Below are 72089 nucleotides of genomic sequence, written 5' to 3' on the forward strand. Positions count from 1 at the left end.
AATTCCAGAACATGTGGACATCGTCTGCCCTCTCTTCTCCACATTTAGGGCACTTTTTCACTCCTGCGTTTTTAAATTTTGAAAGTCTTTTTGGTGTCCAGTATGCCCTGTGTAGTGTGTAAAGATGATTTCTTGTCAGAGCTGCTGACTTTAGTGTTGACCAACATTTCTTTAGAGATTCTTCCCATATTCTGTCTAGGTCTACTATAGGCAGGTCTTTTCCCCAGATTTGGTCTTCAGTCTGAATACTTTAGTCTCCTGCCATGATAAAGGTCCAGTACCACTTTGCAATTTCCTTATTTATAGGTAACATTTTTATCATATCTTTTTCAAGATTTTTACTATCTTTATCATATGCTGGAATTGTTTTTGCCCAACTATTTAGTTGATAAAACTTAAATTTGGAGACTGTCCCGTTGGAAATCGTGTACAGTTCTTCCCAGGAGATTAATGTTGATCCGTGTAAAAGTTGGCCCCAGTGTTTAATATCTGCTTGTTTAAGAGGGTTAGCCATGGCGTCTTTTAAGCAATCCGGGGTTCCTGGAGAGTCCCATACTGGTGCCATTGAGCTGTAATAGGGAATATTTAGAATTGTTCTAATTTGAACCCATAATTTGGCTGCCTCCTTTAGTATCTTTAGTTTGATTTTTTTGAAGTACTTTTGATGTCCAAACTTGAAGAGAAAATGATCATCAGCTTCTGTCATTGCCTGTAAGTATTCCGGATAATATTGATGGATTTTTAGAAGGGACCGCATATTTTTAAAGTGAAAAACCCTGTGATATTCAGCCAGGTCTGGGCTTGCTATCCCTCCGTTCTTTTTTTTCCTCCTGAGCCCATATGAAGCTAATGATTCCCCCTGTAAATTTTTTTAGAGCTGCTTTTTTAAATTCTAGCGGAATGGTGTTAAAGAGGTACGTATATTTCGGTAGCACAGTCATTTTTATGATGTTAGATCTCCCTATAAAGCTTAAGGGTAGGCTAGACCACACTTTGAGTAGTTTTCTTACCTCGCGTGCCACTCTATTTAGGTTATTCTGTGCAATTTTGCAATTTTGTCTAGGTCCTGACATACTAAAATACCCAGGTACTTTATCTCTTGCCTGGTGTTTGTGCTGTTGAAGTGTGGATGGATGGATGGGTTTTTATATAGCGCGATACCACCGCCAGGTCTCAAAGCGCTTTGCATTGGGAACCCGTCCTGGTTTTTCCCTGTGAGATAGCCCCTACTGGGTATCCCCAGGTGAAAGCCAGGCATCCCGCCACGGGGGGCCGTAGTGGAGATTAAGCAAGCTATTGCCCAGAGTTGCAGAGTGTGAACCTGTGATTCGAGTAGGCATCGAAGCGAGAATTATCGAGTCCGTGGACATTTTGGGTTCAAGACCCTGCCACGTCGGGAATTGAACCCTGGTCCCAGGTCTGATCTCACCGTCCGGGTCTGCCTCCTCTAACCAGTGAGCCACACTTCTCCATGTGTGTTCCATGTCATGATTTCTGTTTTAGTATGGTTAACCAAATAACCGGAGACCTCTCCAAAGTTACTTAAGATGTTTTCCATTGCTAGTTTGGAGCTGACATAGTTATCTGTGAATAGCATCAGATCGTCTGCATATAGTGCAATCTTTTTTTCCCATCCCTGATATTTAAAGGGGGCTATTTCCTTGCAGTTTCTAAGTTTGTTTGCTAATGGCTCGATGTATAGGTTAAAAAGCAGGGGGGAAAGAGGGCATCCCTGTCTAGTACCTCTCTCTATTCTGATATCCTTTGTAAGGTCTCCATTAACTAGAATTTTAGATCTTGGAGTTTTATAAATTTCTCCTACGGCATGTAAAAAGGAATTACCTAGACTATTTTTAGTCATTATTTTATTTAAAAATACCCATTTTACTCTGTCAAATGCCTTAGCGGCATCGACAGTCAATATCGTAAGAGGGATCCTCTTTAGTGTGGCAATATCTATGGCACTCAGTAGTTCGTGTGCGAGTTCTTGTAGTTGTCTTCCTTTTGTGAAGCCTTTCTGATCTGGGTGTATAAGTTGGGGCATGAGTCTTCCCAATCTAACTGCCATTATTTTTGTAAATATTTTGTAGTCTGCGTTTAGCAGGGATATCGGGCGGTAGGATTCACACTTTGTAGGGTCTTTCCCTGGTTTTAGAATGATTGTTATTATCGCATCGTTCCAGGAGTCGGGCAGTTTGTCATGTTGTTTGAAAGACAAATTTACCAGTTCCGTTATATATGGGGATAGAGTTTCTATTAAAGTCATGTAAAGCTCATTTGGCAACGCATCAGGGCCTGCGGCTTTACCTTTCTTCAGGGTTTTTATTACTTCTTTTACCTCGGTGATTGTGATTTCTTTGTTTAAATCCCCTATCTCCTCTTCAGATAAGGTTAAAAGCGAGATATCTCTTAAATACTCCTCTATCTGTTCCTCAGACGGGCTGGTGTCTTCAGCATATAACTCAGAGAAAAAGATCTCAAATTCTCCTTTAATTGCCTCTTCCTCTGTGGTCAAACTTGTTAGATTATGTTGCTTTAGGCCCCTTACTTTATTTCTTGCCATGTCTGTCTTTAACTTCCAGGCAAGCCACTTTCCGCAGCCTTCTCCATACTCATGATTTGCCAGCTTGCTTGCCTCCCATTTTATTCGTACTCTATCCTCAAGGATATCGCTTAGGTAATCTTTCTGTTTTTGTCTATTTTTTTGTAGGTTTTCTTTTTTATCTTGTTCTCTTTCCACTAATATTTGAGTGTCCAGGGTGCTTATACTGTTTTTCAGATCTGTTATCTTTTGCCTCAATTCCTTAGATTTATATGCTCCTAGGCTAAGTAACTTGCCCCTTATCACTGCCTTATATGTATCCCAGGTAACCTGTTTTGTTGTACCTATTTTGTTATTTTAAAAAAAAAATTCTGTTTCTGTTCTAAGTTCCTGAACGGTTTGCTGGTCTAGTAACAGAGCCCTTTCTACTGTAAATCTCTTTTGTGTTTGGATTGTCTTTATTAGAACATTTAACTGTACAGCGGAGTGATCTGATAGGTGAGCTGGTATGTGAATTAAGTTTGTTACACTTTCCAGTAGGCTTCTATCTATCAAGAAGTAATCTATTCTTGATCTGTGTCCTAGCTTTTTGTTATGTAGTGTATAAGGCTGACTTTTGTCTCCTTTTTCCCTCCATACATCTATCAGATCTAAGTCCCTCCTATATATTCCAATCCACTCCCTCATTTTCGGTAGATTTGGTTGCCTTCCTGGCGGGGACCGATCAACTCTGGGATCTAATATGAGATTGAAATCTCCTCCTAAGATTACCGGGGTGGTGGCTAATAACAAGTGTGTGTATAGATTTTGGAGGGGCTCGGGGTCATCAAGGTTGGGGCCGTAATAGCCTGCTATTGTGTACGAGGTATTTCCCATTTTTATTCTTGCTACTGCCCATCTACCCTTACTATCGACTTCCGAGGATTCCATAGTTGCTTTTAGTGATTTTTTGATGATAATGGCGACTCCTTTGATGTTGCACCCTTGGTTTGTACATACGTACATATCAACCCATCTTTGATTTTTCATTGCCTGCTCCCATTCCTCTTTTAGGAGATGTGTCTCTTGCAGGATAATGATCTCGCTTTCAGCTGTCTTGAGGTATTCTAGGATTATATTCCTTCTGCTTTTTGTTCTCATGCCATTTACGTTCCAACAGAGTATTTTAACTCTTTTACTGATTTCTCCCATCTGTCATGTTTGTTGTTGGTGCATTTTGGTTGTAAATTCCAGATGTTTTGGCAGCGGCTTCATCTTTCCATTCCTTCCATTTTTTCCAATATTTGAGGGTTATTTTTTTAGTTTTTTCCCCCATTTTGCTCCCCACCCAATTTTTATTTTCTGTGGTTTTTTTTGTTCTTTTTTTCTTGTACTTTGTCTTTACCCTCCCTGGGGAAGCCTCCTTCTTCTTTTCTTGGGGTTTCCATCTTAACCCCTTTGTAGCTCTTTGACTCTTGACTTAAATTGTGTGTGGTAATTTTGCTTATCGCGTCCTACACCGCCTATTCTATGTGATTTTTGTATGCGCTTTTTTTTTTTCTTGAATCATTTAGCTTGTGGGATCTTCCATCTGACTATTATCTTTCATTAACCCGAGAAGACTTTTCACCTCTTCAGGATCTCTTATGTTCCTCATTTTATTACGCCACATGATTCTTAGCGAGGGAGGACACTTCATTTGTACTGTTGCACCAAATGATTGTAGTTCTGGCATGAGTTTCCCCAACTCCCACTGCCTGTCCTGTGATGCTTTTGACATGTCGTATCTGATCCTGAAGGACCATGAGCCTTTATTGAAGTTACCTTTTTTCAGGGCCTCACCTAGAATCTTCTCTTTTAATGTGTAAGTTTTAAAGTTGATGAGTATTTTCCTAGGTGTTTTCCTATCTTTATTTTTTCCAAACGGGTCTCTATGTACTCTTTGCATGCCTTCCTCTAGCTGTTTTGCATCAATCCAGGAAAAATGTTCCACCAGGAGTTCTACGATAAATTTCTTGATGTCGGTCCCCTCTTCATTTTCTGGCACATTTAAGATTCTTATGTTATTTTTTCTGGCTTGATTTTCAAGCGATTCCAGCTTCTCGCTCATATATTTTCCCTCCTGTTTTAATGTGGTTAATTCTTTCCGGTTACTTTCCACCCTTTTGTTCAAGACGCTCACTTCTCCTTCCACAGCTGTCACTCTCGCTCCTAGTGCATTTAGTTTGCAATCCAGCCTTTCACATGCTTCTTGAATTTTGTCTTGTTTGGCCTCTGATATGGTAAACTTGTCCCTCATCTCCGTCCATATTCTCTCCAGGAACTCATCCGTCTGATTTTTAGGACTTGCTTTTTCAGCCTCTTGTGTTTTCTGTCCGGTTACAGTCTCAGTTTCCTCGTTCATCTCCAGTTCTTTGTTATTTTTATCCTGAGTACTTTTTGCTGCGGCTACCTCTGCTGCTTCTTGAGGTACAGGAGTAGTTACAGGTTTCTCTATGGGCTGCATATGAGTATAATTTGTATCCTCTGTCTGCTTAGCCACTACTCTGTTGATGGTTAACGTCTTCTGAAGTATGTCGGGGCTCTAGTTTTGAAGTGTGAGAACAGTTGTGAGAACAGTTGCTACAGTTGCTATTATAGCGAGTTGGTTACTTTGCACAATCTCGGAGCTTTCTGATACTGATTCAGACTGATTCACTTTGTCCTTCACCATAGGTAGCTGCTGTTGTTTTTTAACTTTAAAAAAAGTTCTCAGAGAGGGGGTAATCTTGGGCTTACTTTTCAGGGCTGAGTCGATTTTGTCTCTAGAAGTTTGTTTCTCACTGTCAGCGCTGTTTTTGGTAGTTTCTTGGGCTGTTTTCTTTGCCTTCTTAGTTTTCCTTTTATTAACTTCCCTTGGAGTAATGTTCTTTGGATATTGCTCCTGTTTGAGGAAGCTTCTGTTTCTAAGGCTGTAGCTGGATACAATGCTCAGTGGCCCCCCTTTTCCTTCCGCACCTCTCTGATTCCCTGTTTTGGGGACTCCCAAGCTCCTGTGCCCTTTAGTTGTGTCTTTATCCTTCACTTCTTCTCTGCTTTCCTGACCCCCCCCTCTTCACCCCCCTCCTCTCTCTCTCCTGGTACCTCGTTCATGTGTTGCGACCAGGTATAATCTCTCTCGTTGTTTGGGTTTTTTCTAACAGCACTATACCAAGTTTTTTCGGAGTAGATGACAAGGGGGTCAGCAATATGCTCCTTTGTGTTAATTTCGCAGTTTGTACTGGAATCTGGTGCCTCCCAGCTTGCACTCTCTTCCCTGTACACCTCGCGTGAAAGTGAAACCGATTCTGGCTTGTCCCTGCCGCTTATGCCCCGGAACTGGAAGCCGAGCCTCCCGGAAGTCTTCCTGCAGTTTGCTCTGGCTTTTCCTGCTGCTGCCCAGACCCCCGTGTAATCGGCACCACTCTTCGTGTTGGGGATTTCGAATTCCCTCCATGGTAAGAGACTGCTAGGGGGTAGGTAAAAAATAATTTTTCGTATACTGTTGCGCCGTATTTTTTTTTACGGAAGAGTACGCTGTAATTACGTCGTTTACATGCTTCTGTACTTTTTAGTCTATTTGTCTTGCATCCTGGTGTTTAGTAATTCTACCTTCTTACCGTCTGCTATATTCATTTCTTAGCGGCGGTGGTGACAGTGGTGGCGATGTAGTCGGCGCGATTTCTCCTTGCTAGAGTTGCGGAGCTCTCCGACCGGGCGTCCTACCCGGCCGCCATCTTTCCCCTCCTCACCTCAATGGAGGCTCTTGCATTAAAGGTGATGAACCCCTATATTAAAGGTGATGAACCCCTGTACAATGGATTCTGGCTTACAAAGTAGTTCACCGTGCCCTACCCTTTTCAGGATTTTAATGTACTTGAGCCACGGAATTCGGATTGCATGGTCAAGAGATATGCACCCTCTTAAGATTATGTGATTGATGGTTAAATCTTTATTCAACCAACACTTCAACCAGAAAACCAAAGGGCGCATTGCAGGAACATCCCTTAAGTAAGGGACCCACAGTTCCTCATGCGCCACTAAGTAGGTAGTTCTGCGTGGGACACACAGGAGGCATTTCAAAAAGTCGTTCTGCACCACCTGAAGCGGGTCCGCAGCAGTATATCCCCAAAAATGTAACTGCTGTAGGTAGATATGGCCAAACTTATGGCTTGATAAACCTTTAGCATAGCTCCAGTTGGTTTCCTTCCTATTTTAGAATATTTTTCGCCACACGGGCACCCAGGGTGGTATTGTGTGTAAACCAATGTGTTTGTTTGTTTATCAGCTGTCCATAGTTTTCGCCAGCCCCTTGTGAAACAGAAGGACCATTCCCCAAGACTACTACATAGGGAGTTGATTCCAGTGGGAGATCAATGACTGGGAGACTTGTTGACTGTAATTCCTTACTTTCTGTCCTCCCAGCTCTTGAGGGCACAGAAGGCCCTGTGCTTGATGGGGACTGATGGGTACGAATAGAGTTGTCAATACTACTGGGCGTAAAGTTGTCTGTCACCTCTCTATTTGCAGCACAGTTTGTAAGTGGACCAGCCCCCATACCTGTTCCCTTGGTAGCTAAATGGTCTCTGCTGATGTTTGGACTAGCTGCCTGAGTAACCTGCGGAATGCAGCTAACCATCCCCTCTAGTTTTGATAATCTAGCTTCAACTGTGCATATTTTTTGCTAAATGGGATCCAATAAGGTGATCATCATGGTTTCCAGCCTGCCCCAGAAATTCCCCTCCTGAGAGCTATCGTCAGGCTGCCCAGTCATTAACTGAATCATAGGAGTGGTGGGACCCTCCTTGGTAACATTTACAGAAATGGACGGTGACGTTTTCTTGCCATTTATTCTCTGGGCAGGCTTGCTGGCTTTCAATAGTCCTCCACTCTGCCTTTTTGGGGTGGGGAAACAACAGATGACCTCAATTTGGCTTTCTGCCCTCAGGTCGTAACTTTGAGCTTGACAGGGCTGGATTCTTGGTCAGACAATGAGCAGGGAACAGGGTTTATCACTGGGTCAGAAACAATATAAGGAGACTGGCTAGGCCGGGTTGGGGATATATCATAGTTAGAAACCACCAGAGATTCGGGGATTACAGGGGTTAAGGAAAGTCTACTTTGCGTGTGTTGGGGCTCAAGAGATAACTTTTGTTCAATTTGCTTAATCTCATTGATGAGGGCTAATTCTGCCCTCAATAAGAAGGCATCTAAAGGTCCTGCCACACTTCTGCCTATAATCGGCTTACGCTTACTCATGTTTGTCGTGTATATAGGCACAGATATATTGACAAATCCCTGCTAAAGTACTTCACAACTGACATCACAGGGTGTACTATACAATGTGGAAAATACAATACAGTACTATATTACTAACCATACAGTACCAGGTATTTAGTGCAGCATGTAAACAGGTTTATAGCAGCAATAACAGTAACAATGTGCAATATGTGTTGCGATACAGTACTAGAGCATGGACCATACAATGCCAAATAGGAACTATCAGAAAGTCTTGTATTAACAGAGAAAGTGCCACATGCATACAGATTTTAAGCAGTAAAATATTATCGGAGTTTTGGACACAATAATGTCACTAAAGTGCAGAGTGAAGAACAAGGCCCAAATTCAAAGGGAGTGCTAAGCCTAAAAATCCAATAAGTCATAAAAATAAAATGGAAAGATTAGACACCCCAAGACCAATAGTCCTTAGTACATGATAGCAATGGGGCACAATTTGCTACTGGCAACTGCTACACATAGAAAGTGGCAAGAACAGAAAGCACACGTTACCTAGTAGCCAGCACCGAGTGCTAGGCTATAACCCAAAGCCTGAGGCGAAAGGGGGGTGGCCCTGCTCTGCCTCTTCCTGGCAAAGAGAAGTGTGGCTCACTGGTTAGAGGAGGCAGACCTGGAAGCAGAGGTCAGCCTGGGACCAGGGTTCAATTCCTGGCTCGGCGGGGTCTTGAGTCCTAAAATGTCCATGGACTCGACAATTCTCGCTCCGGTGCCTACTAGATTCACGGGTTCACACTCTGCGACTCTGGGCAACAGCTTGCTTAATCTCCACAACGGCCCCTCGCGGCGGGATGCCTGGCTTTCACCTTGCAGATACCCTGCCGGGGTTATCTCACAGGGGAATACCAGGACGGGTTCCCTAAGCAAGCGCTTAGAAACCGCTTGGTGATTTGCGCTATATAAATTCCTGTACATTTACATTTACATTTACAAAGACGGGCCCATCCTTGGCCCGGGCATTGCCCGGGTGAGACCCGCACAATTCCCGCGCTCGTCCCATGATTCGGGTGGCTGGGGGCAAAGATATGGCGCCTCCTGGCATGCTGCAGAACGTCAGTGCCGGGCGACGAGGTAGGGGGTGCTGGGATATGAAGTTCCTGTAAGCCGTTCCCCTCATGACTGAAGAAACCGGGTTCCTGCAATGCTAGCCGTTGCCCTCATGGCGTAGGTATGGTGGTGCAGGGAGAGTGAGGCTCCTTTGCTGAGCTCAGTCCCAGATGAAAGTACCTGCGGTGTGCGTCCCGTGTTGCGGGAGGCTGGGGGCGAAGATATGGCGCCTCCTGGTGCACTGCAGAACATCAGTGCCGGGCGACGAGGCAGGGGGTGCTGGGATATGAAGTTCTTGTAAGCTGTTCCCATCATGACTGGTAAAAACGGGTTCCTGCAATGCTGGCCGTTGCCCTCACAGTGTAGGTATGGTGGTGCAGGGAGAGCGTGGCCCCTTTGCTGCGCTCAGCCCCAGATGAAAGTACCTGCAGTGCCTCAGAGTCAAGAAGAACTGAAGTGCCTGTCACCTCTGCAAAACCCGCGTATACAACACTTCGGCAGCCCCGGGACAGAGAGGAAAGTCGCCGGGCGCCTGAATAGTGCGTCACACATTCCTACTTACGGCGCAACGACTAGGCCCTTGCAAAATGTAAATAACACTTATGAAATTAACAAATTTCACTTGATACAAAAATCGCAATACTTTTGAAATGTTGCATCAAGCAATTTCATGCCATAAGCAGAGAAATCATTTTGTTTGCACCAGCTGCTTGTCACCGTCTTGTATGACTTTTTTTAAACAAGGTTACCGGTTGGATTAACATTTTTAGTTGGATGACCATAATTCACACCATTCACATAATTATGGGTACATTTAATGACATTTCAAAAACATTGTAAGCAATTCTGCACTCCTCTCGAAGTGAAGGTATTAACTCTGGACAGGATTTGTTTCTTCCTCATTCAAGTGAGGGTGACAGAAGTATGATACAGAGAGAATGTATTACTAATTCTTATGATTTTGTCCGTCTTAATGATACCCTAGTGAAGTAGAACATTTCTAGCTCATGCTTGGTAAGAGTTCCTTATATAACTACTAATTTCTTTTTAGCGTGTCCTATCTCAAACACTAGAGTTTGACTTGAAAACACGTGGATTATAAGGTCTGCAACTCGTATGCACTACTCCGTAAATATTGCTGCACAGACTGAACCGCTCTTTAGAAATGTACTTTGCAACATAAGAATGTATTAGGCTCATTACTTTTAGGCCTACTCTTTTTATATTTTTCCACCAAGAGCACAACCCTAACTAGAATCTGCATTTCTACATTGATTGTTTGCCTGAAAATCTGAATCTTTTTCTTGAATAAAGAATCAAAAAAACATACTTTCTCTGTAGAACAATTACACAAATCGAGATCCAACCAAACGTATGTCAAAATACATATATTTGACACCCATTGTGTGAAATGATATTCATGAGGGAATCCATCATGTGTGTCAAGTTAATCAAATCACCTATGTAAAATGACATTGAGTTGGTAAAGCACCTCAAAGTCCCTTCACACTTGTGAGACACTTGTGAATTATTCTCATATGTTTATCTTAATAGACAGTGAATATCAGATTTGTGTATTTAGACATAGGCCTAGTTGGAACTTGATTTATATATTTTACTTGTTGCAGTCTTAAAAAGGTTCCAGGAAGGACAAAACATGTCTACTGGTTCTTCGTTGACTTACATTATTGCAATACTATCCACCTCATGCCTATGGATGATATTACCAGCAGCAAGAACATTTTGATTCAAGGACTAACAATATTTGGAACGTCTTGTGTTACCTCAGATATATATTGACCAATTTCACAGCAAGATACTGTTTTCAAAATACTCATTGAAAAGACTGTTAGAATCAGAAATATTTTAAAATTAATGTTTAGAATTGCATATTGTATCATTAATTTAAACACAAAGGACTCTAAAACTGTAAAGCCTGTCACTTTATTAAATGTTTAATTGAATGAAACTTAATTTTAGGAGAGCTATCCTACTCTTCAGATATCTTTGTTTACTACAGACCTTGCCTTTGTTCTCCTTATAGTGTACATGTTGATAATGTCACATAGAAATTAGGTGGCTTCATCCCTTTGTGATTTGCAATCAGTGTTGGACTGGCCTGTCATGCACTCTGGCACAGCTAGATAGGCCGGCTTGAAAGGGACAATTTGTGGGTCATTATTTTGGTCCTGGGGGCTGTGACTGAACCAAAAAAATCGCCCAATCATTGGTGTTTTAAAGATGGCCAATGTAGTAATGTCACCGTGCCCGACAGGTCAGTTGAAGACTGTTTGCTATACTCTTTTTTGAGACTCTACTACATCCTCATTATAAATTATTTTGGTTGGGTCGGTCACTTTGGAGGTAAGGGATAAGAAGGTGAGGACTACTGAGAGCACACGTCGGGAAGGTCCACATGTGATACACACACATTAAACTCTTACTAGCAACTCTCAATATCATCTTTACTATCACAATAGTGGATACATGTTTGCATCAGCTTTTTACTTCATTTAAGCTTGGTTGTAATGAACGAATTGGTGTTAGACAGTTCACTTTATTCTTCAATGTCATTCTCTTATGCTATTATTGCATTGGCTAGCATAGATACACTATCCTATGCTCCTAGTGTCAACCCCCAAAATGCTAGTCCACCAGTGTACATTGCAGAAGGACTCTCTGCTATGTAATATTTGCAATGCAGGTGAAGCACTGGTGAGGCCCACTGCTCTTATGCATCATTGCACAGTGCTCTACTGCATTCATCTCAACAGGTGAGATCAGGTGCCATTTTTGATGACTAGAAGTCACGCTTGCTCTTCTGCCATTCATTTCACAAAGGCGAATTTAGTAGATAAGGGTTTGTGCTGGCTCCTAAGGATGATTAAGCTGTCCCCACTGCATAATGCCCACTTAACATCCATTTTCAGGGGTTTCATGCTACACAACATAATTCAATTTAGACCTGTGCTTTACGAGACTTTCAGCACAAACACCCTCTGTGTGCCAAGGTTAATTGATGCTACTGCTCAGACCACTTTGCAGTGGCTTGTGCCCTGTGAGCGCCCACGTCAATCATTAGCAAATCTGAGCACATGTTCGTTCTTGTACACTGTGTGCAGAATGTTAGAAAATAAAGCAACTGCACACTGTAACATAGAAAGCATATGTGCAGTGTCACTAAATAAATGGGCCCTGCAGTTTCACTACTGCATCCTCTATTCATGCAAGAAGCAAAAGGGAAGCTGAAAAAAAGATCTGACAAAGCAAATGGGTCTCATCTATGTGAGTGTGGCTGCTGTGCAGATTGGCAGAAAGGTATAAAAGAACACTGGGGCATATTACCAAGAATAAGCGAAAATTATCGCTAAGCTTGGTTAGAGGCAATAATTTTATCGCCGTGCTTCGCCTATTTTTATCGCTCAGAAACCTTGCAATTATCAAGGTTTATCTCCTAAGTGATAAAAATCGGCCAAAATGCATGTGAATATCGCTGTAAAGTCAGCGATATTCATGCATTACCAAGCTAATGCTCTTAGCCATGTTATCCACCTACCATTGGATAACATGGCTAAAACTGCTCTGGGCAGGCGTTTGCTTTTGGAGATAATCGCGCTTATTTCCAAAAGTAGGTAATAGGAGGTAGCGATGTTAGCGACTGTTTCCAGTCGCTAACATCTTGGCACGCCCACTTTGCATGCCATTAGCGATAAATATCGCTGAACGACAGCTAGGTAATAGGGCGATAAAATTATCGCCGCTTTAGCGGGAAATATTCCCGCTAAAGCGGCGATAAGGCCCTTGGTAATATGCCCCACTGTGTTATAGCCAGTGCAGGCCTTCTCATAGCGATTTATTTTTTGTATTATTGGTGGGAGAACGGATGCACAGGATGCAACACGAAGGGAGGGCATATGGGCGAGTACATGGAAAACTGAGGGTATGAGGAAAAATAGTGCTATGACACAGTCAGCGCTGGCCAGGACCCAACAGTTTTTTTATGTTGTGTGGGTGCAACTCTGACAACAGTGGGAAAGCAGGTGGCAGGGGCAGCAACAACAGGGTAGAGTGGTGGGAGGGGAAAAGCAGCTCCGAGGTGCAACATTGACAATGGAGGGAGAATGGATGGAAGGGGCAAAACGCACAATGGAGGGAGGACAGGTGGAGCGGGCAAGACAGACAATGGAGGAAGAATAGGGGTATGGGCAACACGGACAACAAAGGACGGGCCACATGGAAAATAGAGGGAAAGCAGGTGGGGGCAACATGGACAACGGAGGGAGAGTGGAAGGGGGAAACATGGCCAACAGAGGTAGGGCGGGAAGGAAATACAACACAACAGACAGCAGAAGGTCAGTAGGCGGGAACAACATGCAGGGGGAGAGGTACATCAAGGAGACAACTAAAAAGGCACACTCTGATAGAGAAAAAACAGGTGTGCCTAAAGAAATGAGCAGTGGAAGGATTGTAATGCCTTACAGTCTCCAAGGACAAACACACTAAAAGGAGGGAGGTCTACAACAACTGACCAATAAGAAGCAAGAAAGTGAGAGAGACAATGAAGCAAGCTAATGGTAAACAATGGGCAGCCTCTAATTCCACTTTTATACAGCTATTTGTCTCGCAAGAGGCAGTGAATGAGCTGTTTTAGGCGAGACCAAAAAAAGAAAAGCTTTCTGGTCCTCCTAGGAGAGTTTATTCTCAGAAATGTATGCTTTAAGCAACTTTACAAACTCTGTTCTGTGCATTATTCATTGCATTCCCTGACAGATGCAAAGACGAGCATAACAAGGAAGTAATCTTCCCAGCCCGCGGTCGTGTAATATACTTATGTCTTGTTCTAAGATATGTAGACCCTACCGGCTCTCAAAACGATGATCCAGTCTTAATTGCACATTAGCGCCTCCATACCGCCGGAATGAAAGTGACAGACAGAATATGATGCGGCATCTTCCGTGCAGGTTTCTCCAGCGTGATATTGAAGCAGCCTCAGACACCGAGACGATTTTATGTCATGTTTAATTTTTTAAGCAGGGCAGAAACCGCTGAGCCTGAACTGCCTTTCCCCTGACGGGAGCTGGGCGCATCTGGCCAATCGTAATATTATCACCGTATGGTAAAACTAAACAAAAGTGACATTTGTAACACATGGAGGCTCGCAAGCAGCGATTCCAGCAGCACTAAACGAGATAAATGGCTAGAACTCGGAATTCTAGCAGGCAATTGAGAGACATTTCGGCGGTCTGGCTACGTATAAAAAGCCCATTTTTGAATCCTGTATTTTTATTTTGACCTTGACAGAGGAAGCTGTGTCTCCAGTGCCTCTAAAAGCCTAAGGCGAACATGAATGAAGCATTCAAACCCGATGTCTGTCCATTGATTCTTAACTGATGAAACACGGCTTACTCTGTAGAAAACTAAAGGGACAAGCAACTTCTGTTACATTTATGTAAAAAATACACAGCAATCATTTGCACCTAAGGGCTAGATATAAGACCTTGCTTTGGAGGGTGGTGTCGGGGTGGTAATGCCCCAGCATGGCTCTGGATACTCTTATTTTTGGGCATCAGTGCACGTGGACTGAGACCCAGTGGTCTGGGGAGGTACAGTATTTGCACCCCTCCCAGAGGGCCTGTGGAAACTGGCAATGGTAGAGACTGCTTGGCACTACTTTATACAAGTGTCATGCACAGGAAGAGTGGCCTACTGAGCTCTCTTATTGTCAGATGGTACTCTCGTCCACTGAAATTAGGTTCTCCGCTTCATCCATTTGGAACATGGGTGTTGCATGTTCGTTCACGCTCACATGATGTATGTGTAGCAGGAATGGTGTGGCATGTGTGCTCCATTGACTTATATTGGCCAAGAATCCGTTGTGGGTCTCATGTATGTGGATGGTGCACACAACGTAGGTGAGGAGCCCTCAGATCTCAGTGTGAATTGTAGGACTCTGCCAAATAAGAGCTCCCTTGAAGTACGCAAAACTGCTGTGTTAGTATGATGCAAACAGAAGGCTCCTTTGATGTACCGGGACACTCCATGCTCCCGTCTTGCTCCATCCTTAAACAGATGTGTTACCCATAGCAGGTTGTGTTGTACTGGAGTGGGAAAGCCTCTCCCTATTTTGTGCCTTTGGTATGGGTCTTCTGACAGAGGACTCCCAGGCCAGCCCCATCCTTCCTGTTGACACTAGAGACAGTGGCTTGACCAGTGTTGAGGAGGAGACAGAAAGTGACAGGAATTGTCTGAAAGCAATCCCAGAGCTAGACAAAAGGAACCCATAATCTATGTCTGTAAAGTATGAATAAATATTGGGGCAAACCCGTCAGTCGGTGTGCCAGGGGTTCCATGCTAGTGGAACCCTTGGTAACTGAAGAAGACATATGAGCTCCAGAGTTCAGGTCACTTTCCATCAACTTCCCTTTGTCAGGTCCATGAACAGGAATCTGGAAGTTTTGATTCCTGTTGTTAGCAGCTGCCTTGAACAACACTGAGGAAACAAGCCATCAGACTTCCAGCGACGCGCACTGGAGTTTTCCCTGTGTGAAGGAAAGGCAGCTGGAAGAGGAGATATGCAGGAGGTACTGGATTTCGGACCACTGCAGCCCATGTTAGAGTCTGCCCTGCCAGACCATCTGGTGAGACCTTGTGAAACTCCCTGCAGTGTGGCCAGAAGTGAAGCAATTTACAACCCCAATCTGTTATTGCATTTGGGTACATTAAATCTCCACTGACTAGTCCACAGAGAGCTGCGAATGTAGCCAGATTGGGCCAAAAGGCAATACAAAAGATAGGTGAGATGAAGTAGCACCTTCAATGGCAACAAAAGCCCCTGTGACAACTTGGCGATGGAGAAAATCTGGATGGCTTTCAGTGGGTGTACTTCAAAACACTGACAAGATCATTGATGTGACCATGATGGGCTCTTCATTTGTTTCTGTAGTGGGCTTGAGTTTGAGCACAAGCAGATGATTTCTCTTCCACAGCTGGCGCAAGCCGTTATGTACTCTGCCAACATATGCCCATGCCACCGCTCCTCTTCTGAACTGGAGGAGTTTAATGTTGTGAACAGTGGCATCATTAGAAGATGCCATTGACTTCATCATTGCCAGAATGGAGCTAACACAACCTGTCCCAGGCACTGTATGTGAGCACGCACAAAGGTGGGAGCTGTCCTCTAGCTGATTGCTGTTTCCAGTGGTCTTAGGGCTTCATGCATATGAGAGCCTGACTTGCAGACTGATGGTATGACTTCAGTGCTGGATGTAAGTTCTGTGTGAGTGGGCATGCTGGGCAGTGCAGCCCAAGGGTTGCTTCGTTGCTAGAGAGTGTTGTAGAGGTGTTTCTGGTGTGTTTTGGTGTGTTAGGTTTATTGAGATTGTGTAGTATGCGTTCAGTATGGAGTTTTCTGGTTGAGCAGTTTTGCACAATCTGAGGCTTGTCTAGCAGGTGCTGTTGCATTTCGTTGTGTTGAAGAGCCTCATATGACATGTGTATGCATGCGCCTAGATTGGCGCAATGCTGGTTACCTGGCAGTGTGATGTCAGTGTGTATAGCTTGTTTTGTTAAGTCAGATTTCGGAAGTTTGTCACACTTCATTTTTTATCCTTTCAGCACAGCACACCGTGGTTTGTCACCGTGTGCATTGCAATAACTGTGGCTTTGTTGCATGCATCACACGTTTGCCTTTTGAAGTAGTCTGTGCCTCTTCACAGTGTGAAAAAATGAACAAGAATTCTGCACTGAACCGGCATGGGAACCTTCTTAGACAAGATAATAATTTAGATATCTCTTCCAATCATTAACTCTCAAAACATCATCTTAAATAAAACAAGTTGGAGAGCTGATCCTTAATAAGTTAGCTGGAGGCGCCACTCTGGGAAAAGTATCATACCCTCCCGAAACCATAAATGTTCAAAAGAGAAGATAACATATGCAATTACTTGTGGTTTCGTAACTCCTACAAGTGGAAGACACATCCTTGGCAGCATAACTTGCAATATGGCAAGCTATCCCTTCTGAACTTTCCCTTCCCTGCTCTGCTCCCACACTGTGAAATTCAGAATATGCTTAGGTGGTCACCTCAGACAGGGTTGAAAAGATAAGTAGAGGTAGGGACGATAAAAGATCTAATGAGCATGCAACTGGCACCTCAATAAAAATCAGGGTTGAAAATATGCTTTGCTTTTGAAAGTGGCGTTGCTGCTTTTACAGCCTTAACATCTTAATTCCAGAATTGCCCACGTCATAAAAATGGCACAGAATCATAATATATTAATCATTGACAAACTCATCACTCGTCTCAGAAATAATAGTTTTAAACAACAGGTCTAGATGTTGGAAAAATCTGTTCCTTCACCGAGACTCCGCGGATTGTTATAATACTTTTTTGCCGGTGCTCCGCGTTTATATCACTGCTAAAGTGCCACTCAATAGCCCTACAGTCCCCTCCAAGGACGCCCACTCGCCCGTCACATCAAGGAAAAATTATTGGAATGTGACCTTTTTCTTTGATGCGAAGGCTGAGTGCGCATCCCAAACGTAATCAGAAAGTTCTATCACGCTAGCGCCACACCAATCAGTGAAGGGACTATTGGTCTATCGACCCCCTGGCCCGCCCGGAACGTTCTTTGATGACCTCGACTCGGTTTTGCTGGGACTGGCCCTGAGAGCAGAACACTGTATAGTAGCAGGGGATTTTAACTTTCGGATGGACGATCCGTCTGACCCCGCTGCTATAAAGCTTTCTGAGGCCATGACCCCGCTGGGCCTTATCCCTTATTTGCAGGGGCCGACTCATGTTAAGGGGCATACTCTAGACCAGGTCTTTTCTACATCTCCTCTTGCGGTGAAAGAGATTCTCCCGGTTCTGTGGTCTGACCATAGGCTTGCCAAATTTGCGATCAGTGGCATTGCCAGGTCGTTTAGTCCTGCCCCACAGCAACGGGGACGAGTGTTCAGAGCGTTCAACAGAGTGACCCCGGAGATGCTGGCTCAGGCTGCCCTGGATCATCCCTGTCCTCTCTCCGGTGAGCTGGAGAGAGATTTGGAGTCCCTGCAAGCATGGCTTTCCGATAGGCTAAATTACCTGGCCCCGGTGCTGCCCCCCCGCTTGACTTCGAAGCGGGTCTCGGCACCTTGGTTTACCACTGCACTGTGGGCTAAGCGGCAGCAGTGTAAGGTAGCCGAAAGGGCCTGGCGGGCACACTATGATAGCGCGGACAGGTTGGCCTACAAGGCAGTGGTTAAGACTTACCACCGGGACATTCGCCTCGGGAAAAAAGCCTACCTTGCGGGGAGAATTGAAGCGGCCTCCAACTCCTGCAAGAAGATTTTCACCATAGTCAGAGAATTTATTTCTCCGCGGACCATTACATCGGAAGAGGTGCCCTCAGAATCCTGGGCGGCGGACCTTGCTTGTTTTTTCACAAGCAAGATAAAACTCATACAGGACTCTTTTCCACCTGGAACACCTGCTAGGCCGTCTAAATCTGTGGCCGACATGCTCCCTCTGGCCTCGCAGGACGCCGTACTGGCTGTGTTTCCATCTTTGCCAGCCTCTGCCTCCCTAGCGCTTATGGGCAATTTGAAATCTGGGTCACCACTTGACCCTTGCCCAGCTAAGCTTTTGGGTAAGATGGCGGAAGTAATCAACCCACTGGCGAACCCTCTTCTGAATCTCTCGTTGAGTCAGGGAGTGGTTCCGCCAGCCTGGAAGCAGGCAATGGTCATCCCGCTGCTTAAAAAACCGGGTCTTGACCCGAAGGTTCCAGCCAACTACAGGCCAATCTCTTTGCTGCCGGCTCTCGTAAAAATTTTTGAGAAACACGTTCAGTCGGTGCTCTCCAACTTTTTGGAGACCCACGAGATCCTGCATGACACCCAGTCTGGCTTCCGCTCAAATCTTAGCACCGAGACCGCGCTCCTTGAGGTTTCTGAAACCATCAAAGGGGTGTTGGATACCGGGGGCAAAGTCATGTTGGTGTTGTTGGACTTGTCGGCGGCTTTTGACACCATCCCCCATGATGGCCTTCTCGCAAGACTCTATGAGATTGGCCTTCGGGGGACGGTGCTCAGCTGGTTTTCTTCCTTTCTAGCTGGCCGCCGGCAAACGGTCTGGACATCGCCGGACACCGCCGTGATGCCGCCTTTGGGAGTCGGGGTCCCTCAGGGCTCCATATTGAGCCCGACCCTCTTTAACATCTTCATGACCCCTTTGGCGGCGGTGGCGGAGTCGTTTGGTGCCCGGATCGTATCTTATGCCGACGACACCCAGCTCCTCTTTTCTTGTAAGAGAGGGGCAGACTTTGACGGGGAGAGTATCCGGGATTGCCTTGGGGCTGTGTTCACATGGTTCCAACTGAACAGCCTCAAGTGCAATTCCGATAAGTCCGAGGTACTCTTCTTCGGGTGTGACACGGAGCCCAGCTGGCAGGCCTGGTGGCCCATCGATATGTTCCCTCCGTCTTGCTCTTCCCCTATGGCTAAGAACTTGGGGGTCAAGATGGACAAGGGACTGACGATGAAAGCCCAGATCCTTGGGGTGACCGGTACCTGTTTCGGTCTATTAAAGATGCTGCGGAGGTTCTTGCCTTTTCTGTCGGAGGAGCACAGGAAGCTGACTGTGCAGGCTCTGATAGGCTCCAGGTTAGATTATGCCAACATTCTTTACCTGGGCCTACCAGAGTACTTGTTGCAGCGGCTCCAAGTTGCACAGAATGCGGCGGCCAGGGCCATTTATGGTCTAAATAGACGTGCCAGCGTTTCGGGTCTATTGCGGACGCTGCACTGGCTACCCATCCGCAAACGGATCGCCTTTAAGGCTATGATTTTGGCCTATAAGGCTCTCCACGCTGTGGGAGCAAAGTACCTCCAAAAGAGACTGGCCTTTTACCATCCGGCTCGCTCTTTGAGGTCAGAATCTTTGCTCCTGGCGGTTGTCCCACGAGTGAAGAGAGCGCGTCTGGGCGGCCGTTCCTTCGGCTTGCTGGCTCCACAGATGTGGAACTTGCTTCCGCTCCCACTCCGGGGGGCTACTAGTCTTCTTGACTTTAGGAGAGGTCTTAAAACCTGGTTGTTCACCCAGTAGGCCTCTCAGCAGTTCTTTTTTTTTAAATTGTTTGTTCTGTATTCTCTTTTTACTGTGTTATGTTATTGCGAATCAGCTCCCCTTACCTAAAGCGCCGGGACACTCTTTCTGAGTAACCGTTGCGCTATACAAAAGAATAAATAACATAACATAACATAACATAACATAACAAAGTACTGCATAGACAAGGGGCTCCTCTACCCCGATGCGCACCATTGCAGTTCCTGGGTCCTGTCAGCAGTGAAAAAAGGAAAAATAAGTTGATAACACGTTGGTATTATTATTTTATTTTTCCTTACTGAGGCAGTTTTACAGGGCGGGACGGGGTGTGGCTAGGCTGTCTCACAGCCAACAGCGAGAGTAGTGGGCCAGCCAAACAGTCATGTGCACTTCACATGTTCTCCACCAGGTTGTAATGCACAGCCTGGGTGGAGAAAATGCACAGGCTCCTATTGTATATCTGAGCGCCAAACCACGGCACTCAGACCAATCACAATGCTAATGTCATGCTGGTAACAGCCGCGTTGTGATTAGCATAGGGGAGCCTGTGTGCTTCCTGATTCCAGAGAAGAGGTGAGGCCGAAGGAGAGACATAGAGGCGGTGGCCCTGTAGAGGAGTTAAGTGGGATTTTAATTTTTTCTTTCACCTCCCCCCCCTCATCCCCCACCCCGCCCGCCACCCCAGCTCTGTACAAGCCCTTGCTGTGTGTGAGTGTATATATAGGTATATATAAATATATTTATATATAATACAAGAGTTCTCATATGCCACTCCGGGCAAAATCGGGCACTTTTTCAAAGATTACGTGTTAATGCCGTGACTTTATTACTCAAACATAGTTATGATGCGTTTCAGCCACCAGTTGTGTCCTTGATCACATACAATGCAGGGTACGAAGGCATCTCATTAAATACACACAGCTGGAGTAAACATAGTGAAAATACTAATCATGTCATGGGATCGACACTGTGAAATGGCCCAGGAAGACAGATCTGGGTTAAACGACTGCTCCTGACACATATTGCGCTAATGAATCTTTGCTGTTCTATAAATTATATCATTGTATAAATATTTAGTAATAATCTATTAACATAGTGTTATTTATGATGCTCTTTTAGGAACTGATGTGCACCCTTCAATGAACATGCTGGAATTAGACCATCTATAAAATTGTTAGTTGTGATATCCCCAGTATGCTTAAAAATACAAGAAACGCTATTCTAAAAGAATGAATGCATATTGCTTCTTATACATTTCTTGAATGAAAGCACTTTTGGTTGGAAAATAATATGAAATGGTGTAAATCTTTACACATATATATATTTATATATCCATATATCACCGAAAGAACGCCCATTTGAGGAACCTCAGCGGAAAGTTGACAGCCTTTATTGTAGGATTCCAGCAGTACGGCACAAACAGAGTGTCTCTCCAATTATTATCAAAGCCCAACTCATTACGAACAGCGAGTGTTCTTGTTCACGGGCACAGGAAGCAGTCAATGGCAGCGTTGATGGGGAACACACCTTGATAAGTACACCTGGCTCCACTTACCTGTGTGTCATCTAACATGTGACAACCTGGGGCTTGTTCCTAAGTCTGTGGTGAATTTTTCTTTTTAAAAAACGGTAAAGAAACTTACATGGCTATATAAGAGTCTACTTGCATGTAGCGCATTATGTGATCAAGGTCGCAGGTCGGCGGGCGAAACGCGTCATTTGGACCATATACTAATGTAATAAATCTGCACATCAATTGGAGTCTGTGCCTGTGTGGTTTATCCTCAGCTATAATACTTGGGACTTTCTGATGACGTGGCTGTGCTGGACCAACGCACAGCATTCTGGTACCTGTAGTACAGACGCACTGGGCGTCCTACAGACAACACAGACAGCGAATCATATTCCATGCTGTCTAACCGAGGGGCGGAGCTAACTCTCACCTGACTGGAAAGGAGAAGGTATTTCAACCACATTGTTTGCCTCCTCCATGCAAACACCTCATGGCGCTGACGAAGGCTGAACTATGTCGAAATGCATTCGCCCTATTGCTGGTGTCCGTGGCATTAAAACCCCCGCAAAGAATCCTCTGTGTGGTTTCCACTTCTTGCTGCTGTTGGGGAAGATTTTCGTTTATATTTCAGCGCGATTGCCAGTTACGCGCTTTGGAAACCCCTGCACCCTCGAGGGTCCCGGTCAAAGCTGGCTTCTGCTTCGCAGTTTGTGTCTTTTCCCAGGGTACTGGGTTGACCGAATCCCACCCTTGGACACTTCAAGACACCCGGCAGTGTTGGAGACATTGTGCCCCACATTGGGTGAACCGGAGTCCCGGTTCGACCCCTGCTAAATGGACTGCTGTGTTTGGGGGTTGGTGCAGTATGGGGAGCTGAGGAGGGAGTCGCCACGCAGAAGTTAGGTTGAAGTGGCCCGCGCTATGTCATCACCCCCGTGGCTGTGCTGGACCAACGCACAGCATTCTGGTACCTGTAGTACAGACGCACTGGGTGTCCTACAGACAACACAGACAGCGAATCATATTCCATGCTGTCTAACCGAGGGGCGGAGCTAACTCTCACCTGACTGGAAAGGAGAAGGTATTTCAACCACATTGTTTGCCTCCTCCATGCAAACACCTCATGGCGCTGACGAAGGCTGAACTATGCCGAAATGCATTCGCCCTATTGCTGGTGTCCGTGGCATTAAAACCCCTCCAAAGAATCCTCTGTGTGGTTTCCACTTCTTGCTGCTGTTGGGGAAGATTTTCGTTTATATATATATATATATATATATATATATATATATATATATATATATATATATATATATATATATATATATATATTACAGCAATAAATTGCACAATACTTGGGTCCACGCTCGTCTTTTCTGGTATATATGTATCGTACACGAGTACAGCCCAGGAGGTTGCCGCTCCCAACACGGCGGGTGATGCAGCTCACGGGGACGGTGCTGTGCAACAAATCATGCCAACAGTCCAACAGACCACGCTGTGCACTCAGGCTTGGTAATTTTCAAATATTTATTTTTCCATGCCACTCAATTTCAGAGAAGTACTGACAAACGCGTTTCAGCCTCCTGGCCTTCGTCTGTGTCAGTGACTAACCGTGATTTCAGATTTTTTAAACAAAAGTTACCCTCATTGGTTCGCGCCCATTACTGAAAACTGTTAAAGGACTCAAATTCATTTGTGTGTGTGTTGTTTACACAGCGGCCATCTTAAGGTGCCAAAAACATATATACTTTGAATTATTACTCAATGTAATTCATCATCAATGTTTCAGAGATCAGTAATTATGAAACAGTGTTATCCATACAATACAGTTAAAATAACTAATGTTGATGGGACAATCAATTAATATTATCATAATTTTTATAACCCAATAATAAATCAATATCAGGCAAAAGAGAACAAGCATTACATCAAGATAAAATCATCTGGTATACCAAAGTGATCGGTAGCCTCATAATATTGCCCTATTAGACACACCATTCTGTTATTAAGTACCATTTCGTAGGCTTTATCCATATTGCTTCTTTTCTGAATATACATCAATAGTCATCATACCTTTAATGGGTTGTTATACATATTGAATCCCTAATGCAACAATGTTGCATATCAACAACCTGACACATCTTATACGTAGTCTCTGGACCAATCATGCCCATAATGGGCTATGTCATCATTGTAAATTAATCTATTGTTTTTGACCACACACGAATACATCAAAATATTACATTTGATAAAAGGTTGTTGCTGAAAGGATTTTACCCTATGAAAGACCATAATTCTTCCTCACTGTTGAGGCCCCAAGGTGTATGTTTTCTTAATTCCACTATGTATCTTGCCTCTAATTGTCTAAGGAGTCCGACTTTGTCTCCTCTTTCTCTGAGGACTACCTGGTCTAAACAGAAATATCATAGTTTGTCACTCCTTGAGTTGTGCAACTCCGGGAAGTGCCTCGCCACGGGGTAGGAGGTATCTTTGTTTGTGATTGCCCGTGTGTGCTTCAATACTTGTTTCTTAGCCGGATGGATGGTACTACCAATATATTGGAGACCACACTGGCATACCAAACAGTATACCACAAAACTGGAGTTACAATTTAACAGCTTGACAATATTGCGCTTGGCCTTTTTTACCAGGAACTGTATATTCTTTCACCTTGGAACTATTTCTACAGCCCTCACAGCTTGTACATGGGAAGAAACATGTAACTGAGGTTTTGTTTGTACAGGCTCTTCCAGAAAATGGCTATGGACCAGACTGTCTTTAAGAGACGCATTCTTCTTATAAGTAATGTCTGCTCCCGATGGTAGGAGACGTACAATAATATTATATTTGCAGAATACCCCTTTTGGACCAGCTCCCTGATCTTTGGAGATTCTGCAGAAAAGCTTAAAATAAGCCTGGTTACCCCTGTCTCTGATTCTCCCTCTTGAATTCCTTCTGTTCTCTTCATCAGTATGTCCTGTCTATTTTTCATATGTACCTTTTCTCTATCATCTTCTAAGATTACTGTCTTGTAACCTCTTGCTTTGAATCTCTCAGTTGATTCCTTCTCAGCTGTTTGATAATTAGTGATGAGTGAGCAATTGCGTTTCAGCCTCAACAGTTCCCCATAGGGGATACTGTTGATAAGGCTTCTTGGATGTTGACTTTGTGCATGTAACACAGTATTCCCTGCGGTGGGTTTTCTATAGACCTTTGTACATATTTTATCCTCAGATCAAAATAACAACAGGTGCAGAAACGCAATTTCTTTAGCGTCAATATGGCTTGTAAATGTTAAATGTAAGTCGTTCTGGTTTAGATGTTGAACATAATCTTTGGCTTTGGCAAGGGTGCCCTTCCAAATAATGAAAAGATCGTCGATGTACCTTGCCCATAATGCTACCTTCTCTACCCATTGGCTATTGCTATCGGCCCAGGCCACGTGCTTCTCCCACCAGCCCACGAAGAGGTTCACTTAGCTGGGGGCAAAGCATATGCCCATTGCAGTTCCCTGCATTTGCCGGTATAGTTGATCAGCAAATTGAAAAATGTTGTTATTAAGGCAGAACTCTTTCATTTGTAGTAGCATTATACTGTGTTATGCAAATTTCAATTGTCTCATCTATAGAAAAGATTCAAGTGCAAACAATCCTTGAGAATGTGATATGCATGTGTATAGGCTAGTGATAAAATTGTTTAAAAGAAAATTTTCCTCCCATCGAATGTTCTCAATTAGCCTTATAAAGTCAGTATAGTCCTGAATGAAAGAACTTAGATCTTTCACCATTGGAAAGAGAAAGGAGTCTATGTAGACTGAAGCTTTTATCAGTAGATTCAGAAAAGGGGGTGGTGATGAACAGAGTGCCTGAATTAAGCAGACCACTCTTACCCAGTCCAAAGATCAGGGCTTGATCCATCACCGTTTTTTGGCTCACTGCACCATCCCAGCTCAGAACTTGGCTATATGCAAATTAGTCTGTTCCTGTCCCAGTGCATGATGGGAACAGGGCAAACCAAACTACCAAGCCAATTCTTATACTGGGAAGGAAACAAGCTTCCGGGGACCGGTTTCTGCCATTTCAGGCGTCGTCGGCCCGGCTTGCTTGAATCCTGATGGTGCAATGAGCAAGGGACTCACATCTGAGTATACCCTTCCACGCTTATGGTGGACAAAATGATTCAGAAAAGGGGGTGGTGATGAACAGAGTGCCTGAATTAAGCAGACCACTCTTACCCAGTCCAAAGATCAGGGCTTGATCCATCACCGTTTTTTAGCTCACTGCACCATCCCAGCTCAGAACTTGGCTATATGCAAATTAGTCTGTTCCTGTCCCAGTGCATGATGGGAACAGGGCAAACCAAACTACCAAGCCAATTCTTATACTGGGAAGGAAACAAGCTTCCGGGAACCGGTTTCTGCCATTTCAGGCGTCGTCGGCCCGGCTTGCTTGAATCCTGATGGTGCAATGAGCAAGGGACTCACATCTGAGTATACCCTTCCACGCTTATGGTGTACAAAATGATTCAGAAAAGGGGGTGGTGATGAACAGAGTGCCTGAATTAAGCAGACCACTCTTACCCAGTCCAAAGATCAGGGCTTGATCCATCATCGTTTTTTAGCTCACTGCACCATCCCAGCTCAGAACTTGGCTATATGCAAATTAGTCTGTTCCTGTCCCAGTGCATGATGGGAACAGGGCAAACCAAACTACCAAGCCAATTCTTATACTGGGAAGGAAACAAGCTTCCGGGGACCGGTTTCTGCCATTTCAGGCGTCGTCGGCCCGGCTTGCTTGAATCCTGATGGTGCAATGAGCAAGGGACTGTATGTAACAACAACAGAAGAACTTGGAGGTCTGTTAAGGTGAAGGAGAAGTGACCACGAGAAGATGACACACACCACTGTCACGACTAACGGTGAGGGACCATCAGTAATGAAAAAGTCCTATCAGCCCACCCATATGGCGGAACCTCGTCATCTAGGACCTTATCAGCAGGTTCTCATATGGCCAAGCTCACAAGTACTTGCTTGGTACCAATTGATCCTGTGCTGAAGGAAGATGAGTCCTCACTGAGAGTGGTACTGATAGGGTGCAGTGCTCAAAACAAAAGTGCGTAATTAAAATGGCGGTCAAGGTAGAATTTTTTTTTTTTAAGGGTATCTCCCTGGACGTCAGGTTAAAAGAGATGTGATGACAGTGTGAGAATATCACTGTACAGTAAGCATCTATGAACTAGGCCAACATGTTTCTGCCACTCAAGTAATATTTTACAGGCATTCGTCAGGGCCAGGCTGAAAAAAATATAGCTACTGCAACATCTACTATTTTCCATGTGAAAACGAAAATATAAGAAAACCTTGTGACATGGTTAGGATAAGTTTAATCAAGTGGCTGGGTCAGCCACCCTACCGTATCCTTGTGGTGAACCATGTAGAGAACAATCCTTTCCTGTGAACATTAAAAGGAAATCTTATAACAATTTAAAGACAACTCATTATCAACAGATGTGAAAAACAAATTCTCGTGGTATTCAAACACTTCATAGGACCGCTAAATTCTTACCGGCCAAATGGTAATTTATGCAAAGTCATAATCAGATAATCTGTATTTTAAAGCATTAAAGAGAAAAGAGAACTCACCCAGCGTTGTGTGGGAAGTAAGCCTCACCTCACCCGGCAACGGCTCGGATAGAGAGGCCCCGCTCTGTAGCACATATGGAGGAAGACAGGTTCATGGATTGATAGCTGTCAGGCTCTACATATGTGATAATATATTCATAAAGAATCATAAAACTTGGTTTTTCAATCAAGGCCCCCGGTCCAAATAATGCGAAGGCGTGAACTAATAGGGTCACCCTCGACTGGGACTTATCTAGGCTTCTGTTATTTGGTATCTAGATTAAATATGCTGATTAATGGCAACATGTAAATAATAAAAGTATAATGGCATAAACAAAGAAAGGTTGGTGTAGGCCATCTAAATTGTTGCCAGGTAGAAAACCAACAAGGACGGCAGGGGCAAGCTGTGCTAGAAGCCCTCTTTCTTTGACTATTTTTCGTGCAGTATAAATATAATCTGCAAATAGCTGTTTAAACCTTGTGCTGGATGAAAGTGTCCCGAACAGGCAAACACAAGGATGGACCAAGCATCGAACAAAGACCATAGGTTGTGGTGTCCTTACCTGTCCGTCGGTACCTCCGGAAGTGACCTGAACCGAAGGGGAGGCGCCGACGGACAGGAAATAATGCGTTTTTATACCAGCGCTGATAGGTAATAATCTTGCTTAATTGACCTCACCTATGGTTAAGAAGGGGGGGGCGCGGCCGTAGGGCGTGTGCATCAAAAAAGCGCATGACGCGCGAAAAGAGTGTCAGACTCGCGTCTGCGCATTAAAACAAGGGGTAGTCCCCTCGTTTCCGGGTTACTACCAACGCCATGCTTCGCGCAAGCGTGAGCGTGTAGTGGAAAAGAGAATATCTGAATAAGTGTATACTCTTGGCGCATGCGTATTCGCCAAGGAGCAGCTCTTCGCAACGTTGACCAATACCTGAAACAAACTGTGCGTGTGCGCAAATAAAACCAGAATCGGCTTAGCAATTGCAGTTAAATCTAAGCCCTGTGTTTGCCCATTGTCTGCATATGCAAGCAGACCTATTGCGATATAGGTATGTCTTTATAGACAGACACGGAAAATGAACGTTTTGATCAAAACTTCGTTCTGTGTTACTGGATTACTACATTGTGTAAGAACGGTGCTCAGGTGGTAAGTGAGCTTAGTATATCTAGTCTATAAACAGATCTTGACTGAATTACATTGAGGCAACTAAGAATGATGACTTATATAGAGAGATATATAAGCAGATAATAAAAGTCATTACATTAGACGGCTGTTAATAAATTGTCAGCACAAAGTTTATAATGAACATCAATCAACTTCTAGTTGGACAAGGAAATGGTTTCTAGAGATTATCTTATGTGTGAAGTGCCTCTCCACTAGTCTAGTACTGAGTGAATCTTATTCAGATGGAAGACAGTAATGATCTCCATAGCAATAGACCGGTGATGTGGACAGAATTATGGCACATGGTGTAGTGCATCTCCTAAGGACAAGCTCCCACTATGAGTGTAGGATAAAAACTGTCCCAACGGTGTGACTAGAGTCGTATGATTCATAGTGACACCCAAGGTATATTGTCGTTCAAACCCAGGACGTCCGTCTTAAGTTTGTAAATCCAGCGCTGCTCTCTGAAGAATAGAAAATGCGACACATCTGTCACGTGTGGTGGAATAAATGGTCGTTCAAGGACAACCCATTTCATTTCGTCAGCCTTGTGTTTGAGCTCCAAGAAATGATTCGTTAAGCGAGTGGATTGTTTATTGCACCTGATGGTGCTCTTGTGCTCGCTTATACGGAGCTTGATCTTCCTGGTGGTGTGTCCAATGTAGGTCAATTTACAAGGGCATGTAATCATGTAAATCAATTTGTCTGAATTACAGTTGGTATGGTTGTTCAAACGCCAGGGCCTTGTTGTCCCTATATCTATTGTCAAAGTTTTGCACGTTTGTGGGCAGACCGCGCATCCTCCGCACGGATAGTGACCACGTACTGGTTCAGTGTTCCAAAGGGTATTCGTGCCTTCTCTTGGGTGATACCTAGGCCTGGTATGTACCAGGTTGTCCCGAATGCTGGAGCCTCGTTTGAAGGCAAATAAGGGACGTGGGATAGCACCCGTTGCTGTGTTCAATATTTTCCAGTGTCTGAGGATAATTTTCTTCACTTCATTGGAACTGGTGTTAAAAGTGTGCACCATGGTCAAGCGGTCAGTGGATGTGTGCTTGATCCTGGGTTCCATGAGCGCCTCCCGATTGTTATTAGCAGCTCTTTTGCAGGCACGTCGAACCAAATGGTTCGGATAATGTCGTTCTCGTAACTGGGCCGTCAGATCTTTGGCATGTTGTTGAAAAAGAGTCTTCGAGGAACAATTCCTTCTGACTCTCAAAAATTGGCCTACTGGAAGATTATCTCGGAGTGCCTGGGGATGGAAACTACGATAAGACAATAAAGAGTTGCGTGACATGGGTTTCCGGTAAAGTTCGCTGTGTAGACCTCCTGTTCCTGCCTGGATCAAGATGTCCAAAAATGGAAGTTTTTCATTACTTGAATCCATGGTAAAATTCAGAAATTGATTTTGCGAATTGAGCCACATATGGAACAGTCTCACGTCAGCCGTGGAGCCTCTCCAGATGACTATCACGTCATCGATATACCTTCTCCACAGCAGCACCTGGTGGAGAAAAGGGTTGCTCTGGTGGAGGACGTGATCTTGTTCAAATTGGTGCATGTATAGGTTTGCTAGGCAGGGGGCAAACACACTGCCCATCGAGGTCCCCGAGACCTGCAGAAAAAGTTCATCCTCATATTGGAAAAAAATTTCCATCATCGCCAACCTGGCACATTCCATGATAAAACCCACTGGTGTGATTGTATTTAATCAACATCTACTATTTTCCATGTGAAAACGAAAATATAAGAAAACCTTGTGACATGGTTAGGATAAGTTTAATCAAGTGGCTGGGTCAGCCACCCTACCGTATCCTGGTGGTGAACCATGTAGAGAACAATCCTTTCCTGTGAACATTAAAAGGAAATCTTATAACAATTTAAAGACAACTCATTATCAACAGATGCGAAAAACAAATTCTCGCGGTATTCAATCGCCGCAGAGACACCTACTTATTTGAAGGATACTAGCGACGTTTTGAGACTACTGGCAGAAGTGGAATTCGACATTGAGACTGACCTTTTGGTCAGTTTCGATGTCGAGTCTCTATACACATGCATTCCACAGCAGGAGACACTGGATTGCATTAGGGTTCTCCTTGACTCTAGAGAATTAAATACAATCACACCAGTGGGTTTTATCATGGAATGTGCCAGGTTGGCAATGATGGAAATTTTTTTCCAATATGAGGATGAACTTTTTCTGCAGGTCTCGGGGACCTCGATGGGCAGTGTGTTTGCCCCCAGCCTAGCAAACCTATACATGCACCAATTTGAACAAGATCACGTCCTCCACCAGAGCAACCCTTTTCTCCACCAGGTGCTGCTGTGGAGAAGGTATATCGATGACGTGATAGTCATCTGGAGAGGCTCCACGGCTGACGTGAGACTGTTCCATATGTGGCTCAATTCGCAAAATCAATTTCTGAATTTTACCATGGATTCAAGTAATGAAAAACTTCCATTTTTGGACATCTTGATCCAGGCAGGAACAGGAGGTCTACACAGCGAACTTTACCGGAAACCCATGTCACGCAACTCTTTATTGTCTTATCGTAGTTTCCATCCCCAGGCACTCCGAGATAATCTTCCAGTAGGCCAATTTTTGAGAGTCAGAAGGAATTGTTCCTCGAAGACTCTTTTTCAACAACATGCCAAAGATCTGACGGCCCAGTTACGAGAACGACATTATCCGAACCATTTGGTTCGACGTGCCTGCAAAAGAGCTGCTAATAACAATCGGGAGGCGCTCATGGAACCCAGGATCAAGCACACATCCACTGACCGCTTGACCATGGTGCACACTTTTAACACCCGTTCCAATGAAGTGAAGAAAATTATCCTCAGACACTGGAAAATATTGAACACAGCAACGGGTGCTATCCCACGTCCCTTATTTGCCTTCAAACGAGGCTCCAGCATTCGGGACAACCTGGTACATACCAGGCCTAGGTATCACCCAAGAGAAGGCACGAATACCCTTTGGAACACTGAACCAGTACGTGGTCACTATCCGTGCGGAGGATGCGCGGTCTGCCCACAAACGTGCAAAACTTTGACAATAGATATAGGGACAACAAGGCCCTGGCGTTTGAACAACCATACCAACTGTAATTCAGACAAATTGATTTACATGATTACATGCCCTTGTAAATTGACCTACATTGGACACACCACCAGGAAGATCAAGCTCCGTATAAGCGAGCACAAGAGCACCATCAGGTGCAATAAACAATCAACTCGCTTAACGAATCATTTCTTGGAGCTCAAACACAAGGCTGACGAAATGAAATGGGTTGTCCTTGAACGACCATTTATTCCACCACACGTGACAGATGTGTCGCATTTTCTATTCTTCAGAGAGCAGCGCTGGATTTACAAACTTAAGACGGACGTCCTGGGTTTGAACGACAATATACCTTGGGTGTCACTATGAATCATACGACTCTAGTCACACCGTTGGGACAGTTTTTATCCTACACTCATAGTGGGAGCTTGTCCTTAGGAGATGCACTACACCATGTGCCATAATTCTGTCCACATCACCGGTCTATTGCTATGGAGATCATTACTGTCTTCCATCTGAATAAGATTCACTCAGTACTAGACTAGTGGAGAGGCACTTCACACATAAGATAATCTCTAGAAACCATTTCTTTGTCCAACTAGCAGTTGATTGATGTTCATTATAAACTTTGTGCTGACAATTTATTAACAGCCGTCTAATGTAATGACTTTTATTATCTGCTTATATATCTCTCTATATAAGTCATTCTTAGTTGCCTCAATGTAATTCAGTCAAGATCTGTTTATAGACTAGATATACTAAGCTCACTTACCACCTGAGCACCGTTCTTACACAATGTAGTAATCCAGTAACACAGAACGAAGTTTTGATCAAAACGTTCATTTTCCGTGTCTGTCTATAAAGACTTACCTATATCGCAATAGGTCTGCTTGCATATGCAGACAATGGGCAAACACAGGGCTTAGATTTAACTGCAATTGCTTAGCCGATTCTGGTTTTATTTGCGCACACGCACAGTTTGTTTCAGGTATTGGTCAACGTTGCGAAGAGCTGCTCCTTGGCGAATACGCATGCGCCAAGAGTATACACTTATTCAGATATTCTCTTTTCCACTACACGCTCACGCTTGCGCGAAGCATGGCGTTGGTAGTAACCCGGAAACGAGGGGACTACCCCTTGTTTTAATGCGCAGACGCGAGTCTGACACTCTTTTCGCGCGTCATGCGCTTTTTTGATGCACACGCCCTACGGCCGCGACCCCCCCTTCTTAACCGTAGGTGAGGTCAATTAAGCAAGATTATTACCTATCAGCGCTGGTATAAAAACGCATTATTTCCTGTCCGTCGGCGCCTCCCCTTCGGTTCAGGTCACTTCCGGAGGTACCGACGGACAGGTAAGGACACCACAACCTATGGTCTTTGTTCGATGCTTGGTCCATCCTTGTGTTTGCCTGTTCGGGACACTTTCATCCCGCACAAGGTTTAAACAGCTATTTGCAGATTATATTTATACTGCACGAAAAATAGTCAAAGAAAGAGGGCTTCTAGCACAGCTTGCCCCTGCCGTCCTTGTTGGTTTTCTACCTGGCAACATTTTAGATGGCCTACACCAACCTTTCTTTGTTTATGCCATTATACTTTTATTATTTACATGTTGCCATTAATCAGCATATTTAATCTAGATACCAAATAACAGAAGCCTAGATAAGTCCCAGTCGAGGGTGACCCTATTAGTTCACGCCTTCGCATTATTTGGACCGGGGGCTTTGATTGAAAAACCAAGTTTTATGATTCTTTATGAATATATTATCACATATGTAGAGCCTGACAGCTATCAATCCATGAACCTGTCTTCCTCCATATGTCCTACAGAGCGGGGCCTCTCTATCCGAGCCGTTGCCGGGTGAGGTGAGGCTTACTTCCCACACAACGCTGGGTGAGTTCTCTTTTCTCTTTAATGCTTTAAAATACAGATTATCTCATTATGACTTTGCATAAATTACCATTTGGCCGGTAAGAATTTAGCGGTCCTATAAAGTGTTTGAATACCACGAGAATTTGTTTTTCACATCTGTTGATAATGAGTTGTCTTTAAATTGTTATAAGATTTCCTTTTAATATTCACAGGAAAGGATTGTTCTCTACATGGTTCACCACCAGGATACGGTAGGGTGGCTGACCCAGCCACTTGATTAAACTTATCCTAACCATGTCACAAGGTTTTCTTATATTTTCGTTTTCACATGGAAAATAGTAGATGTTGCAGTAGCTATATTTTTTTCAGCCTGGCCCTGACGAATGCCTGTAAAATATGACTTGAGTGGCAGAAACATGTTGGCCTAGTTCATAGATGCTTACTGTACAGTGATATTCTCACACTGTCATCACATCTCTTTTAACCTGACGTCCAGGGAGATACCAATAAAAAAAAAATTCTACCTTGCCCGCCATTTTAATTACGCACTTTTGTTTTGAGCACTGCACCCTATCAGTACCACTCTCAGTGAGGACTCATCTTCCTTCAGCACAGGATCAATTGGTACCAAGCAAGTACTTGTGAGCTTGGCCATATGAGAACCTGCTGATAAGGTCCTAGATGACGAGGTTCCGCCATATGGGTGGGCTGATAGGACTTTTTCATTACTGATGGTCCCTCACCGTTAGTCGTGACAGTGGTGTGTGTCATCTTCTCGTGGTCACTTCTCCTTCACCTTAACAGACCTCCAAGTTCTTCTGTTGTTGTTACATATGATTCAGTTGGGAGGGTGGACTTGAGAGGTCGGTAAAGATTGTCCCCTTGACCCTTCTATAATAGTTGTTTTTTCAATGAGCAATGGACTCACATCTGAGTATACCCTTCCACGCTTATGGTGGACAAAATGATTCGGAAAAGGGGGTGGTGATGAACAGAGTGCCTGAATTAAGCAGACCACTCTTACCCAGTCCAAAGATCAGGGCTTGATCCATCACCGTTTTTTAGCTCACTGCACCATCCCAGCTCAGAACTTGGCTATATGCAAATTAGTCTGTTCCTGTCCCAGTGCATGATGGGAACAGGGCAAACCAAACTACCAAGCCAATTCTTATACTGGGAAGGAAACAAGCTTCCGGGGACCGGTTTCTGCCATTTCAGGCGTCGTCGGCCCGGCTTGCTTGAATCCTGATGGTGCAATGAGCAAGGGACTCACATCTGAGTATACCCTTCCACGCTTATGGTGGACAAAATGATTCAGAAAAGTGGGTGGTGATGAACAGAGTGCCTGAATTAAGCAGACCACTCTTACCCAGTCCAAAGATCAGGGCTTGATCCATCACAGTTTTTTAGCTCACTGCACCATCCCAGCTCAGAACTTGGCTATATGCAAATTAGTCTGTTCCTGTCCCAGTGCATGATGGGAACAGGGCAAACCAAACTACCAAGCCAATTCTTATACTGGGAAGGAAACAAGCTTCCGGGGACCGGTTTCTGCCATTTCAGGCGTCGTCGGCCCGGCTTGCTTGAATCCTGATGGTGCAATGAGCAAGGGACTCACATCTGAGTATACCCTTCCACGCTTATGGTGGACAAAATTATTCAGAAAAGGGGGTGGTGATAAACAGAGTGCCTGAATTAAGCAGACCACTCTTACCCAGTCCAAAGATCAGGGCTTGATCCATCACCGTTTTTTAGCTCACTGCACCATCCCAGCTCAGAACTTGGCTATATGCAAATTAGTCTGTTCCTGTCCCAGTTCATGATGGGAACAGGGCAAACCAAACTACCAAGCCAATTCTTATACTGGGAAGGAAACAAGCTTCCGGGGACCGGTTTCTGCCATTTCAGGCATCGTCGGCCCGGCTTGCTTGAATCCTGATGGTGCAATGAGCAAGGGACTCACATCTGAGTATACCCTTCCACGCTTATGGTGGACAAAATGATTCAGAAAAGGGGGTGGTGATGAACAGAGTGCCTGAATTAAGCAGACCACTCTTACCCAGTCCAAAGATCAGGGCTTGATCCATCACCGTTTTTTAGCTCACTGCACCATCCCAGCTCAGAACTTGGCTATATGCAAATTAGTCTGTTCCTGTCCCAGTGCATGATGGGAACAGGGCAAACCAAACTACCAAGCCAATTCTTATACTGGGAAGGAAACAAGCTTCCGGGGACCGGTTTCTGCCATTTCAGGCGTCGTCGGCCCGGCTTGCTTGAATCCTGATGGTGCAATGAGCAAGGGATGGATCAAGCCCTGATCTTTGGACTGGGTAAGAGTGGTCTGCTTAATTCAGACACTCTGTTCATCACCACCCCCTTTTCTGAATCGTTTTTGGCCACTATAGGTGTGGCAGGGTATACTCAGACATGAGTCCCTTGCTCACTGCTCCATCAGGATTCAAGCAAGCCGGGCCGACGAGGCTGAAATGCCAGAAACCGGTCCCCGGTAGCTTGTCTCCTTTCTGGTGAAGAATTGGCTTGGTAGTTTGGTCTGCCCTGTTCCCATGATGCACTGGGCCAGGGACAGACTAATTTGCATATAGCCAGGTTCTGAGCTGGGATGGGGCAGTGAGCTAAATAACGGTGATGGATCAAGCCCTGATCTTTGGACTGGGTAAGAGTGGTCTGCTTAATTCAGACACTCTGTTCATCACCACCCCCTTTTCTGAATCGTTTTTGGCCACTATAGGTGTGGCAGGGTATACTCAGACATGAGTCCCTTGCTCACTGCTCCATCAGGATTCAAGCAAGCCGGGCCGACGAGGCTGAAATGCCAGAAACCGGTCCCCGGTAGCTTGTCTCCTTTCTGGTGAAGAATTGGCTTGGTAGTTTGGTCTGCCCTGTTCCCATGATGCACTGGGCCAGGGACAGACTAATTTGCATATAGCCAGGTTCTGAGCTGGGATGGGGCAGTGAGCTAAATAACGGTGATGGATCAAGCCATGATCTTTGGACTGGGTAAGAGTGGTCTGCTTAATACAGACACTCTGTTCATCACCACCCCCTTTGAGGTAGCGGGTTTTTAGGAACCCGCTGGTGTCAGGGGATAACACCCGAAGACCTCTGAGTTCCCTTGTTCCGGACCACAGAAACACGTAGTCTTCTAGTCGCAGTCAAAGATCAAGTTTTATTGGTAGCTACCAAGTAACACGTGTCCCAGAAGTACACCACACAGAGAGTAGGTTCTTGGGAGACTGTTCGTTTTTACAGAACCAGCCGTCTCCTTATATATCAAATATATGGCTTCAAGCAAGAATTCTTGAGTTTATGGTATGGCAACACACATATTTCTACAACAATACAAAGAGCGAAGTCATGTAAGCAAGCCCATATTTTAGATGTCCAGTTTGCTGATAGATTACCCAGTTGGATCGGGAACTCCCATCAGATATAGATGAACCACCAATAAAGGAAGGTACAACCCAGCCATAAAAAAAAAGGGCCATAAACAAGATACGGGGACAGGTGCGTGTTTGAAGGAAACATGGGCTGTATGTAGTGAATGGTTCGTGGAATGTTATGCGTAGATGCTATCGTATTCGGCCACTGGGCGAGGAGCTGCCTAAACAGGTTTGGCCGAAGACAGTGGAGTCAGTTGGGACAGGTCAGGGGAAAGTCACGAAAGGTGGACGTGTCTATTTGGATCAAGCTCGACCTTTAATTGACTTATCATGAGGGCAAGATGCAAGATGGATGCCGTTCACAAAATGGAGTTTAAGGGATGTGACGGAAACTGTGATTTAAGGGTGTTGGCAACCCTCGATTGTAACGCAAATACATAGGAATGATGTCCTAATCATTATCGGTTCGTAGACACCAAAATCGTCTCGGTACGTGGAGGTTTCGTGACATGGGTATTGGACCTCGATATCGGGAAAACCACAGGGTCCGGATTTTGGGAACCACAGACCCTCCTTTTGCCCTCATATAAGGCAATAACTCATGCTAATCTGAGTCCAAATCGGTATGAAGAAATTCGTGGAGATGTTGCTGGAGCATCATTCTGTTACTCAGCTCGTCCTGTGACACAGACTTCCGTACACACGAGGTAGCACAGAGGCCACACAGTGCAGGAGCACACTGTATACACAAGCAAAACATGAACAGAAGTGCCAAGATCATCCCGATGAAAATCAAAGTTTTCCATCCCCAGGCAGTGATCAGTTCCCAGAACCACCCCAGCAGGGACCAATCCCCTTTCTCAATGTGAAGGGAACCAGATATTTCGTGTAGTTTGGAGATGGCCTGGTATACTGTTGGTGCGTTATCAGGGATGAAAATGCAGCAACTGGATTGGATGACTCTACACACACCACCACGATCGGCGAGTATAATGTCTAAGGCAATTCGGTTCTGAAGGGTCATAAGTCGATCCGACTGAAGCTCTGTTGTCAAATTGCCAAGTGCTCCGGCCGTTGTGGTCACGGCGGATTCAACTATCCTCGCTAACTGGCGAATAATCCTGCTGTTCACCATAGGCCCCCAAAATGGCAGAAAACCCTTTGCGAAGTCAGCGAATTCCTGACCCGCGGTGTCGTCTTTACTCACGACACCTCTAGCTGTCCTTGTCCGGTGGTAATCTGCTCGGGCCGTGTAGGTAGGAGGCAGCAGAAATGAAATAAAACATATACCTGAGAAATCAGGGGGCAACCACGTGTAGGCTTGGTCGTGGCAAACGAAATACGTGCCTTTAGCTGCCAAGAGTATCGGGGAAGTTCGGGAAGCAAATACATATGTTTCCGTGCAAATGCTCTTTCCTAACTGTGCTGTGGGGTTCCTACCAATACCCTGTAAGCATAAGTGACCTCGGTGGGGAACTATCCAAACTGGGCGAGATTTCTGTGCTGCCTGGCTCTTGACCAGGTAAACCCCATGTTTGGTCACGTTCCAACGGGTGTAGGGACTCAGTTCATCTTTGGGGATTGTCAGATAGGTGTCGATATCCCTACTCATGTTCCTTATCCCTGCAATTAGTGCCTTGTTACTGGAGTCGCTCGCAGCGGAACGGGTCGGGTATGGCTCTAGGGCGAATAGGAACATGGTCTGGAAAGCCCACAGAGAACCATAGTAGCTAAATGGCAAAACGAAGTATGGGATACCCTTATCGGTTGTGTGTGGCATTAGTCCGCATATCCAACAGTTTGACGTGTTCATTATGGACTGGTGTTGGTGTAGAAGCTGGATGAAAGAGTTGTTTACAAATTCGAGTCTTCGGGCAGACTCGTGTTCAGGTAAAGGGTGAAAGTAGTGTGGAGAAATAGTGGGAGGTGGTGGTGTCTGGGTGTCATTCGAAAAGGTAACTTTAAATACGAACAAGGTATAACCAATAAAAAACACAAGTATGCTACATAACATTAAAACACATAATATCAGGAATCTTCTTCTGGACAGTATCGTGCATAACTGTTTTTCGAAGTTCGTGAGTCTGACAGGTCTCTCTACCCTTGGAAACTCCATCCTCTAGTTGCTGCCCGCGGTGGTTGATTGATTCTCCCAGGGAGCGCGCTCTGCTCAGTCCGGGGTAACTCCCGTGGACCAATCAGAACCGTGGACCTAGAACTTCCCAGTTGCACTCCCCAGACTTCAACCGCGACCCTAGCAGCAGAACCGGATGACGGTTCGAAAAATCAAAAATGAGCTAGTTCCCTTGGGACGAGAGAGCTGAAAATTCAAAAATAGTTCTTAGGGGAGAAAAGGAAATTACATTAGATCAAGCTTTTATTAGTTCTTTTGTCTAGACCGCAGGTTGTATCGCGTTTCCCAGGTACGGTGTGATCTTCAAACAGCGTTTCAGGGCCAGTAGTGTCCAATTGCATAGATGGTGACACAAGTCCTTGCAAAATATGATCACTCTTCTTTTCGGTGCTAGTTTCTTTCAAACGGGCATCGCTGAAAGGGATGAAGCGAGGTACGGATTCTGTCTCAGAGTCAGCAAGTCCTTTGTTGGCCCACCGGTCGTATGGAAGGGGTAGAGGGACCCGTTTGCAGTGGGTCCCATGTACCCAGTTCTTCTTGCCTTCAACCCGAACAGCAGATCTTGTTGAAAGGAGTACCAGGTGCGGTCCGGTCCACCTCGGTTGTCCGTTGTTGGTGCGCTGAAAATTCCGCAACAAAACCCACAAACCGGGTTCGATGAGGTGACCTGGATCGTCAGAGGCTGGTGGAGAAGAACTGTGAACCTGTTGGTGTAAAACACGCAATTTAGTTGTCAATTCGCACAAATAGTCAAGCAGTACGGGGTGCTCTATCTCGCTCAGTTTCTTGGGTCTTGGCACGCCCCAGACGTTGGCTGGGCGGCCAAACATGATTTCATGGGGGCTAAGTCCTATCCTGGAGTGGACAGTCGTCCTGGTTGACAAAAGTGCTAGAGGCAAGGCATCAGGCCATTTAAGACCTGTACTGGCTTGGATTTTGGCTAGTTTGAGTTTCAGAGTGCCATTGTAGCATTCTACTAATCCAGCCGATTGGGGGTGATTCGCAGAGTGGAATTTTTGGTGTATGCCTAGACACTCACACACTCTCTTCATCACGCATCCTACGAATTCACTTCCGTTATCACTCCAGACAATTCTAGGCATACCGAATCTAGGGAAGAACTCTTTGACAAGGGCTCTGGCAGTCGATAAGGCGGTGTTGTCCTTAAGGGGGTACGCTTCCACCCACCTTGAAAAGGCGCAAACAACAACGAGAACGTATTTCAGGTTGTTGCACCTCTCCATGTGGATGAAATCTAGCTGCAAAACCTCGAACGGGTACGTTGGAGGCACAAAATGACCAGCTGGAGTTGGCGTTCCCCTACCGGGATTGTACTTCAAACATACCGTACACTTTCTGACCACGTTTTCTGCGTACTTTGGGATATTGCTATTCTGCCATACTGGGGCCAATAGTTTACATATTCCTCTCGAATTGATGTGTGCCATTCCGTGAGCCATCGTTACCACTGCAAGTACGTATGCATTAGGTAGTAACCATCGCTGGTGTTCCGATAGTTCGACCCAACAACCATTCGCATCCAATCTACCTGTGCTTTCTCTCCATTCATTCATCTCGTTCTCAGTGGCCTCGGCTTGTATTGATTTTACGCTTTCAATGGTGTCCTCACACATTCCTACATCAGCAATCCATCTAGCGGGACCCATGACATACATCCGATTCATTGTGTTCCTTGCAGTTCCTTTCGCAACCTCATCTGCAAATGCATTTCCGCGGCCAGCATCATCCTGAATCTTTCTGTGTGCACTACATTTTATAATGGCGACTTGTAGGGGCAAGGTGAGTGACTCAAGGAGCTTATTAACTAGCTGGCCATGTTGTATCTTTGCACCATGGGACGTAAGGAACCCACGTTCACGCCATAATCTCCCAAAACTGTGAGCCACACCAAAGGCATATTGGCTGTCAGTGTACACATTCACTCGCTTTCCTTTCGCCAGCACACATGCTCTAGTAAGCGCTATCAACTCTGCAGCTTGTGCAGAACTGTGCGGAATGCGTGCAGTCTCTACAATGGTGTGTAACGTCGTTACGGCATATGCTGTAGTCGTATCACCATTCGGCAACTTGAAACATGAACCATCAACCCATAGAGTATCATTGCATTCGGGAAGGGGAGTGTCTTGTAAGTCTACTCTCCCTTTTGTCTCTTCCTCTGTCCTGAAACAGCAGTCAAGCTTGTCAATCTTGTCTGTCTCTGTCGGGATGGGTAATAACGTAGCGGGATTGAGTGTATCACACCTCTTTATATGGATGTGACTTGCTAGCAGGGTAAGTTCGTAACTGGATAGTCGAGCGCTAGTAAGGTGTTGTGTCATTGTCCTATTTAGTAAAATGTCTACTGCATGCGGAACCATAACGATCAGAGTGTTATTCATGACTAATCCAGCAGACTGTCGAATGCAGACAGCTGCTGCGGCTGTTGCTCTTAGACAACTTGGCAGTGCCTTAGCCACTGGATCCAGAGTTGCCGAAAAATACGCGCATGGGCGCTGTTTGTCCCCAAAGAGTTGCATTAAGACTGATAATGCACAACCTTCTTTTTCGTGGACATACAATGTAAAAGGCTTACTGTAGTTGGGGTTTCCCAACACAGGAGCCGAACACAATGCATCGCGCAACTCGCGGAAACTCGTCTGACAATCTTCAGACCAAGGCATAGGTTTAGGCGTGTCTTTGCGGAGTAGTGACAGTAAGGGTTTGGCTAGTAGTGAGAAATTCGGTATCCATTGTCTACAGTACGATGTAATGCCCAAAAAAGCTCGGACACCTCTCAGTGTCCTTGGGGCACTTAGTTCTGTGATTGCCTGTATTCTTTCTGGTGTCAGTCTCTTTCCCTCCTTCGATAAGATGTGACCTAGGTAGGTTACTTCTTGTCGACAAAATTGCAGTTTTGAAAGGGAGACTTTGTGCTTCATGTCACATAGGTGACGTAATAGCGACAACGTAGCTTCCTTGCAAATCTCTTCAGTGTCTGCGGCGATCAGTAGATCGTCTACGTACTGAATCAATGTTGACCCATCTGGCAGTACAATTGTGTCTAGTTGTGTTTTCAGAGCCTGACTGAGTATTGATGGACTTTCGCAGTAGCCTTGAGGAGCCCATTTGAAGCGGAAGCTTCGTCCTCCTAAATTGAAGCCGAAAAGGTCTCTACTCTCTTCGGCGATCGGGATGCTGAAGAAAGCGTTCTTCAGGTCAATCACCGAGAACCAAGCTGCTGAAGCTGGAACCATTGTCAATAAAGCAGTAATGTCGGGGACGACTGGAAACTGCGGTATAACTACCTTGTTTACTTCTCGGAGGTCAATCACAAACCTATACACAGGGGGCTGTGAAGGATCAGTACGTTTCAAGACCGGTAAAACTGGACTGTTACAAATGTTTCCGGTTGTTTCCTCGATAACATCTTTATCGACCAAATCATAAACGATCGTTAACAATGCCTGTTTGCAGTCGTTAGAAATTTTGTATTGGGGAATACGTGGCAATCTGACGTTTGCTTTCAAAGTTATGACATACGGCGCTATCTCTAAATGACCTACATCGTTGGAACCATTAGCCCATAGTATATCTGGAAGTGATGACAATTCGGTTGGGATGCCTTCTTTTGACAAGTACATTGGGGAAATGACTTTTCTCCCTAAAGTAAGCTGTACTCCCGAGGGAGAACAGTACAAAGTCGCGTACAACCTCTTTAGCAAATCCAATCCTAACAAATTTTCACCGCAACCTGTTGTAAGAATGAGGGGTGCTTCTAATTCACAGGGGCCAACAGAAACGGAAACAGGACTAGAGATCGGGTTTCTAACAGGGGCGCCAGAGAAGCCTACTGAGACATTCATTTCGCCAGACAAAGGTGCGCCAGGAAGTTTTGAGTGCATAATAGAACTTTTTGTAGCACCAGTATCCAGCAGAAATGGCTCTGACACTCCTGAGGTAATTACCTCGACATAAGGTCCATCCTGATCTACTGGAACTGAAACAACTCCCTCTCTTTGTCCATGGCTGTCCTAGCGATCGTTACCCTCATTGTCGTGTTCGGTGTAATAGTCGTCAGCATAGTACTGAGCTGACTTGGACGATGAATTACCCTGTTGATCAAAGCTATTCGTTGATTTCTGAGGTGGAAAAGAAGTTATATTCTGAGTGAAATTTCCACGGCCTCTACCTCTAGAGGCATGCTGAACACCTCTTTCCCTTACACCTTGTGCACCGTTTAAACGTCGTGCAAGAGCCGGACAATTATTCCTAAAATGGCCCTCTTCTTTGCAATACGCACATTGATTCGGGCCATACGTAGGACGCTGATGGGAAAGCTCGTTTCCTTGCGCGTCTCTAGAGTACTGCTGATTCTGTTGATAATTAGGCTGGCTAGCCATACGAGGCTGATAGGCCTGTTGGAGAAGAACTTTAGTTTTCAAATCTTTCGTCTTTTTGTCTGCCTTGTCTAACTCGTCTTTATGCCTATTTTCATAGTACTGGGCTGTTGCTAGAATCTGTGCTGACGTAGAGACAGCCCAAGCACTTTCTGAGTCTTTTAGTTTAGCACACAATTCAGGAAGCAAATTGTGTACAAACTTGTCTACAAACAGTCTTTGGCCACCCTCGGTAGCCATATCCTGACCACTATGGTCAGTGAAGGTTTCCTCAAATCTCGTGAAGAAGTCAGACACATTCTCGTCTTTCTTCTGCTTGCACGCGGATAGCTTGTCCCAGTTTACACGTACTTCAGGCATAATTGTCTTCATGTATGCGATAATTCTACCAGGAAGTTCAGCTATTAACGGCTCAGGCTTGAAACCACCGATTTGTCTAGCATCTGTAGTCGCAATGTTTGCCCTTGAGTCACCTAATTCTTGGTCATGATCCGTATGACGTATCTTACTCCATAAAGAATGTGGAACAATGTTCCCAAACAACATGTCTATATCCGCTAAACTCATTATACATGAGCTTGCAGTTTGGGACAACTCCTTATAATACCCAGTCGGGTTTTTACGGGGATCGGGTAGTGTCTGCTTGAGTGCTAGAACTTCGGATCTTTTCCAGGGGACATGTACCCATACACGCTGGAAATGAGGCAGAACCGGTGGAACTGCGTTTGCATCACCTTCCCTCCAAACCGGAGGAACCTCTCTCATAGGGTACTGTCTCGCTCTTTTCCTACTATACGTACCACTGTCAGAGGATGACCCAGAAGTACCACCTGTACTTCGATGTGATAATAATATCTCTACTGCTCTTTCAACGTCGGGACCAACTATCATACCCTCCCCAAATTTAAATCGTAACCTACACAACTCCTGCAGGTTGCTCTTCTGACCATTATCTTCCAAATCCTCACACAGGAAAACACACATCTGCTCAAAGACGTATCTTTGCGTTGGTTCATCCCATTGACGGAAAACGTTCATGACAGACTCTACATCATATCTCGCTGTATCCATAGCCCAATTTCGTGCTAACTTATTCAATGTTTCCCTTTCCTGATAATCAGGCATTTGGCTTCGTAATTGTCTTCGTTCCGTGTTAGGGGTCGTTTTAGGCGACCGAAAAAGTGGTGAAGGAAAGTTAGTAACAATGCTGCCCATTTTATGCCAGACGAGAGGTGAAAGTGGAGGAATAGCTGGTAGTAGAACAGAGTCACGCAAAGCAGAAACAGAAATGTTCGTAGAACGAGTATCAGAGAGACTAGAAGGTGCGCTAGGCGAAATTTTAGAAGGAACGGGCGGGAGAAATAGATGTGATCGGTGAGCCTTGAGGAGGCTGTGCCAAAGAAACAGGAGCCAGCTGAAGAGTAGCTGGTGAGTGCGGTAAAGGAGCCTGTATTACAGCTACCAAAGGTGCAACGAAAGGTTGCGGAGGTGCTGTGGCATTTTGTGCATAGGGTGGCGGAGAATTTAATAGGTGGGACATCAATGGATCTTTCTCGGATCCTTCCTGTTGACTTTTTCCTCTATTTGGCAGCATTGGGTAACATTTATCTATCGCTAGTTTCTTGCTCCTAAGCATCTGTTCGCTCTCCTGCTCTTCCTCGTTATCTCTGTATGCAACGGCAGCTTGCACCATTGACATACCTCTTTTATTCTTTTTTGCTAGTCTTATTTCTTTCTGTTTGGCTTCCTTGCGCCATAAGCGGAAAGAGTCAAACATTGCCGGCCGGGCTTTCTTCTTGAACAATTTGACCTCTAAGTTATCTAATATTTCTTGGTCGAAACTACCATATTGGGGCCATTTTAAAACACCATCCTTGCGGGTGTATTTTATCCATACCTCGTTATATGTGATAGGACCTACGCCGTGCTTCACATAGAGTTCATACATTGGAGTTCCAATTGGAGGAACCGGACAAGAATCTTCCAATTGGGAGTCCTTACTACAACCAAGACAAAACAAGTTTCCAAGTTTCCTAAAACCAGGCATCTTCGCTCACTGGTCTAGCTTCAAACTTCAAAGGATTATCTGTTACGATATTTCTCGTGAATACACGAGTCCTTCGGCTTTGGGGCTTGCAAGTTCCAAATCAAGTCGTATCTCAAGGATACCAAAAACTAAGAACAAACTAAGGACTAGGAGACGCTCCACTTATACTTAACTGAAGTATTTGAAGATCGATGACGTCGCTAGAAGACTCGTCTATCGTTTCGCTCTACCAAGGATCACTGGGTCCAAAACAAGGCGATAGTCAGGGCAGCAGTCCTTCGTAGCCGTCGGGACGCGGGGAACCTCGCAGCAAAGACCTTCGGAACCACGTCGACATACAGGGGTCGCTGAAGTGGCTGGCCGTCCTCCGGAATTTTCACACGAAGCTCCTCACGAACATCTGGCTTGGACCGTCACCGCTTGATATCGCCCCGAGTTGGGCGCCAACTGAGGTAGCGGGTTTTTAGGAACCCGCTGGTGTCAGGGGATAACACCCGAACACCTCTGAGTTCCCTTGTTCCAGACCACAGAAACACGTAGTCTTCTAGTCGCAGTCAAAGATCAAGTTTTATTGGTAGCTACCAAGTAACACGTGTCCCAGAAGTACACCACACAGAGAGTAGGTTCTTGGGAGACTGTTCGTTTTTACAGAACCAGCTGTCTCCTTATATATCAAATATATGGCTTCAAGCAAGAATTCTTGAGTTTATGGTATGGCAACACACATATTTCTACAACAATACAAAGAGCGAAGTCATGTAAGCAAGCCCATATTTTAGATGTCCAGTTTGCTGATAGATTACCCAGTTGGATCGGGAACTCCCATCAGATATAGATGAACCACCAATAAAGGAAGGTACAACCCAGCCATAAAAAAAAGGGCCATAAACAAGATACGGGGACAGGTGCGTGTTTGAAGGAAACATGGGCTGTATGTAGTGAATGGTTCGTGGAATGTTATGCGTAGATGCTTTCGTATTCGGCCACTGGGCGAGGAGCTGCCTAAACAGGTTTGGCCGAAGACAGTGGAGTCAGTTGGGACAGGTCAGGGGAAAGTCACGAAAGGTGGACGTGTCTATTTGGATCAAGCTCGACCTTTAATTGACTTATCATGAGGGCAAGATGCAAGATGGATGCCGTTCACAAAATGGAGTTTAAGGGATGGGACGGAAACTGTGATTTAAGGGTGTTGGCAACCCTCGATTGTAACGCAAATACATAGGAATGATGTCCTAATCATTATCGGTTCGTAGACACCAAAATCGTCTCGGTACGTGGAGGTTTCGTGACACGGGTATTGGACCTCGATATCGGGAAAACCACAGGGTCCGGATTTTGGGAACCACACCTTTTCTGAATCGTTTTTGGCCACTATAGGTGTGGCAGTGTATACTCAGACATGAGTCCCTTGCTCACTGCTCCATCAGGATTCAAGCAAGCCGGGCCGACGAGGCTGAAATGCCAGAAACCGGTCCCCGGTAGCTTGTCTCCTTTCTGGTGAAGAATTGGCTTGGTAGTTTGGTCTGCCCTGTTCCCATGATGCACTGGGCCAGGGACAGACTAATTTGCATATAGCCAGGTTCTGAGCTGGGATGGGGCAGTGAGCTAAATAAAGGTGATGGATCAAGCCCTGATCTTTGGACTGGGTAAGAGTGCTCTGCTTAATTCAGACACTCTGTTCATCACCACCCCCTTTTCTGAATCGCTTTTATCAGTAGGCTTCCTTTACTGGAGACTATTGGTCGGCACCGAGGTCTCCTCATATCATTATGTATTTTCAGAAGATGATAAAATGTTGGTAGGACAGGAATGTCCACTTTCATAAACCTATATTCATCTTCCTCCAGGATGCCTTCACACCTCCAGGTGTCGAGTAGCTTGTAAAAGTCTAGAACACTCCTGTTATAGTCTGCTCTATTTCTTTTTTGGTAGCTACATTCATCACCCAATAGGCATATTGCTTCATCTTTGTAGAGCTCTCTTGATAAGACCACAACATTCCTCCCTTTGTCTGATTGTTCTATTGATGATTGACTTGTCTTCTTTTAGGTTTTTTACTGTTGTCCATTGAGCTTTTGAAAGTTTGTGTTTTCTTTTTGCAGATGCTTGTATGGGCGCAGTTTGTCGGGTGTCGAGGCTTTTGATCATAGCTTCATGAAAGCAGTCGATTGCATCATAGGGGGTTTGTGGTATAAATCTGAAAGCTGGTTTAAATCAACTTCTCCCACTGGATAGTTCTATGCCTAGATATTTCAAGGCTTCTTGTCCTTGTTCTGAATTACTTGATATAATCTCAATTTGGGAACTCTGTAAATCATCTAAGGCCTGCGGGGCTATAGCATCATTGCCTGTAAGAATGTCAGTTGGTTCCATGGATGTTCCTGCTTCAATTCCCCTCCGTCTTGGATGCTGTGCAAATATTTTCTTCAATTTTAGCTTTCTCACGTATTGTTAGATATCAATACGGGTCTGTGAATAATCCCATCCAGCTGTTGGGCAAACTGTTAGTCCTTTCTGTAATGTATGGATTTCAATATCTTGGATGATAGATTAACGACTGATAGTTGATTTACTTCTTGCTGCCCCTCGTGCTTTTCGCTGTTCATTGTTGGAAGCTTTGGTGTCCTTTGGGGATATCTCCTCCCCGACTCCTTGATTAATTGATATTCCTGGGGAATATTTTGTTCCCTCACTGTGGAGCCCGGGTCTCTTCTAGCATCTTCTGTTTCCGACTGGTCTGTGACCACTTCGGATTCCGAGGTGCCCCTTGGGGCTGGCTCTCTTACATTCTTGGTTTCTTGCATCATTTTGCGCGGTACATCATATTTTTTGGCAAACGTCTTGCCTCTCCCCGTCTCGTAGTCCTGTTGATCTCGCGCAAAATTACTCTGTTTGTGCTGTTTGATGTAATTTTCATATGCAATCAACCACGTTTTAATTTTAGCTCTCAGATTATCTGATTGTTCTTTATCCAAGAAAGTATATATCTGGCTTTCAATGTTGTTAATTTCATCCAGTAATTTTGCCATGTCACTTTTTGCCTATTTTATCAGGATCTCGACCATTCCTTTGGCCGAGGCGCTGGTGTACTCTGCCCAGTCCTTTAAAAGATTGGGATCCCGATTTTCATACGTAGGGACGGTATAAATCCATAACCCCCTTGGTATCCTGCCAGCATCCAAATAACGTTGCAGAGAAGTGGCCTCCCACCACTTTCTGATTTCTCTCTCATAGGTCCTTTCAAGTTTCATAAACCATCCCTTCAGGGCATCCGGTCCTTGGATGGCGCTTACTCCTCAGTTCGCTCTACTTCCGGAGGTATGCCTCTAAATACCGTATTTGCTGCTTCCAAACTTTCAGCATCGCTGAACCTTAACATTCGAGAGATACTAATGCCATAGATTATAAGCAATAGCATTTGTGTGTGTGTTGTTTACACAGTGGCCATCTTAAGGTGCCAAAAACATATATACTTTGAATTATTACTCAGTGTAATTCATCATCACAGTTTCAGAGATCAGTAATTATGAAATGGTGTTATCCAAACGATACAGTTAAAATAACAAATGTTTTTGATGGGACAATTAGTGAATATTATCATAATTTTTATAACCCAATAATAAATCAATATCTCTTCTCAATTCAAACCACGTTGCTTTTCCATACGGGGAGCTGCATTTCAGCAGCTCCCCATGTGGAAAAGCAATACCGGCCACCGCAGGACACGGGGAGACAGCAGGGACCATGGGGGCATTGGGGCTCCCCCCACAGTCCCCAACGAGAGGCCAGGCCCCGGGGGATGGGGTCCCAGGGGCCATGAGTGGCCTGGGAGTTGGGCCACATGACCTCCCTCCACCAAAAAATAAATAAAGAACGAGGCATAGCCCCGGGAAATGGGGTCCCCGGGGCTAAAAGAAGCCTCAGGAGGGGGCCAAGCAGCCTCCCTCCTTTGTAAATATTTTAAAAAAATATATATATAGTGGCCATGCCCCGGAGGATGGGGTCCCAAGGGCCGAAAATTGCCTCGGGAGGGGGGCCCATGCGGCCCCCTTCCCGATTTTAAAATTAAAAAAAAAACATTAGGGGTCAGGCCCTGGGGGATGCTGTCCCCAGGGCCCAAAAAACAGGAAAGGAAGGGGGGCCACACAGCCCCCCTTCTACAAAAGAAAAAAAAAGCCGGCATCGCGCTGGGGGCCCGCCCCTTCCCAGCAACACTATGCAAACGTGCCCTGTGGCGCGTTGTAATATGGGGAACTAATGCCTCTTGAATACTGGGGGTCCCTGGAGGCCAACTGGCCCACCAGGAACCTCCAGTATGCACCAGGGAGCTGTGTTGCAGGGAGGTGTTCAGAGGTCAGGCCCATTTTTACACCTCTCTGCAACACAGCTCTGTGGCACTTACTGGAGGTGCCTGGAGGGCTAGTTGGACCCCAGGGACCCTCAGGATTGAAGGGGACTTTATACCCCAACTTAAAACACGCCACAGGGTGCATTTGCAAGGGTGGTGAAGGGAGGGGGTGGTGCCTGAGGTGATATGTGCGCAAACACGCCCTGTGGCACCTTTTACTTTGGGGAATTAATTCCCCTTAAATCCTGAGGGACTCTGGGGGCCAACTATGCCACCAGGTACCTCCAGTAATCGCCACAGGCCTGCATTGTAGAGAGGTGGTCCAGGCCACGCCCCTTTTTACACCTCTCTGCAACGCAGCTCTGTGGCGCATACTGGAGGTACCTGGTAGGCTAGTTGGCCCCCAGGGGCCCTCAGGATTGAAGGGGACTTTATCCCTCAACTTAAAACATGCCACAAGGCGCGTTTGCACAGTGGTTTAGGGAGGGGGAGGGACCTGAGGTGCCATGTGTGCAAACACACCCTGTTTAAAGTTGGAGAATTAATTCCCTTTCAATCCTGAGGGCCCCTGGGGTCCAACTAGCCCTCTAGGTGCTTCCAGTAAGCGCCACTGCGTTGCACAGAGGTGGTCTAGGTCATGGCCCTTTTTACACCTCTCTGCAACACAGCTCTGTGGCGCTTACTGGAGGTACCTGGTGGGCTAGTTGGACCCCAAGGACCCTCATGATTCAAGGGCACATAATCACCCAACTTAAAATGCACCACCACGGGGCTCATTTGCACACATGTCACCTCAGGCCCCCCCTTCACCCCTGTGAAAACGTGCCCCGTAGCGCGTTTTAAGGAGTAGTTTTAATCCACCTGCCATAATATGTATTAGGGCCTTACAGAGGAGGTCATGCTAATAAGATGGGTACCCCAATGCATGGCGTTCCCTAGTGTATGTAGGTGTTTTCACTGTATTCTAAGTGTCGTTTAGCATAGCACTGGCTCTAGGCCTGGTTAGTCATAGACAGTTGACACCAGTACCCGTCTGAAAAAGTTGCGGGCGCAGGTTGATTTTGGAACAAGGCCTCTTTCTGCTCCTCTGTTGGTTCTTTCTGCACATGTCTTGCTTCTTCCTACATTTTTCTTCGTCTTTGTGGACTTCTGTTGCTTCTTTCTGCATTTCTTTTGCGTCTTTCTGTGCGTTTTTTCTTCTTTCTTCACATGTCCTACCTCTGTAGGCATAGTTAGAAACTAGCATTTGAAAAAACTTTGAAATTCACTTAAAATACCATAGGTTTCAGACACGTTATAGTTAGCAATTAGCATTTAAAAAACCTTAGAAATTCACTGAAAAAAACATAGGTTTCAGGCACGTTATAGTTAGAAATTAGCATTAAAAAACCTTAGAAATTCACTGAAAAAACAATAGGTTTTAGGGAAAGTTATAGTTAGTTGGACATTTCACTCAGACAAAACCAGAGAAATTCCCCTGTTAGAGTTAGTTCAGCTAACTATAACTCGCGCCCCCAATGCACTGCTCATGACGTCACATATTACTTCACTCATGACATGTTTAGTGACATCTCTGATGACATCTCAAATTACATCACTGATAACATCGCTGCGGCCTTGATCACACAATGCGCTAACAAAATAATTTCGTCAAATCAAAAGCGAATGCGCCCTCCAATGGCCAATGTGTAAGATGATCACAACAGATATATGTTTATTCTACATCGAAGGAGTAGAGAGAGAGCTGGAAGAATGTTCAGGCAGCGCTCAGCTATACGTCTCAATCTATGTGACTAAAAGACTCAGCCCTAAAGTGAATGTAGAAAAGGTTGTACCATATAAATAATGGGTCACGCAAAGTGTAGTGCATATGATATAAGTGCAGTTAGTGCTTAAAGTGAAAGCAAAGCAATCTATATGAATAGTAATAGTAAAAGTGTCAAAGCAAAAACATATAGATACACAAGAGACAGTCATAAGAAACTACTTATAGCAATCTGGTTAAAGTAACCAGGGATCATATGTAGATGTCCAAAAATCCATGCTGGAACAACACACATGGTGAAACAAAAATTGGATGTACAAAACTTGTATCATAAAGCCCATAGCTATGGGCATAATTACAGATCAGAAACCATGTGAGGCAGTACACAGATCATAGTAAGTGGATAGTCATACATGCATGAATGCACACATAGGAGTAACCTGTGTCACAAAAAGGTGAAGGAGTAGGCAAGCAATATAGATCACAGATAATTGTAGAGATCGTCCCTAATGTTAAGCTCCGAGGGCGTCTTGGTGTCAAGCTCCAAGATATAGTGTGTTGTTATCGTTAGGTAATTTTATAGAGCGCGCAGCTGCCCCAGCAAAGGGGCGTCCCGGCATCTCCAGATGCCTAAGCTTTTTCTCTTGATTACCACCCCGTCTGAGTGTAGGCACAATGTTTATAACAAAGTATTTGAGGTGTTCCAGGTTGTTGTTGTGTACATCTTTGAAGTGTCTAGCTACTGGGTATGTGGGGTAGTTGTTAACTATCACTCTCAAAAGTCACTCTCAAATGTTGAAAGATCCTAACGTGGACTTGGAGCTTAGTGCTGCCAATGGACAAGTTGGAATTAGCAAAACGAAATTTACATTGCTGTAGAGATACTTTGCACAGACAGGTAGTGAGGTATACTCAGCTCATGGCCCAAGCAGCAAATATTTAGGACAAATTATTCGGTAAACAACCTTTACAACGCAACTTTTACATCACAGAGCCTTTACAACGCAACCATTACAACGCAACTATTACAACGCATTGCTCTGGGGGGCGCTCTAGGATAGGGAATAGGTTAATTTACTATCCAATAACCTTCCCTAGTGTCCACGGGGACTGGAGTTGGAATAGTAAATTAAACTATTCACTATCCAGCACCCCAAAGCACTTTGCGTTGTAATGGACTGCGTTGTAATACTTGCGTTGTAAAGGCATGCAATGTAAAAGCATGCGTTGTAATGTCATACATCCAAATTATTCATAGGTTGCATCAAGGGGAACCAAAGACAGCGACCACCTAACGCTGTCAAACAAATAACAATAGTACAACAATTGTTATTATAACAGTGAACCAAAAGAGGAACCGCGAGCACATAAAAAGTATTCACAAAATTAAATAAAGATTTTTTTTTTCAAATCAATTGTCAATATACACGCATTCGTAGTCATCAGTCTTTTGTCTTTTATTTTCTTATTTCACAGATGTTCAAGAAGACTTGTTGATATACATGTTGAGTCTTGATAATACACACAACAGCCAACAGCCAACACATGTTTCATCAAAGGGTGTGACCCAAAGACTTCCTCAGGGCTGTAACAACACATATGGAAAATAAAAGACAAAGGACTGATGACTAAAAATGTGTGTATATGGACAATTGATTTGAACAAAAAAAAATGTATTTATTTTTGTGAATACTTTTTATGTGGTTGAGGTTCCTCTTTTGGTTCGATGACAGTGTGAGTCAGTGCTAGCTGTCAATCCAACAACAAACACCTAATCTAACCTGCCAATATCAACTGAAGCGCATTCACTCACCGTCAGGCTGCGAGATGACATATATGTGTGTGTGTGTGATTCAGGTGCTTCTGCCCGAAACTATTTAAGAGTTTCCCAAAACATGCAAGGGGGGATTATTGGCTCTGCTGAGATATACCAAGATTCAGTTCTCTTTTCGTTTACAAGCAAGGAGCTTTGCTTTGAGACACTTTCTATCGCTTCAGATTCCACAAGATATTCCTCTTCTCTGTGGTCGTGTAAGATGCAAGAAGCATTGAAACATTTTTACATTGGGCTTAGTGTGTTCCACTGGTAGATTGACAATACAGGAGTGATTTACATTTGCATAACGACCATAGACATGATACATAACCTATTCACTATCTGACGTGACGTCTCTTCAGTGCGTGTGAGAGAGCACAAATCTGAAAAATGTATAAGTGCACCATATTTACAAGCACGTAGTTAGTTTAAATATACTTTGCACAAGAGTGTCTTATATACAGTAGTGAAATGTATAGAGTGTTCAAGTAGGGTAACAATAATCATAGCAATGTGAAGATTAATGTAGAAATGCTGTAATGAATATGAAACCCTCACATTCTCATGTTAAAGTGATCATGTAAGAGGAAAATAGAACCTTGCAAACCAGTTGAATGTGTAGGCCTTATGGCAACTCACAGTAAATCTAAACGTGCTGCTAAAATAATGTGAGGTGGGGTTGACATTGTTCATTTAAAGGTATTATTGAAGTTAGTACTGAAATATATGTTTTATAGATGTGAGACATTATAGAAACGTGTGTTGGTTAAGAATACTGTTTAAATCAAGTTAAATGTTTTCAGAGTGCAGGGACTCGCTTCATGTAAATCAAGTAGGCCCGAACAGATAATGTCGTTCCTTTGATCTGCAATGTGCTCGTTAGAGAAGAAGTCGAGAGGCGCCAAGTACTGTGCTTTACATATGTTTTACGACCTATAGATATGGTGGAGCCTGGAATTTGAGGCCCACTGTAGGACGGCCTGTATGCAGGTGCGAGGGGTCTTAATCAGTTGAAATGAATGGGGCTTTGTTCAGTGGCGTTTGGCGCAGGCCTGTAGGAGTCTTCAGGAATTTCAGGGGGTACCGGCGCTGGAGAAGAAGCCTGGGAACCAAGGTCAACTTTAACGAGGGTCTTGAAGAGTACCATCATGGAGTCTACAGCCAAATTTGATACCATGTGAGGGGCGTCCCGAGGGGCGTTCCTATTGGAAATGTGATTTTGTATTAGGGAAAGCGACCCGGGAGGAGGTTAGAGCAGATGATTTTGGAAGCCTAAGAGAGCGGTGGGGTAGGCAGATAGGCTGATCACAAGAGACCTATTTACAGAAGAGAGAAAGAGAAGTGCGTGATCTTCTTAGGAAGTCACCACGGCTGACACCTTTTGGGGTAAAGATTTTGTTAAGTAGGGATGTCACTTAGTCTAGTGCAGGGACAGACTAACCGGAATTTTCTTTTCTGTAATGACTCTTAAGTTGCAACTTGTATCCATTTTGGCAACACTAATGATTTTCGAACTTGTACTTATTATTCTGTTTTGTAGACTCAGACTATTCAAAGAATTTATGTTCATAGTGATACCAGTATACCTTTTAAACCTTATCTTGAGAAGTTTGTATCTTCAGTTATCTTTGGCGTTATATTAAATCTTTAAACTTTATCACTGGTCAGTGGTTATTTAGAGTGGTGTAAGTTCTTAATTGACTAACCTAGTAGTAGATTATCTTTTACTCAATGACAGGTACCAACGATCCAGTCGACTTGATTTGGGATCTGGTAAGGTAACTGGAAACCAGAAACCCCGCGTTAACAGTTGGTAGCAGATTAGGATGGTTATCTTCTTGAGGAAGGTAATCTAGAGAGGTTAGTTTACCCCAAGGCCCCTAGACATCGAGAGACGAGCAGCGGAAGAATCGTGCGCCGAAGGTGCAGACGGGGCGAGAAAAGCAGCAGTATCGGAGGAGAGTGAGTATAACAAGGGTCATGCGTGAACAGATTGCGGTGTTTTGTGTTGTAATTGTAGTGTAATGTCTTGCGGAGTTGAATGCCTGTAGCGTGATTGTGAGAAGGTTGTGAGCGTGCGCAACCTGGTGAACTGGTCACCTGGTAAACGGGTGAACCGGTGAATCTTAAGTTCAGGCCAGAGCTTAAGTGGTTTTGGGTGTATCGAACATCCAGAGTAGTTGTCGACCATAGTACGGAAGTCATGAGGTACCATTGACCGCCGTGGGACCGAGATAGGGGGAGTGTAAGAGTGAGCGTATGAGTAACGGACGCTGGTCGGAAGTTACTGTGTGTGAGTAACCTATCAGAGAAGGCGATTGTCTGGAAGTAAACGGAAAGACATTTCGTCAAGTTAAGGGGACAACTACAGAAAGACTGTGGGCGTACAGTCAAGAAAGGTGATCGCTTGGACAGAAGTAATCATTTTTCAGAGTATGAATGGGATGCACGCATGACCGAGGAGACGAGCTGAAGAAGGAGGGGAACTGCTGCGAAGGGGGACGAGTGACGTCAGAAAGAGCCGCGCTGAGATAGGGTGGAGAGTGAAGAGCCGCGACGCGATAGGACGGTTGGTGTGACGTTGGCAAGAGCCGCGACGCGATTGGGCGGCTGGTGCGACGTCAGTGAGAAGCCGCGCTCGGATAGGCCAGTTAGCGGGAACAGAGCTGTGATTGGTAGATTGTCATCAGGAATTAAACAAACGCGGAGAAAAGAGAAATCATGAAGTGCTTTAAGTGTTTGAAAGGGATTTTTAAAAGAAAAAGAAGTGAATATTATTACGGGGAAGAGGCACCGCCGGAGGGTACACTAGCTCATTATATGGCAGCGAATGTGGGGTTGCATACGATATTGTGGATTGGGGCTTGGAATAAGCTTACGGAAGGAAATGAGGAAATGCAGTTCCCGAAGTACGGGACGTTTAAGTTAGAGGTGTTACATCGGCTAAAAGCAACCATGTCCTCATTGAAACCCTCACCTAGACCAACCCAGTTTGAGGCCCTTAATGCATGGATTAGGGCGGCACACAATAGAAATTTGAACAGGCGTCAACAAAGATTGACTCGATCGGTAAGAGCAGTGCGAGATTCTAAATGGGATGAGGAAGCAAAGAGATGGAGGGTACAGGCTATTGAGGTAGAGAAGTTGTATCCAATGAGGGAGGTGGTAGGTGGGAAGAACCTCATGGAAGAGGATGAGGAGAGCGAGTCGGAGGACAATGTGATAAACAGATTGTTGATAGACAGACCTCCTCCGAGAGTTGGGGAAATTGAAGATAGAGGGCTTGCAAGGGAAGATGGGACTGCCATAGAGGGGTTTACACCACTCCCTATATCGGAATGGACACCTATTAAAGGCTAGGAGACACCTCAAAATAACACAGTACAGAGTGTAGTGGGAAGGTTTGTGGTACAAAAGACGCCAAACACCGAAAAGGTTGAGTCTTTTGGATTACCGGATGCTCTTCAAGTACCTGTTACTATAGGACCTATAGTGTCGATTTACAATCCAGATCATGGGAAAGGAGAAGAGCAGGCACGGTTAGATAGAGAAAGGATAGAGATGGAAAGGAGGAATAACACGACAAATGCATGGAAGCAATTCCCAGGATCGGTAACGTGGAACACCCCATTTGATACGACTGTGGGTCCCAACACAGGACAGGGAGGTCAGAGAGGACCGATGGACCTGAGGGGACCACGGCCAAAACCCTATACGGAATTAAGAGCTGACTTGAGAGAATGGGATGGGTCCACAGTAACCCCGAGTAATAGGTTAAGAACAGAGCCCGAGTGGGAAAGCCGAGGTAACGGGACTGTATCTCATTGCGGGGCTAGCGAAAGCAGTCAGGGCCGAGAAGGTCAAAGTCAGGAGAATAGAGGAGTTACAGGTCCTATGAATGAGAGGGAACAACAGGAGCAGAATGGTAGGAGTATAGAGTGTGGGGAGATGTCTCGTCTCATGCAAACCGAGGGAGACCGAAGAACACAAGAGTACAGGGATAGGTTTAGGTGCACTCATCACGCACCTGGGGAAAGAGTACAGCACTGGCAAAGAGGGGACAGTGAAAGGTCACGTCATACATCGAGTGATCTGAGGTCACAGATGCATGAGGAAGAAGGAGGGAGTAACAGAATACCTTACCATGTATCCCGTGAAACTAGACAGGATGGGGAACGCGGGGCTATGAGGTGAGAAGGAGTGTTTCACCATCCACCCCGAAAAGATGGAAGAGCATGGGACCTAGAGAGATGGGAGCATGGGAGGACTCCCCATAACTCACCAGTGCTTAGGCGCAGGGCTAGGAGCTGGGATGGGAGAGATGCGGAAGGAGCACCTGGAGCCGAAGTACTAAAAGCTGCAATAAAGGTTAAAAGGCTTGATGTCTCCAGTCTAAAATCCAATCTAGACGAGATTATAGAAGGGACGGTGCCTTTAGAAAGGATTGATTTGTACGAACAAGATGAGCTGCTGTTCATAGCGAAGGATACTACTAGGAAGGCTAGAGTGATTCATGAGAAACTGACTAATTTGGCAGACAGGTATGCCGTAGATTTATCTAGGACAAGGGCATTGCAGAGTAACCACAGATTGCAGTACTCAGACCAAGACCTAGATGAGAAGAGAACTACTGGATTAAAAACACACATAAGAGAGTTGGTATCAGGAATAAGAGTGTGGAGAGAACTGGACAGATGGGAGGAAAGGTGGTCGAAAAAGGGCACAGTTAGACGAAGTACAAATGTGATGACCCCCGAGGGAAGGGTAATGCAGATGGAGGCATTCCCTTTGCGAGAGATATCAAATGGGAACTATGTACATGTACCATGGAGTAGGGGAGATTTGGCTGCATTTACCAACTCGTTTCCGAAACTGAGGGAAAACCCAGTTGAGTGGTATAAGCAGGTAGAAAGGTTTGTAAAGATCTCCAAAGTATTGTGGATTGATTTGAACACCTTGTTCGACATTGTGGTTCCAGGGGATTTGTGGGTAACGTGCAAGATTAGTGTCCAGTGGCCAAATGCAGAGCCTGAGAGGAATGCTAGAACTAATGGACCATCGGACAGTGTCATGGAGAAGTACGAAAGGGTAATAGCCTGGTTAAAGGATAAAGTGCCTTCACAAGATATAGATTGGGTAAAAATAGACCGAACAAGGCAGGAACCCAAAGAGACAGTTCACGAGTTTTATGAGAGATTACTGAAAATATTCAAACAGTATAGTGGACTCGATGTAATGGATCCCAAAGACATAGGGCAGTTTGTGTCAAAGTTCGTTTTGGGGCTGAGACCAGATATTTGTTTGATGATTCAACAACATTTAATCTGTTGGCAAAACAAACCACTAGATGAGATCCTGCGATATGCGAGATATTGCAGTGACGAAATAGATTCTAAAGCAAAGAATCTAAAGGAGAAGTTGATGGTAGTGCAGATGCAGTCAGCAGGGAAGGGTGGACAACAGAAGCAGGGGATGGGACGAAAGCCAAATGGTCAGAACAAGGATAAGGAAGAAGGCCAGAGACCTAGGGTAGACTTTGCCACTTTAAAGAAAACGACAAAGTGCCATTTGTGTCACCAGGTGGGACATTGGCGACGCGAGTGTCCCTTTAACCCTGAAAATGGAGAGCTGGAATTAGAGGAGCAAGTTCAAGAGGTTCCAGCTCAAAAGGCAACAGTCCCAGGAAGCAAGGGGGTCAAAGGGGGAACTTCGGCTCCGAGAGCTCAGTTCCCACAGGCCCCGAAAATAGCGACAGGGGGAAAGGTCTTTAAACAAATGCCTCTCTTTATCGAGGAAGAGAAGTGTTATTATGTTGACCCGTTGACAGGACAGCGTGTGAGTAGGGAAGAGGACTGTACCCTCGGGGCAGTCCTAGAGGTGGATCAAAGGGGGCCATTTGTAGAGGCTGAAGTGGCAGGATGTCCTACAACGTTCTTGGTGGATACTGGAGCTACTCGATCAACGTTGAGATCAGTGGTGGTTCCAGATTTACCGATGTCAGGGGAAACAATTCAAGTGGTAGGAGTTGCAAACAAAAGGATGACTAGTCCTCTGACTGAACCAGTGTCTGTGAAAATAGGAAACCATATGAATGAACATCAGTTTGTGGTATGTGATTCGAGTCCGGTATGTCTGTTAGGAAGGGATCTGTTGTGCAAATTGAACTGCACAATATACTGCACCCCGCAAGGGGTGGAGGTACAGACTACAGATGATGACGCTACCTTTAAGGTAGCCAATTCCAAATCTTGCATAGAACTATATCCTACTCTGACTGTAGAAGATCTTCCCCTGGACCTGCGAGATGCAGTGGCGTCAGAGGTATGGGATTTCACGGGTGAGGAAATAGGATTGATTAAAGGGGTAGAACCAGTAAAAATCATGGTAAAGCCAAGTGCCGAGTTTCCCAGAACACCGCAATACAAATTGTCCCAGGAAACGATTGCAGGAATAAAGCCTGTGATGGAGTCAATGATTCAGCAGGGAATACTAAAAGAAATCATGGGAAGTCCTTGTAACTCCCCGATTATGGGTTTGCAGAAACCTAGTGGGACATTTAGAATAGTTCAGGACCTCCGGAAAATTAACAATATAGTTGTTTCATGTTGTCCAGTGGTACCGAATCCATCAGTGATACTGTTTCAGATACCATGCCAAGCAGAATGGTTCACAGTGATAGATCTTTGCCAGGCCTTCTTTTCAATCCCATTGGATGAAGAGAGCAGGTACCTTTTCGCTTTTAAAATGGAAGATCGCGTCTTAACATGGTGTCGAATCCCACAAGGATTCACAGACAGTCCATCAATCTTCAACCAGTTGTTGAAGAAGAATCTCGAAAATCTAGTACTGCCGCAGAATTCAGTTCTGGTCCAGTACATAGATGACCTACTTGTTGCGTCAGAAACTGAGGAAGCTTGTAAAATAGATTCCATTGCCTTGTTGAACCATTTAGCTGAAAATGGACATAAGGTATCTCCGAGCAAGTTACAGTACTGTCTGACCGAAGTGCAGTATTTGGGACACCGGTTAGAAAAGGGAAAACGTAAGGTGTCTCCAGACAGGATTGAGGCGATAATGAAAATGAATGCGCCTACGACTCAGAGAGAAGTTAGGATGTTTCTAGGAATGGTTGGTTATTGTCGACAGTGGATAGTTAACTTTTCACTGAAAGCAAAACCCTTACAGAAACTGACGCACAAGGAGGTGAGTGATCCGGTACCATGGGACGATGAATGCCTAGTGGCATTCCTGCAGCTGAGGGACGATTTGTGTCGTGCTCCGGCTCTGGGGATGCCCGATTACGAGAAGTCTTTTTCACTTTACTGCTGTGAGAGAGAGGGATGTGCTTTGTCAGTCTTGGCACAGACCCATGGAAATGCCCGTAGACCAGTTGCCTACTTTTCGGCTACATTAGATCCGGTAGCCGCAGCGTTGCCCGGATGTCTCAAATCCGTTGCTGCAACGGGTGTCAGCATTGAGAGGTGTGAGAGTATTGTGATGGGACACCAGTTAGTGGTGTATGTACCACATTCTGTAGAATTGTTAATGACCAGGACCAAGACTCAGCATCTGACCAATAGCAGGCTCACGCGCTACAAACAAGTTATCCTTGCTGCGGAGAACGTGACCCTTAAGAGATGCTCTGTTTTGAATCCTGCTACATTGATGCCACTACCTACTGTGATAGAAGGCGAAGAATGTGAAGACCACGATTGCCTTGATGTGACTGAACTATGCACGAAGCCCAGGCCAGATATTGTGGATGAGCCGTTGTCTGACCCTGATGAGATTTACTTTGTCGATGGCTCATGTTTAAGAGACGATACTGGTCGATTGAGAGCAGCTTATGCTGTTTGTACCATTACTGGTGTTGTGGAAGCCGCTTGCCTGGAAGGAGTACATTCCGCACAGGTAGCAGAAATCATTGCCCTAACTCGTGCCTGCATAGCAGGAAATGGAAAGAGAGTCACCATATACACTGACAGCCAATATGGTTTCGGTGTGGTTCATGATTTCGGGCAATTGTGGTCTCAGAGAGGTTACATGACCTCTTCTGGTTCGCCCATTCGAAATGGAGAATTTGTGCGGCTGTTGTTGGAAGCATTGCAAGGTCCAGCCGCCATTGGTAAGGGGGACGGTGGCAGCTTCTCCCCACCCCGCTTGGCGCCACTCAGAGCATTCTGCTCTCAACTGTTTTATTTTTGTGAAACTGTGCATATAGCTATTTTAAAAATCACTCGCTAACCAGGAATAGCGTTTTTTAAATAGGGGTTGGAATTGTTGCTGGGCTGTGACTGATTTGCTAGTTACACTCTGTGAAAATAATCGCATACCCACACGCACTTGAGGGACTTGCTTCCGTGTTGTTAGATCTGTGCCTGCCCGCCCAGTCCGACCCTCCAGCCAATCACGGGCGCGGAAGGCGGGGCAGAGCCAGGAACATCCGGGGAGGCGAGCGCTTCGCGCTCTAGCTCTCCCAGGCTCAAGGCTATAAAGATAGCGAGGAGGCGACCGTCTGTGTGGTAAGGGGGACGGTGGCAGCTTCTCCCCACCCCGCTTGGCGCCACTCAGAGCATTCTGCTCTCAACTGTTTTATTTTTGTGAAACTGTGCATATAGCTATTTTAAAAATCACTCGCTAACCAGGAATAGCGTTTTTTAAATAGGGGTTGGAATTGTTGCTGGGCTGTGACTGATTTGCTAGTTACACTCTGTGAAAATAATCGCATACCCACACGCACTTGAGGGACTTGCTTCCGTGTTGTTAGATCTGTGCCTGCCCGCCCAGTCCGACCCTCCAGCCAATCACGGGAGCGGAAGGTGGGGCAGAGCCAGGAACATCCAGGGAGGCGAGCGCTTCGCGCTCTAGCTCTCCCAGGCTCAAGGCTATAAAGTAACTCGTCGGCATCAACGCGCAGTGTTGACGCGCAGTGTGGCGCCTCTTCCTGCGCCGAAGACGAGCCTAAGACCAGCCCGTCTGCGCCCGTCCGCGACAGGACGGGGCTAGGGGCAAGGGGCCATGGCATCTTGTACCCTCGCAGCAGAGAAGAGGCATGGCGCAAGTCAGGTTTATTCACGCCAGACTCTTATGGAAATAGGCAGGCACGTTACCACACTGTGCCCCTACTGGACTCGTTCCAGCGTGGGGGGACCTTTCTCTTGTTCGGGGTGTCACTTGCAATTTACCAGCACTGCGGTAATCACTCCCTGTCACCTAAAGCTGGCCAGTTCAGTGCGGAGCCCCAATCCTGTAATTCAGCTCACTAACGTACCTAAAGATCCGCCCCTAGCGTGTAAAAATCTTTTGTGCAATGTCCGCTCCCTTGTCTCTCATGCAACACAGGTGTGGGACCTCATTACAACGGAGAGACCTCATCTGTGTTTCTTAACGGAGACCTGGTTGAAGCCTCATACAATCCCAGCCATAACGTTGGGGGTCCCGACAGGGTACAAAATAGTAAGGCTGGATCGCCCGATCAAAACGGGAGGAGGGTTGGCTATTGTGTTCAAACAAGAGTTGGAGGTTGCTGTTATTGAAACTGTGTGTACCCCGGAAACGGAACTTATGATTTTTACGATCAACCCCACTTCTAGGGAAACCAGGAAGGGTGCACTCGTGTATCGACCTCCTGGTCCATGTGGGACCTTTTCCATTAAATTAATGGAAATTTTGGCAGCTCACATGCAAGCTAACTCTGAGTTCATTTTGGTGGGGGATTTCAATATCCACAGTGAGATTACCACGTGTACTGACGCACAGACTGTGCTAACAGATTTGGCCACACTTGGACTTAATAAAAAGAATCAGGGGCCAACCCACTCTGCGGGCCATACTCTTGACCTAGTGCTACGTAACTCAACAGCTATCAACTGTCTCAGTCCCAATCAAGTTGATTGGACAGACCACTCGGTTATTATGTTTTATACTCGTTCTAACTATAAAGTGAAAGCCTTCCATAGGCCGATGGCCAATGTTAGAAGGCCTTGGAATAAATTGGCCCCTGCGGACTTTAGGGAAAACTACTCTGAGCCCAATTGGGAAGTATGCGGAGATAACGCCACTTCAGCCTTAAGCGCATTCAGTGAAGCTGCGTTAAGAACTATAAATCGTGTGGTCCCGCTGAGAACTTATAAACCCCGCCCAGCCCCAAAACAAGAAGTCTGGTTTACTGGGGATCTCAGACAACTAAAACAGACCATGAGAACGTTGGAGAAAAAATGGAGAGCTACACACAAGGCAGATGATAAGGAGGACTTTATGAGGTCGTTTAAAAATTATCATAAAGCAATCCGTGCTGCTAGGAAACAACATATAGCAGTTCAATTATCAGCTGCGGGTTCTAACGCAAAAATCCTGTATAACATTCTACAGACGTTCACCAAGCCCACTGCCTGTGACACTGAGGGGATCGAATCCCAAGAACTCTGTGACAATATTTCAGTTTTTTGTCAGGAAAATCGACGCCATATATAACAAAATACTTGCGTCAAACTCCATCTCTAACAATCCAGTTGCAACTGATTGTGGAGTCCAGCTGCATACTATGACCACAGATAATGAGGCTAAGAAGCTTGCCGCTTTCCCACCCATCTCCACTGAAGAGCTGATTGCTCTTGTCATGCAAACAAAGAGTGGGTGCCCGACAGACATCATCCCAGCACTTCTGCTGGATGATCTGGGGGCTGGAATGCGACATATAGTCAATTTATCTTTGTGTACGGGGGAAGTCTCTTTAGCCTGGAAACAGGCTCATGTGAGACCTCTACGTAAAAACAATTCAATCCCCTGGTCGGATTTGACAAATCTGAGACCGATCTCTCTTCTCCCTTTTATAGGGAAGCTCGCTGAGAGATATGTGAATCAGCATTTGTCAAAATTTATTGAACATACGGGTGGACTCGACCCCTCTCAGTCGGGTTTTAGGCCCAGGCACAGTACTGAGACCGCCTTGCTGTCCGTCGCTGACAATCTTCAGATGCTACAGGACAAGGGCTACTCCGTTGTCCTGGTGCTTCTGGATTTGTCAGCGGCGTTCGACACCGTGTCACATGACATCATGACCTCCAGACTAGTTGACATCGGTCTGGAAGGCAAGGCTCTGGCCTGGCTAAGGAGCTTCTTCAGTAAACGCACCCAGAGAGTCATCTTGGGACCATACCAATCAGAGGTGGTGGCGATCTCAAAGGGGGTGCCACAGGGCTCGTGTCTGAGCCCTACGTTATTTAATATCTACGTGGCGCCCCTAGCTAACATCATGAGATCCCACGGGTTCATTCCAGTATCATACGCAGATGATACCCAACTCCTCTTCCCTTTTAAAATCATGACTCCCGAGGTGCGTGACTCCTTCGCTCGGGGGATGAAGGAGGTGGCACGCTGGATGGCAGCCAACTTCTTGCAGTGCAACGTCTCCAAGACCGAGGTTATGCTCTTCGGAGAGGCCAAACGTTTATGGACCCCGGACTGGTGGCCTCAAGATCTTGGCCCCGTCCCTGAGCCCAAAACGGTGGTAAAAGATCTGGGAGTGAAACTGGATCATGAGCTCACCCTAACACAACAAACTAATCAAGTGGTGGGTTCATGTTTTCATGTCATTGGTCTTCTCAGGAGAGTATTCCCTCTGCTACCGGATTTCACCAGGAGAACGTTGGTCCAGTCACTAGTGTTAAGTAGGCTGGACTACTGCAATGGTTTGTTGCTGGCTGCCAATGAGGGTATCCTGGCTAGATTGCAGGTTGTGCAAAACACTGCTGCACGACTAGTTTTAAACGTCCCGCCTCGTACTCCCTCTAAACCATTGTTGGCCAAACTGCACTGGCTCCCAGTAAGGCAGAGGGTGATGTTTAAGATCTGCTGTGTCATCCATAAATGCCTTATTGGAAGGGGTCCTGGCTACCTCACTGAAAAATTCATCCCCTACGTTCCATCCAGATCCCTGAGATCAGGAGATCAGGAATTGCTATGTGTTCCTAGGGCCATGAAGGCTAGAAAGGGGGGTAGGGCCCTATCTGTAGCGGGCCCTAAGTTGTGGAACCAACTCCCGAAGGAAAAATGAGTATGCAGGGAACATTTCCCTTTTAGGAAGAAACTCAAAACGTTCCTTTTTAATTATTAGTTGGTTTAGGGCTTTGAACTATATTATGACGAGTTGCTGTTCTTTAGTTGCTGCCAAAGGCGCGGAGATACTCCTCCGGGAGTCGATTCACAGCGCCATACAAACATGCAAATAAATAAATAAATAAATTGCGATTGTAAAGTGTGTAGCTCATACTAAGAATACAGATTTCGTGTCACAAGGTAACCGATATGCTGATGAAGTCGCCCGCTATTGTGCGGAGCAGGACTATTCCTTCTCAAAGATAGAAATAGATGGGGCGGAAGAGAAGACAGAATTGAGTATGATGTTGGAAACTGTAGACACTTGGGAGGATTTAAGAGTGATGCAGGAGAACGCACCTGAAGCAGAGAAAAAGGCATGGGAGATAGCAGGTTGCGTGAGAAGCGAGATGGATTTTGGGATTTTAGCAGATGGGAGGGCTGTGTTACCTGAGGAATTAGCGAATCCCATGGCAAGGCAGATACATGGTCCAGTACACCTAGGAAGAGATGCTATGCTGAGAGTGTTTAGGCAGACTTGGTATTGCCCTAAATTTAGGATAGCAGCAGAATCAGTGTGTAAGCGATGTGTTACCTGCCAACAATTAAACATAGGGAAAAGAACACCAGTTACACTGAGTCACATTGGGAGGTCTGGGGGGCCTTTCAATAGAATGCAATTGGACTTTATTGAAATGCCAAAAATCAACCGCCTTCGGTATGTTTTGGTGGTTGTATGCATATTTTCCAGGTGGGTTGAAGCATACCCTACACGCAGGTGCGATACACTCACAGTAGCCAAACTGTTGCTCAGGGAGTTGATACCACGCTTCGGGGTGCCTGCCTCTCTGGAATTGGACAGAGGAAAACATTTTAACAGCGAAATTGTGAAGATGTTGTGCTCTGCATTAAAGATCGATCAAAAACTGCATTGTAGTTATCGGCCAGAAGCCTCAGAGATTGTGGAACAAGTAAATGGCACTCTGAAGAGTCGACTAGCTAAAGTTTGTTCATCCACATCTTTGAGTTGGCCAGATGCTCTTCCTTTAGTGCTCATGAGTATGCGCAGCACACCTGACAGGAGGACAGGTCTCTCTCCACATGAAATTCTGATGGGGAGGGCCATGAGACTTCCTACAGTTCCAACTGCTGCCCTATTGAGTATCACAGATGATCTGATCTTGGATTATTGTAAGGGACTGTCTGACGCCATCCATTCTGTGTCCCTTCAGGTGCGGGCGGCTGAAGTTCCATCATCAAGGAATCTGTGTCATGATCTGAGCCCAGGGGATTGGGTGCTGGTCAAGAAGCACGTCCGGAAGAACTGCCTAGATCTACGTTGGCGTGGGCCCTTTCAGGTAATCCTGATCACGAATACCGCGGTGAAGTGCGGAGGGCTGCCCAATTGGATCCATGCATCCCATACTCGAAGAGTTCCAGCACCTCTAGAAGAAACAGCTCCTCTCCCAGACGAAAGTCCAGCAGTGGAAGAAGAATCCCAAGGGGGGACCAGTCAAGCTGTGGGGGTGTCGGAAGAAGTTGGGAACGCATCTGATCCAGAAGAGGAAGGAAGGCAGGACGGCAGTGAGACCGAAGAAGCAACTGAAGGAGAGAGCTGCAGTGAATACGACTCAGACACAGATCAGTACCAGAGCGAACAGGAATCGAGTGTGAGGACGAGAAATAGGAGAGCAAGGCGTGGAGCAGCCACCTGGCCAGAAAGAAAGAGGAGGTTGAGCTTGAGGTCTGCTCGAGAAGAAACGCTTGCTCCTATATCCGAAGACTCAGATCCGGAAGAAGATACGCAGGATCAAGCCCAAGAGGGTCCCCCAGAAGATCAAGGAGGGTGCGAGTGCCTAGCAGAAGGTACTCTACTCCTGATTGGACCTACCTCGTTGCAGATGTCCGTGGGACACAGAACCGGGAGGATCAGGGAAGTGAACCTGATCAGAACTGATCCGATCATCACAGTGCAAATAAGGTTCCTGCTACCAGGAGCGGAGACCGAAAGGTTGCTGACACTCAACATCGTCTATCCTCCTCTCCTGAGCGGAATAAGAAAATTGATTTTAGAGACAGTTGATTTTCCGGTTTGCTGTTCACGATATCCAGTATTGGAGGGAACTCTTCTTCGACTGGAAATGCTTGAACGAGTAGTGGAAGTTCTTGGAACACTAATTGTCTTGGATTAATACCTTGTTGCTGATGTCTTCAAGGGGGCGCAGAACCGGGAAGGTGAAGAAAGTGATCTTGGTCAGAACGGACCCCTTTGTAACTGTGGATGTAGAACTGATAGTACCAGGAGTGGAGATTGAAAAGACCTTAACTCTTCACTTTGTTCGTCCACTTGTCCAGAGTGAAATAAGGAGGATAATCCTAGAGACAGTCGAATTTCCATGTTGTTGTACGAACTGCCCAATATTTGAGGGAATCCTTCTTCGTATGGACATCTATGAAGACGTAGTGTCACTTCTTGGAACACTTATAGCTTCAGATTAATAAAAGATTTTGGAAAGAACTTTGTAAATGTTGCTGCAAGATAACCTAGCGCCGAGTGGGAGAAGAAAATGGTAGGGACTTCCTTTTAGCGGACGGAGAAGGGCTAGGATTGTCTATTTCTACAGGACTCTAATGTTGTTTGCGGAGTAAACTGTCAGCTTCCAGGTGTTCAAAAGAGAAACGCTGTTCAAAAGAGAGACTTTGTTCGGAGAGAAGGAAACTGGTGCTAGAAGAACACCCAAAACTACACTGTTTGAAGACATGGAGGCCGGCAACCCGAACCGCAGGGCAAAATGTATAGTTGGCACACTTTTAGGGGTGGTGATTTCACTTATAGTTTTAGTGGTTACTGTCTCATACATAGTGGGACATGAGAGAGATGCAACTGCAGTCAAGGAAGTCAAGGAAGTCAAGGGAGTGTCAACACAGAGAACAATGACTGTTAATAATAAGGGAAACATAAATGATAAAGACAAAGCTTTGTTAGACGCGGAAATTAAAAGGTTACATACAGATGAATCACAGGGGAACTTCAGGTCAAATGCTTATGCCAAATTGCTTTACGAATACATTGATGTCATGGAGGCGAAGAATTGCTACGTTTGTATGCAATTACCAGCTTCGGTGGATGAGGGTATCAGATACCATCATCTTCCATTGACATATGGAATCACATGTAGTTTGTTGTTAAGCATATTCTATGGACGAGATGGGTTCGAGTATTATTTCTCGAATTTAGACTCGACATTGCCAGAGGTCCCAAATTACAAGCATCTGAACAAGTGGGACTATTACAAGAGCGAAGACAGACTACACAAATGGTTCATTCCATGGAAAACGCTAGATACTTCACATGCCCGAAGAAATAATCTGACTTGTCAAGTGTCAGAAATTGAGAAAAAGTTTATAGGGCAGGTAGATACTAGATACAGGAGGCAGAAGATTCTAAAGGCTTCAGGACAATGGGAAACAGATTGGACCAAGGAAGAAAGGATACACCAAAGAAAGGGTAGCTTTGGTCCAATTGCTTTAGACAAGGAGAAATGGGGGAAACTGTGCATTCACAGGAGTTACTCCTATTATGAGAATCTGTATGTAGGTCAAGTCAGTTGTGAACATGCTTTCCAATTGGAGTACTACTCCAAAGATTTTCTGAAAGAGATGCAAGCAATTCCAAATGTATATTTTGTATGTGGAAGAAATGCATATGTGAAGCTACCGGATAATTGGTACGGATCATGCTATCTAGCAATTGTCTTCCCCAAAATATATCATGCTGAGAATTTAGAAATGACAAAGAGAGGAATACCAACTAGAGGGAAGAGAGGGCTAGGTGCAGCAGAAGTAATTGGGGATGTATTTGGTGCTGCGTTCCCTATCTTGGGAGTGATACTGAATGACATCAAAATTAGAAGATTGGCTACAGTCGTAGATAGGTTATCTGCCAGTACTGCTAGATCATTAATGCTGGTGGAGGGTGAGATGCAATCGATAAGGGCAATGGTTCTTCAGAACCGACTTGCTCTAGACGTTCTGTTAGCTAAAGAGGGAGGAGTTTGTAAGGCTTTGAAGGTCCAGGAATGCTGCACTTACATTCCGGACAATTCAAAACCTTTAGAAAAGTATATACGAAACATCACTGCAATTCACCACGAAATTGAGGATCTGACAAAAATAAACGTGTGGGAAAAAGTAGGTCATGGAATGGGTAAAGTTGGAGGTTGGTTTGCCAACCTAGGAAAGGGTATCGTTTGGTACATACTGAAACCCATCATCATAATTGTGATTTGTGTAATCACTTTGTGGGGATTGGTGCGTTTATATCAATGGTATAAAGCAAACAGGTTGCAGAGATCTATGAGAGAACAGGAGAGAAGGTTGACAGCGATGCAAGATACACAATATAAGAGTCTGAAGGCATTGGAGACAATGAAAAGAAGTGGTACTGCCATGACTTCACTTTGAAGAGTCCTACATTTTAGAGATGGTGTCTTGATGGTGATGACTCCTGAAAGTCATCAAAGGGGGGACTGAGAGAGCACAAATCTGAAAAATGTATAAGTGCACCATATTTACAAGCACGTAGTTAGTTTAAATATACTTTGCACAAGAGTGTCTTATATACAGTAGTGAAATGTATAGAGTGTTCAAGTAGGGTAACAATAATCATAGCAATGTGAAGATTAATGTAGAAATGCTGTAATGAATATGAAACCCTCACGTTCTCATGTTAAAGTGATCATGTAAGAGGAAAATAGAACCTTGCAAACCAGTTGAATGTGTAGGCCTTATGGCAACTCACAGTAAATCTAAACGTGCTGCTAAAATAATGTGAGGTGGGGTTGACATTGTTCATTTAAAGGTATTATTGAAGTTAGTACTGAAATATATGTTTTATAGATGTGAGACATTATAGAAACGTGTGTTGGTTAAGAATACTGTTTAAATCAAGTTAAATGTTTTCAGAGTGCAGGGACTCGCTTCATGTAAATCAAGTAGGCCCGAACAGATAATGTCGTTCCTTTGATCTGCAATGTGCTCGTTAGAGAAGAAGTCGAGAGGCGCCAAGTACTGTGCTTTACATATGTTTTACGACCTATAGATATGGTGGAGCCTGGCATTTGAGGCCCACTGTAGGACGGCCTGTATGCAGGTGGGAGGGGTCTTAATCAGTTGAAATGAATGGGGCTTTGTTCAGTGGCGCTTGGCACAGGCCTGTAGGAGTCTTCAGGAATTTCAGGGGGTACCGGCGCTGGAGAAGAAGCCTGGGAACCAAGGTCAACTTTAACGAGGGTCTTGAAGAGTACCATCATGGAGTCTACCGCCAAATTTGATACCACGTGAGGGGCGTTCCGAGGGGCGTTCCTATTGGAAATGTGATTTTGTATTAGGGAAAGCGACCCGGGAGGAGGTTAGAGCAGATGATTTTGGAAGCCTAAGAGAGCGGTGGGGTAGGCAGATAGGCTGATCACAAGAGACCTATTTACAGAAGAGAGAAAGAGAAGTGCGTGATCTTCTTAGGAAGTCACCACGGCTGACACCTTTTGGGGTAAAGATTTTGTTAAGTAGGGATGTCACTTAGTCTAGTGCAGGGACAGACTAACCGGAATTTTCTTTTCTGTAATGACTCTTAAGTTGCAACTTGTATCCATTTTGGCAACACTAATGATTTTCGAACTTGTACTTATTATTCTGTTTTGTAGACTCAGACTATTCAAAGAATTTATGTTCATAGTGATACCAGTATACCTTTTAAACCTTATCTTGAGAAGTTTGTATCTTCAGTTATCTTTGGCGTTATATTAAATCTTTAAACTTTATCACTGGTCAGTGGTTATTTAGAGTGGTGTAAGTTCTTAATTGACTAACCTAGTAGTAGATTATCTTTTACTCAATGACAGGTACCAACGATCCAGTCGACTTGATTTGGGATCTGGTAAGGTAACTAGAAACCAGAAACCCCGCGTTAACACGTGTATAGAAAGGTAAGCAATCGAACTGGAAGAAACAGTGATTCGCAGAGCTCGTTGTTTTGCTGGTGTTTGTGTTTTTGGCTAGTAAGTAGTTCATCTGGTGTTACATTTTTGAACTATTTAAAATGAATAAGTGTGATGTTAAAATACATTTGAATTTCAAATAGTTTCATGGGGTTTATGGTATGGGTGCATGATCCTAATTACTGTTCTACATTGTCTTTCGATTGAGAGATTAACCATTGCCCAACCATGGTTTAGTGCTTTTCATGCAGTATATTCAGTGCTGTCCTTGAGAAAAGCATCCAGAACCTTCTTAAATTCTATCTTTCCCTTCAGAGACTGCAATATGCTGTATTAGGTAACAATGAAGAAAGGAGGGAATTGGGCCAAGCAACATGGTGCGACAGGACGTTAGCCCTGGAGCTCCAGGCCAACTCGCCATTAATCCTGCAAAATCCTGATTAAAACCACAGGAAATGTATAATTGAAATTCATCCCTGAAGATGACTGAAGCATCCACAAGTTGGGGTAGGCGTTGTTACATTCCGTCACCGGCTGAGACCGCCGGAGGCTGTTTGTGCCCCGAAGCAGGGACTGTCTGTGGGGAGTATGGGCCTGAGGTGGCCGCAGAGGCCCCTGCCCACTACAGTTGTGTTCAGGGCGACTGGGGCTTGCTGCAAACACCCAGTTGCGCATCCTGGGATCTGGAGCTGCCGCTGGACCAGGTGATAGTAGCGATCGAGCGGGCGATTGGAAAATAACCTGAGTCCCCGGCGAAGGAACCCGGACGCAAAAAGTCATCGGGCACCCGAGGTCTCGGGTCGATGAGGGGTGGGGTGGCCCATGCAGAATTGAACGGGGCTACCTGTGGTGCAAGGGGCGGACACTGAGCCGCTCGACAG

This window comes from Lissotriton helveticus, chromosome 9 (assembly GCF_964261635.1).
Source record: "Lissotriton helveticus chromosome 9, aLisHel1.1, whole genome shotgun sequence".
NCBI classification, from domain to species: domain Eukaryota; kingdom Metazoa; phylum Chordata; class Amphibia; order Caudata; family Salamandridae; genus Lissotriton; species Lissotriton helveticus.